Source organism: Mytilus trossulus, chromosome 8 (assembly GCF_036588685.1).
Source record: "Mytilus trossulus isolate FHL-02 chromosome 8, PNRI_Mtr1.1.1.hap1, whole genome shotgun sequence".
Classification (NCBI taxonomy): domain Eukaryota; kingdom Metazoa; phylum Mollusca; class Bivalvia; order Mytilida; family Mytilidae; genus Mytilus; species Mytilus trossulus.
The window spans coordinates 68,024,253-68,085,200 of NC_086380.1; the positions used below are offsets into that span (position 1 = coordinate 68,024,253).

The 60,948-nt window shown below is 33.3% G+C and overlaps 3 protein-coding genes across 5 annotated transcripts; 2 read left to right on the plus strand and 1 right to left on the minus strand.

Moving 5' to 3' along the window:
• The first annotated feature begins 6,351 nt into the window (after positions 1-6,351).
• On the plus strand, positions 6,352-15,489 carry LOC134681311 (heat shock 70 kDa protein 12A-like). The gene is made up of 8 exons (XM_063540880.1): positions 6,352-6,448; positions 7,984-8,088; positions 9,073-9,156; positions 10,083-10,124; positions 12,259-12,527; positions 12,848-13,066; positions 13,575-13,704; positions 14,183-15,489. The coding sequence occupies exons 2-8, from the start codon at positions 7,995-7,997 to the stop codon at positions 15,238-15,240; spliced, it is 1,896 nt and encodes a 631-aa protein (XP_063396950.1). The 5' UTR covers positions 6,352-6,448; positions 7,984-7,994; the 3' UTR covers positions 15,241-15,489.
• A 4,643-nt stretch (positions 15,490-20,132) lies between these two features.
• Positions 20,133-23,884, plus strand: LOC134682076 (uncharacterized). The gene is made up of 2 exons (XM_063541679.1): positions 20,133-20,248; positions 21,690-23,884. Exon 2 carries the CDS (start codon positions 21,699-21,701, stop codon positions 23,385-23,387), a length of 1,689 nt encoding a protein of 562 aa, XP_063397749.1. The 5' UTR covers positions 20,133-20,248; positions 21,690-21,698; the 3' UTR covers positions 23,388-23,884.
• Positions 23,885-34,838: 10,954 nt separating this feature from the next.
• Positions 34,839-59,923, minus strand: LOC134681312 (uncharacterized). Of its 3 annotated transcripts, none has more exons than XM_063540881.1 (2): positions 59,681-59,923; positions 34,839-39,778 (listed from the first exon to the last, which is right to left on the minus strand). In XM_063540881.1, exon 2 carries the CDS (start codon positions 39,584-39,586, stop codon positions 37,190-37,192), a length of 2,397 nt encoding a protein of 798 aa, XP_063396951.1. In that variant the 5' UTR covers positions 39,587-39,778; positions 59,681-59,923; the 3' UTR covers positions 34,839-37,189. The 3 variants fall into 3 exon arrangements, with proteins under 3 accessions (XP_063396951.1, XP_063396952.1, XP_063396953.1); XM_063540882.1 differs by lacking the exon at positions 59,681-59,923 and adding an exon at positions 53,877-53,934; XM_063540883.1 differs by lacking the exon at positions 59,681-59,923 and adding an exon at positions 49,379-49,439.
• Positions 59,924-60,948: the final 1,025 nt, after the last annotated feature.

Here is a 60,948-nt window from a genome sequence, read left to right on the forward strand (position 1 = left end):
TGAGAGCCCAGGTGGTCGTGTGGTCTAGCGGGACGGCTGCAGTGCAGGCGATTTGGTGTCACGATATCACAGTAGCATGGGTTCGAATCCCGGCGAGGGAAGAACCAAAAATTTGCGAAAGCAAATTTACAGGTCTAACATTGTTGGGTTGATGTTTAGACGAGTTGTATATACATTATGTACACAGCCATGTATCACCATCATTGATGGCGATCCGATGGATACATCTGTTGTAGGGTTGTCACTGACTCAGACGTACTTATGAATATAATTATTTTCTGTGACTGTATCTTACATTAATTTGTAGGATCCTTTACTATAGATAATTTAGCTGATCTGTAACAATAACATCTTCATGCCTAATATATCATGTACTGTAGTACGCCGCTAGATTAAAACTGACGTGGAAAGGTAACATATGGCCACCGAAAGCTCTTTTTTTGAGAGCCCAGGTGGTCGTGTGGTCTAGCGGGACGGCTGCAGTGCAGGCGATTTGGTGTCACGATATCACAGTAGCATGGGTTCGAATCCCGGCGAGGGAAGAACCAAAAATTTGCGAAAGCAAATTTACAGGTCTAACATTGTTGGGTTGATGTTTAGACGAGTTGTATATACATTATGTACACAGCCATGTATCACCATCATTGATGGCGATCCGATGGATACATCTGTTGTAGGGTTGTCACTGACTCAGACGTACTTATGAATATAATTATTTTCTGTGACTGTATCTTACATTAATTTGTAGGATCCTTTACTATAGATAATTTAGCTGATCTGTAACAATAACATCTTCATGCCTAATATATCATGTACTGTAGTACGCCGCTAGATTAAAACTGACGTGGAAAGGTAACATATGGCCACCGAAAGCTCTTTTTTTGAGAGCCCAGGTGGTCGTGTGGTCTAGCGGGACGGCTGCAGTGCAGGCGATTTGGTGTCACGATATCACAGTAGCATGGGTTCGAATCCCGGCGAGGGAAGAACCAAAAATTTGCGAAAGCAAATTTACAGGTCTAACATTGTTGGGTTGATGTTTAGACGAGTTGTATATACATTATGTACACAGCCATGTATCACCATCATTGATGGCGATCCGATGGATACATCTGTTGTAGGGTTGTCACTGACTCAGACGTACTTATGAATATAATTATTTTCTGTGACTGTATCTTACATTAATTTGTAGGATCCTTTACTATAGATAATTTAGCTGATCTGTAACAATAACATCTTCATGCCTAATATATCATGTACTGTAGTACGCCGCTAGATTAAAACTGACGTGGAAAGGTAACATATGGCCACCGAAAGCTCTTTTTTTGAGAGCTCAGGTGGTCGTGTGGTCTAGCGGGACGGCTGCAGTGCAGGCGATTTGGTGTCACGATATCACAGTAGCATGGGTTCGAATCCCGGCGAGGGAAGAACCAAAAATTTGCGAAAGCAAATTTACAGGTCTAACATTGTTGGGTTGATGTTTAGACGAGTTGTATATACATTATGTACACAGCCATGTATCACCATCATTGATGGCGATCCGATGGATACATCTGTTGTAGGGTTGTCACTGACTCAGACGTACTTATGAATATAATTATTTTCTGTGACTGTATCTTACATTAATTTGTAGGATCCTTTACTATAGATAATTTAGCTGATCTGTAACAATAACATCTTCATGCCTTATATATCATGTACTGTAGTACGCCGCTAGATTAAAACTGACGTGGAAAGGTAACATGTATATTAGGCATGAAGATGTTATTGTTACAGATCAGCTAAATTATCTATAGTAAAGGATCCTACAAATTAATGTAAGATACAGTCACAGAAAATAATTATATTCATAAGTACGTCTGAGTCAGTGACAACCCTACAACAGATGTATCCATCGGATCGCCATCAATGATGGTGATACATGGCTGTGTACATAATGTATATACAACTCGTCTAAACATCAACCCAACAATGTTAGACCTGTAAATTTGCTTTCGCAAATTTTTGGTTCTTCCCTCGCCGGGATTCGAACCCATGCTACTGTGATATCGTGACACCAAATCGCCTGCACTGCAGCCGTCCCGCTAGACCACACGACCACCTGGGCTCTCAAAAAAAGAGCTTTCGGTGGCCATATGTTACCTTTCCACGTCAGTTTTAATCTAGCGGCGTACTACAGTACATGATATATTAGGCATGAAGATGTTATTGTTACAGATCAGCTAAATTATCTATAGTAAAGGATCCTACAAATTAATGTAAGATACAGTCACAGAAAATAATTATATTCATAAGTACGTCTGAGTCAGTGACAACCCTACAACAGATGTATCCATCGGATCGCCATCAATGATGGTGATACATGGCTGTGTACATAATGTATATACAACTCGTCTAAACATCAACCCAACAATGTTAGACCTGTAAATTTGCTTTCGCAAATTTTTGGTTCTTCCCTCGCCGGGATTCGAACCCATGCTACTGTGATATCGTGACACCAAATCGCCTGCACTGCAGCCGTCCCGCTAGACCACACGACCACCTGGGCTCTCAAAAAAAGAGCTTTCGGTGGCCATATGTTACCTTTCCACGTCAGTTTTAATCTAGCGGCGTACTACAGTACATGATATATTAGGCATGAAGAAGTTATTGTTACAGATCAGCTAAATTATCTATAGTAAAGGATCCTACAAATTAATGTAAGATACAGTCACAGAAAATAATTATATTCATAAGTACGTCTGAGTCAGTGACAACCCTACAACAGATGTATCCATCGGATCGCCATCAATGATGGTGATACATGGCTGTGTACATAATGTATATACAACTCGTCTAAACATCAACCCAACAATGTTAGACCTGTAAATTTGCTTTCGCAAATTTTTGGTTCTTCCCTCGCCGGGATTCGAACCCATGCTACTGTGATATCGTGACATCAAATCGCCTGCACTGCAGCCGTCCCGCTAGACCACACGACCACCTGGGCTCTCAAAAAAAGAGCTTTCGGTGGCCATATGTTACCTTTCCACGTCAGTTTTAATCCCCCCCCCCCCCCCCGAAAATCATATGTTTGCTGCCTTAGGCATGTGTGGATAACTTTTATTCTTTAATAGTTAGTTTAAATAATTGTATATACATTTATTTACATAAATCTCTATGAAACCAGTTTTTGACAACTGTTATTATAAAAGTTTAAATCGCCATACAAAAAGTGTTTTCTTTTTAATTATTTAAAGTCATTTACGTTTCACTACATAAATATATGTTCACGTTGCAATGATCACAAATAAACCAAATATTATTTTTTTTCGTGAATTATTTGTCGTAAATTATTGTAAAAAATTGTATGTGTTCCTGTTTTCTCCTATTTTTCGCACATATACTATCAGTCGAAATAGAAAGTACAATGATGTATTTTTAGTTTATTCTATTTTTAGATCATGTTATTACTACGCATATGGGCACTATTGCCACGATTACCTGAAGGCACCGATTACCTCAGGGCATACAGCAGCGGACCTAACTGCCATCTGCTTTATGTTAAGGATGTTTGCTCCTCTATTTTTGGATTTTTGGCCAGATTTTTGGAATCCTCTGGTTTTATTCATGTATTGTCATTATAAAAATTTGCCCACTAACCCCTACTTTTCTTTTTACAATTTTATAAAATAAAGTCTAAAAAGCCATATTTCAAAATTTATAAAATTCTTGGTTTTTTTCATAATGTTTGAAACAAAAAAGGTGTCAATGTTAAATATATGAAAAATCTAGACAGAATGATTTTCCGCCAAATTTTCAATGGCTAATATTTCGAAAACGAGCACACGTAACCCTCCCCCCCATTTGTTTATAATTTTTTTGTTTCTTTATTTATATACTATCAATTCATAATAGTCTTTTAAAAAGCTTGTTATTTTTTAACAGAGTAGTGAACATCCTTAATGTTGTCATTACGTTTTACAATAACACCTGACCAATGAGGTCTTGGGAAATAAAAGTTCCGACTTTTTTTAAGCTTAAGTTTGCAGTGAATTCAGAGACGTCTATCTTAATTTAGGAAAAGACACCTGAAAATGTCTGTTGTAAATAATAGGATACAATTTATTTATCTTACTCGCTACAAAACAGAAAAAAAAGCTCAGCGGACGCTTTTCGTACTGTTTATAGACACAATCTCGTACATTTGATTTTATTGTTCGACAATGTACATGTATTTTTATTCTATCTGACGGCTGTTGATGTGCTTTCGACTTGTTTGAAGGTCTAACTATTAAATAACACCCAGTTCTATTGTTATACTTCATAGTTTCTATTTCTGAAACAAGTGTAAATTGAATAGACAATGGAATTTAACCAGGAAATCACTGCGCTTCTACATCCCGCAAACAAAGTGCATTATTTCTCGTAACAATAGAAATTTATTATTTTCTAAAGTCATATGAAACTGCAAATTCGAAAATATTATGCATATGTTCTTTATAACTATGACGCTAGTTTTTATTATAAAACTCATGTACATATACTTTTTTCTCCAGGAAATTTAATAATTTGTCCAAATATGGAAGAAGTTTACTTTTTTTAATTGCTTACTTCCAGCAATTAATTCGCCGTTTTCCGTATGAATCAGGACATTTCCCGTAAAAATCCAGTGCTTGCAGTACGCAAGTGCGAATGGAAACCAAACCTAAACATCGCTCCATCATCAAGATAAGTACCGATATTATTATTAAACTGATAAGGGTAAGTACTTTGGGTTATAACATTGCCTTTATCTTTAGTATCAACGCTTGCCACCATTCGTCTCAACTCGGCCGATTCCGTACCCTCATCTAATAGAAAGAGAGTAGCGGATTCTACCGAGGATTGCCGAATGCGCGTTCCACAAAACGTCGTCCGTCTCATATCCTTCCATATTGACAACTGTATACAACAACGAGCATGATTTATTTTCTGTAATCAGAATACGCGAAACACTCAACCTTGACCTGCTGATCCATATTACCACATGTATTTAACGAGAATATGCAAAAACAACTTTGACATTTGTAAATTACTCATTTGTCGAAGTTTGGGCGAAAATAACCAAAGAAAGGTTACTAGTGAGCTCGGGGGCGCAATGCACTTCAATCTTTAATTCATAGGGGTGCCGCTGGATTTCTGTTACCCTACCCTTTTCATATAATTCAGATTACAAAAATGTATATCTTTTAATATATTGCGTACGGATTTTTTACCTTTTCCCATATTGTGTGGGTCTCATTTGATGTGTAATAGTGGAATGCCAAACGGTCAAAAGAGAGAAAATTAGTTGATTAAACACAGACGGGAAGACTAGGAAAGTTGTCAGACTCAGTTGTGGGGACTTTATTGACCTTATCATATATTTCTGAAACTTTTCCTGTCCTATTATATTCACATATTTTCAAGCTTGAAAAGGTGACCTATTCCAGCGGCACGTCCTATCTCCTTGTATATAGGAAGCGGACCCCCCCTGAGCAAGTGGGGTTTCATGTAATAAAATAATAAAAAAATAGTTGTATAAATCATGGTTTTATATTGTCAATAAATACACTTTCTTTTCTTTTTCCATTTAATAATCAATGTTCTCTAATTCTATGGAAATTTATCCCTTTCCGAACCCATTGTATAAAAAAATTTAATCAACGTGTGGTTGCTGGTGATCTCAAAAGATCATTGGATGATTTTAAGGGTCATGACCTTTTTAGCTAACTGGATGAATCAACATTTGATACCAGGTGTTAATGAAATTGACAACTTCGTGCAATGTGAAAGGCACTTGAAGGGGATTTTCGGTTAACAAAAAAAAGAAAATGTCTTTTTAATCATTAGAGAAACAGATTCTTACATAGTTACTCGTGGATTATCGGATTTATCCAATCTCGATAGTTAAATTATAAATTTTAAAGTCCTCGCCGAGGCGGCTCGGACTTTAAAATTGATAATTTAACTATCTCGATTGGATAAATACGATAATCCACTGGTACCAATGTAAGAATCTATATTTAACAAATAAATGGTTTATAATAGGAGGTTAGTTATACACCCCGTCTCGTGATACGGCGTGTCTGGATAAGAAACCCCTCCGGTCTCCGGTCGAGTTTTTTTTTATCCAGACACACCTATCTCCCTGTGTATAACTATTACTGAAATCTTCTACTCTATTAAGGTCGTCAAAATTAAATAGAACCATTATTGCTTTGACAATGATTGATAGTTTATCTCGTCTGATCCCTTGACTAAGTAAACCATGTCATATGATATTTATAACTACCTATGTCATATATTAAATATGTGTGTATGTTTATAAATAAATACATGTATGTGTCGTATATTTATTTCCGCTTTTAAGTGTTAATTTAGTTTCTTGTATATAACATAATTATCTTATAGAAATTGTGTAGAAAATTAATGACATCCTTATTGTAATGTAAGTATTATTGTGTTTTAAAAACTATGATATACAGTTAAAAACAATCATTTTAATATCATTATCATTATTATTATCTGTAGAAAATGTAAACATGTAGTTTTGGTCGTTACCAACCGTGTACTATGATTATGAGTTTGCTTTTGTATTTTATTTCCAACCTTTAAGTTAGTCTCTCGTATAATCTAATATGTCAAATTCGATCAATAGCAATATATATTTGAAGTTCATATCGTTTAATTTTTTTTTATAAATATGAAAAAAGAAGAAGAGGTATGATTGCCAATGAGACAACTCTCCACAAAACACCAAAATGACACAGAAATTAACAACTATAGGTCATCGTACGGCCTTCAACCATGAGCAAAGTCCATACCGCATAGTCAGCTATAAAAGGCCACGAAACGACAATGTAAAACAATTGAAACGAGAAAACTAACGGCCTCATCTATGTACAAAAAATGAACATAACACATATGTTCTAAATTTAGTATGCAACTTAACATGTTAAATGCCTCACTGCACAGAAATGTTATCAATGAACCTACGTGTGAATCCATTAATCACATCATTTGCAAATCTATGCAGCGGCGGATTGAGGGGGCAGGGGGCCTGATCTCCCTTTTGTGGAAAAAAATAGGTTGATTATATATAAGTAATCACTGAGGCATAACTGGAGCAGGACCCCTCTTGGGCAGTCAGTGCCCCATCCCCACCCCCGTTTTATGAAAAGTTCTTGATCCATCATTGCTTTGCGTATTATGTTATGGATCGGTTATAATAGGACTATCAGTCCCCGAGGGTATCATCAGCTCAGTAGTCAGTGCTTCGTTACTGACATGATTTAACAAACTTTACTAAAATTGTCCGTTAAAATATTTTGAAATTATTATGAAACTAAGGTTTCAACTCCATCACCCAAAGTTTGCTTTAGATGAATTTGGGTATTTGTTCTATATGTATTTTTGACAAATAGCTCTTTGATAGATTTTCGGTACTTATCTATCTTCGGATTTCAAATGTTTGGCTTTGAATGTTTCTGGTGAAGATGAATCCAGAAAAGCGCATCGGACGAAAAAATTTATTAAACATGTTATTTTCAATATTTTATAATAAAACTTAATTGATGTTTCAGAGAATCCAACTATGTTTTTTTTTAGAGATTACAATCCGTCCACATTGTAATTGAAAAGATCAATAACAGGCTTCCTGAAAAAAAGTAGACGAAGACAGACAAGTTTCTTTATAAACAATTTGTCTAATTTTACAACAAATTTAATCATTTAAAGAAGAAATTAACAAGGATATACATAAACAACCAAATATCTAGTTCGAAGATATTTGAGATATGCATAACAGTTATATCCTGCACTGACGGGTTGATGCCGTTCAAAAATTAATTAACAAACAAAAAAGCAATAATTCACAATAAAAAATGTACACGGCAGTGTATATTAAATGAAATTCACTTTTAACAGGAAAAAAATGTACGTGTTATTTTATGATGTTTCGACGATTTATTTATTTATTTTTAGAAATTATCAAAATGTGGATCTGCCCTGAATGTTTTATAGAAAATAGTGCTAACAATGAATCGTGTAGTAAATGCCATACTATTAAACAAGACACTGATCCGAAAGGTAAATAGAAATACAAATATTTGGTATGAGTGCCAATGAGACAACTCTTCATCCAAGTCACAATTTGTAAAAAGTAAACCATTATAGGTCAAAGTCTTCAACACGAAGCCTTGGCTAACACTGAACAGCAACCTATAAAGGATCCCAAAATGACTAGTGTAGAAAAATTAAAACACAAAAAAAACGAGAAACACAGAGTGCATTTCTTTATAGCACAAACAATGCAAACGGATAAGCGCGCACATGTTTTGATCATATTTTTCAAACATACGTTTTCAAAATTTACATAAAATTTGACAAACTATGCACACGCTAAAACTGCATCTGCACAGTTTGTTGTTTTTCGTTTGTTTGTACTAACGCTACATTTGTTTCTAACTTCAACCTGATAAAACGAAGCATTTGTTTATACGTTTGTAAAAAGTCTGTTTACCAACAACATGTACATGCGTTATTGAAAGTTCAAACAGAATCAGTAAAGACTTATTAAAAGATGTATGTGTTTCTACTTTTGTAGCGTTAAGAAAAAAATAACAAAAGCGACACAAAATTTACAAAATTTTGGTTAGAAATAAATGCGGCCTTAGAAATATGTATGAACCACATCATCTAAGGCAGCAACCAAAAAATGGAAACAAACTCTTTCCAAAAAAAAAACATAGCCCCAGAAAATCAAATGGTTGCTGCCTAACGACAACCACTGAATAACAAGTGACTTTGGACATGTACAAAAAAAAGCAGGTTTGATTAAATAACTTAACTCGATCAAAATGATACTACATAGATTTGAAGTGTTACAATATTGTAGTGGACCCATATATACGCATTTGGCAACTTTTATTATGTTCATTTTGGTGATAACTTTTCGCTTTGAACGCACAAATATACACAGCGTCATCTAATTTTTCAAAAGGTGCTATATCTGATGGTCCTTAAATTACGAACGTAATGCAATGTACATTCACCAAACTATTTGCTTTTCAGTACGGCGGGAACATAGACGTGCAGATGTATTAAAAGATAAGAAGACGATGTACACACATCCTGGTCCATTTGGATGGAAATTATGTAAATACATTATTAGCATATGCAAATTCCTAGCATTAATAGTTCCAGCTATATTAACTTAGCAATAATTACCTCAATGCAAGGTCTACATTTAAAATGGGATTCAATGGCCGTTTCAGAGTCTTATGCATTTTAGGTGATATTTTCGGAAGAATCATTTTAATTGGTTAAAAACGTTACGTACTGTATTTCCTTTAGTTTCTGATACGGCTAATTTGTTTGATAATGTCGATTAGATAGCAATACAAAAACAAACAAAAAACATTACAAGAAGTCATCACAAGGCATTCTAAAATTTAAACTTTCTAAAGAGTTCGTCGATTCAATACATCGTTCTATAGCAGCTGTAAAGCAGTGTTATTGCAAGTCAGATACTTTCAAACAGGGTCGCGAAAGTCCCGGTGAAATAGGGGGAGGAGTCTTCATTTCTTTATCGTATAATTTTTTGCACATTATTCTCTATTCTGTTAACTCCTAGGCTCTGTCATTGATTCAAGTCTTGATTCAAAGTACATGTACTATACGTTGAAAATAAATTAAAACTTAAGGTGGTACCTAACACTACAGGGGAAAACTCTGTAAAGTCACCCAAACGTTTTAATTAAGTTGTGGTGTTAAGGGTGTATTAAGCTTCTCGATGATCAAAATTGGTGTTTGTCAATCTGCTATATGACCAGTGTAATTTTTCTGATAAAACGGTTGGTTCAAATTTTTTGAAATTTTTATACTTTTGTTAAAGGGTCAAAGTAAATTCTTTGTCAAAATCTTATGAAAATTAAACGAACCAAACTAATTTTAGTGAAAGTGTTGGGTACCACCTTAATACTGTCAAATACGTTTTATTTTCACCCTTTCATTCATTAAAACTTGGTAGCAAAATTTGGTTTAGCAACTTTACTCAATTTAATTTTCTAAAAACTTTGCAGCAAAACACGGCGCAGTATCAGGCACAACTGACACAGCCAAACGTAAGTAAAAAATCTTAGCGAGGAGCTTCATATGAAAATTGAAACACGTGGCGCGATATAAAACATATAAATCATTGGCTTATAAAGTATTGTTTTTTCCTTAATGGGAACTACGAGATTTATTTACGAAAAACTGAGTTAATATTTTACTCCGATATAAGAAGCGTCCAGAGAATCATAGAAGTTATACGTTAGTTGTACTAACATAAATTGGATTTTTTCCTTTGATGTTTTTATGAAATAATTTGCTTAAAAAGTGTGGTGAGGGAAAACCATGGTATATTATATGCAAATTAATATTGTACCATACTTTGCTAATTAAATATGCAACTCAACTAGAATTCAAAGGGGAAAAGGCGGAGCTTCAGCCATGGTATAACATATTCATGTTCATGTTATTCCATGGCGGAAGCTCCACCTTTTTTTTAAAATGTATCCGCCTCTTAAATATTAAGAAACTGTTAAACGTACTAAAAGGTCAAGATCTTCATTTGTTTTCATTTCATTACAAAAAGCAATAAATTATGTGTACCCAAATCTAAAGAAACCTTTTTCAGACTATATACAATATTTTAACCAGTAAGACTTTCTAAGATAACAATACGAATACTAAAAATCTGGACTTAAAATAAAGCGTATATACATAGGTACAGTTTTCACTTTCAAGAATTCAACTTTATTTACAATGCTGTTGATTAAAAAATACTCCATTACAGGACCTTTTGTTATCCAAATAATTAATAAATACCAATAATTCACAAGTTCCAGGTCGACGGGTTCAAACAGAAATATCTTGAAAGCAGAGAAAACTGTGTATCTTATAATCGGTATGACTTTATCAGATGATAATACCAATACCAAAATAAGGCTTACGCATTGTTATTTACTTTAATTCAGTCACGGACCCGCGATATCACGGGTGTGTTCTAGTTTCATTACAAAAAGCAATAAATTATGTGTACCCAAATCTAAAGAAACCTTTTTCAGACTATATAGGATTGTTACGAATTCCCCTAATTTTGCAAACAATTACTACATGTTTCTTCTTTAAGTTGGGAAAAAAATGAAATGTGAAACTATCATTTCCTTTGCGAAGATCCAATTAAATTTCGATTTAAAAAAGGGGGTACCTATAGAAAAAGGAATAAATATCGGCTACAAATATCTGTGAAAAAACATGATTTTGTTCTGCGATCAATTAGGGGAACGTACACTATCAACGCTCACTGGATCCGCTACTGTTTAAATACAGTGCTTTATCATTTAATAAATAATCGAATAATCGAATTAATAAAATAACGGAAGAAAGCAGTTTGTACGAAAACTAAAAATGTATAAATACGCATTTTTCAATGAGATGAACATTCTGTAAAATATGATTAATTTGTATGATACTGAAAACAAAAACAAAAACAAATTCTTACCGTCATTAGAATAATTATTTACTCCTTGTCCGACGCTGGAATCCGATATTTTTGTTTACCTCAGTCTGATGACATTATGAAGTTACTTGCGCAAACAACCATACACGGGGCGCAAAACTAAATAAAAATCGGGAAAATCTGACATTTTCTTTCCTTTTTGCAAATTCGGGGGTTCTATTACATGAAATACACAAAAGATCATACGAGACGCAAAGTGACTTGCGCGAGCTTCCATTTCATTGGATAAAACTGTAACGTGATCAATTTCCAATATTAGTTGAAGGTCTTGAAGCTGTCAATCATTTTATTTATATTACAAATTTTATATACCATGTGTCTTACTCATTAACATATTTAAACAAACTCATCCTTCGGATTCGTTTGTTTAAATATGTTAACTCGTAAAAACCATGGTATATATAGTACTTGTCAGACATACGCATGCAGTGTGGTGTTTAACTTCTATATCACTACCATGTCAACTGATCAACTGACACAGAGGTTATGAGTCCAAATCTTTCAAATAGCAAGTGCTTAATTTGCATGTATGTAGTATTTTCACTGCCCCCTACCTCTTCACTTAATTATGGGAATATGAATACTAGTATATGTAAAATCGTTGTTGGATAAACAAAACGTGGTAGTAGCAATTTTTGGATGCATTGAACAAAGGAAAACTGTGAGGTATTGATCTATGTTGACTTTTACAGATATAACTTCGTGTAGAGATGATTACAAAGTCGTTGCAGCATTGGATTTAGGAACTACATATTCTGGATTTGCATTCTCGACAAGACAGAATCCTTTGGACATACAGCACGTAGAGAAAGTACCAACGTGTTTATTACTTAGTCCCAATAAAGAGTTTGTAGGGTTTGGAAACGATGCAATCAGGTTATATAATGAATTGGTAAAAACTGGACAACACACTGGTCATTACTTTTTGCAGAAATTTAAAATGGATCTTTATGAGAATGAGGTAAATTCTACGATAAATTGAAGGCGTTATTGCCATAAATAAACCAATCGTTAAACTACTCCTCTGTTCTCGCTACATGCACCTAAAAGGACCATGTAGTAACGATTTCATTCACTCTATTGCTTTTGTGACTTTATTTTGATTTGGCATATTGATAAACTATTCAAACTTCAACTCTACTGAGCTTTTCATCAAATATATATGCATACACAATAACAATTAAAACAAGACATGCTCAATATACAAATGAATGATATATTTTAATATGATTTAACTTTTAAACCGTAAAAAAATCAAGAATGATAAATTTCTCTTTTTAGCATATTTCAACTGAAATGACAATACAAGATATGGCAGGAAAACCAATAGAAGCTTTGATTGTTTTTCGAGAAACTATTCTGGTTCTCAAGAAATCCCTGGTATATTTTATAAAATGTAAAGGCTTAGACGTAAAGATGGAAGATATAAGATGGGTAATGCCAGTTCCGACCTTCTGGAATGATGCTGCGAAACAGTTCTTACGAAAAAGTATCGACTTTGTAAGTAAAGAAATTATTAAACCATTGAAAGATAAAATGGCCTTTTGCAGTTTTTTGTTAGGACACATATATCATGCTAGATACAAAAAATTACCAGATCTTCATTGATTAAAAGGGAATATTTTATAGAAAGATACATGTAAAATTAATGTCGGGGGCGTTTTCATTGCAAGTGATTTTAGTCTTATGCAGAAGTAAATTTAATTGGGGCAATAACAACATGGTGTTTTAGTGTCTGTAGAGAAAAATGCAATCCTTAAAACCAAGAAAATGAAGTTTCTATGATTGAATACCATTTCGCTTTGAATAATCTCTAAATATGGACATCCGTATTTTATATAGCAATGCTATACAGCTTCTTAATCAAAATATTGAGACGTACTTCTTGAACATAAAGATAACATTGGGCTACATTTAAAATCAAAATTGGACAGTTGCATTTTAATTTATTATTTTAAGCCTGGCTTCCCCGTCTTGCATTAACATTTTCAGACTGTTCCCCTTGTAGATTGGTATACCAGAAGACCAGTTTCAGATAGCTTTGGAACCGGAAGCCGCATCCATCTTTTGTCAACAACTGTTACCCGACTTCAGCGCTTCTCTTACTGGAACAAGATACTTAATTGTTGCTCTAGGAGGTAAATTAGAATACAAATTGTTTGTTAGTCCCTTACTCACTTACTTACTTACTGTCCGTCCGTCCGTTTTAAATTTCTTGATTGTTATGTTCTCGTTTCTGATTCGTTCCATACTTGTACAGTCTGTTCAGTCGTGTAAAGGATGCTTGATTTTTCTAGTTTACGAATAATCTAAAACTTATTTTGCTGATTTTATCTGTTTATTTCATGGCTTAATGAACAAAAAGATGTGTGCTCTATGTATGTGTATGACAAGCGGATAGCAACACAGCGACATAATTTCTAAAGGTGACAGGAGTTTAAAATTATGGTTCATTATTATCAGTTGGTATATGTAGTCACAGTGTAAATGTGTTGTAGGAAGACAGATTGGTGAACAGAATTAGGCAGCGACACTTCGTCTTTTGTTTTGTCATGTTTTTTTAATGAATTGTTTTAAATGTACTGAAAACAAAAACTTCTTTTTTTAACTTTCTAGGTGGAACTACAGATATTACAGCTCATGAAAAAATATCAAGTTCAAGATTACGAGAATTGATCTTTGCGACAGGAAACAGTTATGGTGGATCCACGGTGGATGATAGGTTCTTACAAATGTTTACCGCCATAGTTGGGCAAGACATTATTTCAGATATTAAACAAAACTATCCAATGGCTTACATTGACATTTTCCAAGGGTTCGAACTTGTAAAGCGCAATATTACTACAACAAATTCACAGAAAGTGAAAGTCAGTATTCCATTATCTGTCTTGGATTTTAAATGTAAACAAGTATTAGGTAAGGACTTCCGGTCTGCTATTGGTGCATCAAAGTTTTCTAGTGCTATTGAACTTTATGATTCTACAATACATGTTGATGTAGGTTTAATGAAAGCGTTTTTTAATGTGACAATCAACAGTATATTAGATCTTATCAAAACGAGGCTTCAAGAACCTGCAGTATCTGATGTATCTCAGATACTTCTTGTAGGTGAATTTGCAGAAAGTTCCTTGATGCAAGACAAAGTGAAATCTGAATTTCCTGATAAAAGAGTTATCGTACCTGAAGCAGCAGGGTTAACTGTTTTAAAAGGGGCTGTTTTATTTGGCCACAACCCGTCCTATGTACAATCCCGTGTAATGCGATATACATACGGTGTAGGCATTAGCGATGAATTCGATCCAGCTATTCACGATGAAGCACATCTTGTTGTCCAGAAAAATGGTCCGAAGTTAGCAAAGCACATTTTTGATGTCATTATCAGAAAGAACCAACTTGTTGATGCCGGTACATCTATTGATAGCGAATATCTAACTATAGACCCCAATCAGAAAACAATGGAATTTGAATTGTATTTTTCATCCAATGAAAAACCTGTTTACATAGATGAGACGGACTGTAAGCCCTTGGGATCCGTTATCATTCATTTTCCCGACGTCTGCCAAGAAGAGAGGGATGTGAAAGTGTCATTTGTTATAGGGAATACAGAATTAGAAGTGAAGGCAGTTGATAAAAAATCAAGACAAACGGTCACAGCAGAATTCAATTTATTCTAACATTTATATGATATTGGACGATCATTTTTTGTTCTGTGTATAGGATTTGGAAAGAACAGAAAAATGAGTGAATATAAAAAAAATATCCAATCCACTCTGAAAAACAAATGGTCGTCTTAAGTCGAAAAAGCGTTATATTTGTTTATGTTTTAATATACAAGTTTATATTCACAGGCTATATGTAGTAGAAATTTTTAACAATTTAAGAATGATTTGCGTCTGAGGAACAAGTCATGAACAGTACTGAACATCATGGACAGGTGCAACCAAATGCAGAGGGTTTAATTGTATTAATAAGTTCCAACCCTCACCTTTATCTGAAACAATAGGGTTATATCACAACATATAAATGCACACTATAAAATATCAATTTAAATGGATTTACTCAATCAAAAGACGTATTAACACAAGTGAACATACACTTTTTAACGAATAAAATCGAATTTGAATTATACATGAAGTGCTTTAATTGCTGATATTTTTCTACTAGATGTGTGACTTTTTAGCTCACCTGTTCCAAAAGGGCCAATTCAGCTTCTCGCATCACTTGGCGTCCGTCGTCGTTCGTTAACTTTTACTCAACTCTTCCCCTCTAGAACTACTAGACCAAATTAAACCAAGTTGAAACTTGGCCGAAATCATCCTTTGATATGGTATCTAGTTTAAAGAATGTTTCCGATGAAACCGCCCATCAACCAATATGACCGCCATGGCTAAAAATTGAACATAATGATAACATGCAGTTTTGGCTTATATATCTCTGTCAGAAACTATATACATATACTAAAGTATATAGCATTTACAGCAATTTTGACGGATTAAAAATGTTTTTATCAGGTCAAGATCTATCTGCCCTGAAATTTTTAGATGGATCAGACAACCTGTTAATGGGTTGCTACCCCTGAATCGGTAATTTAAAGGAAATTTTCAGTTATTATTATATCTTGATATTATGATAGAAAGACATAAACTCACTCATATGATAAACTGTAAGAAGCAAACTTTTTCTCCAAAGTAAGATCTACAAAAAGGGTATATGACCAAAATGGTTGCTGTCCTAATATAATCTTTGACATTTTGTAAATGATAAGGATTTTTCTACCCAAGGATTAGATTACTTAACTTCGTTCTTTATTTGACTTTTTTTTAACTTATCTTATTCGAGCGTCACTGAAGATTTTTTGAGGACCTAACTCTTGTCTGGCATACATTATTTAAATCGTGGTATCTTTTGATCTCTAAATATCTTTTAATATATATATTGGTTCTTTTCGTGAGAGTATGTTCAGGGATATTGTATTTACAAAACTTTTGAAAATAAAGTAAACCTAATTTTGGTGTAGAATATGTAGATTGACTCAAGGTCTAAAACCACTAACTAATAGCCCCATTGCTTTCTGAGTAAAATTCTGCGATTTCAAGCATTAATTGCTACTGTTTAAAAGTGGCAGGTATTTCATGTCAAAGCTATACCTTATCCAAACTACTGCTGAAAAAAATCAACATTACTATAATTGCATATACGGGAATACTGGTTCCCGGAAGTTTGATAGTACAAAACAAGTACTTTTAATTTGAACAACATAACAGGGCAAATGTACAGTAAGTCCCGTTAGATTTTATTTGATAGCAAAACTACCCAAACATTTCACCTATTGACAAGGATACAGTTATGCATAGGTACTATTTTGTTTAGAATGTGTACTACTTTCTTGAATGTTCTTTCGGACCGGGTCTAAATTAGTGTTTTTTTACCTTGATACCGCAGTCTCACTTGGCCACGATCGCATTTCGATCTGTGAAAATCTAAACATTTTGACGATTGTTGTGCGATCTTGCAGAACGCAGTAAGGTCGAGGTATGGTCGTGGTGAGGTCTTCGTGATCGTGATGAGCTTGGCCATCTTTGAACATGTTCATGACAATCGTGGTGCGGTCGTTGTGATATCAGGTCATAGTAGAAGCGTAGTGAGAGCGCATAAAAAGGTCGTGTAAGGACTGGTCTACGTCCTCAATACGACCATCACGTTCATACCGCGACACAAACGCACTTCCGCTACGACTATCACACGTTTATACCACGCTGTTCAAGACTGTAGGACGATTTTAGCACGCCCATGCCATCCTAATCACACTCGTCTTACGACCCGACTACGTTCATATTACGATCATCATATTCATTTTCATTGTCTTATAAAATTGATAAAAGCTCTCCAGCTATAAGTATTAATTTGGACCTCTTGTCCTTTGTCTCAAACGGCTTACCCATTCTTGATACATCTGTGTCATCCTTACTATTGTCTACTAAAGCATCGACATTTGATCTTGATGGACCAGCATTAAGTTGTGATTCAGGTTGAAGTGGTCGGTTCGACATATATCTTCTAGGTCATGATTCTTTACTATCAGATCACCTTCAGTCTGCTACTACCTCTTCCCTTATATTACCCTTACGTGGATTTTGGTTTCCGAGAAACTCTACGCATCAATGAAAAGTAGAAGCAATGATACAGTATTGTTATGGAACACGATGTTGACGTTCAAAACTTGTTATTGTTGGGAGCGTAATAATAAGACCGTGTTGTATGGTCGTGGTAAGAGCGTGCACGTGCTATACTCGCAGTAGAAGCGTGGTACGCCGGATCGTGTTGCAATCGGACGGATTTTTGTATGGTCGTAGTGAGATCGTGATTTTCGTAGTAAGGTCGCAGAAAAAGCATGGTTAGAACTTGACTCGAGAACGTGGTATAATCGTAGCGGGATCGTTGTAGAAGCGTGATGAGGACGTATAGTGAGTGGCAACATGATTGAAACGAAAAAAATTCAATATTGTTTATGCTGCTCATACTGCGAGGTCACCACGATCTGAATTTATTTTTGATCGCGGTGAGAGTGGTGCGGTCGTGGTCTATTGGGACTGGGGCTTTTACTGGTATTTGAAACAAATCAATCAAACAAGGGTTTAAGAACTTTGTTAAATAAAATTAAATAGCAAACTTGAGTTTCAATATTATTGTTTACATATATAAAATCTACTTATTTTTTTTATGAACGTATCGGAACAATATATATCCACTTTCCTCTCACCCGTATGAAATAATCCAGGTGGAATGTACACGGAATATAGTAGGAATATTGGTCTGAATTCCTGCCAGAAAAGAGTGATATTCCAGTCAGACAGTAGTGGGAATCCACACGGAAAATGGCCGAAAAAATTTAGATCTACCAGGAATATGCAAATTAGCAGGAACAGTTTGGTAGGAAAATAAAATTCCTACTAGAAAACCTAGTAGGAATTTTTCAAAATTTCACCCAGAAAAAAAATGTCTGGTAGGAATCTAAAAATATACAAAATGTAAGTGTATATTCACAAATATACAACTGGGTCAATGATTTAGGTTTGAATCTCAACTTCAAAATATAAAGGAAAATGGACTTTTGAAATGTATAAGGAAACGGCAATATATGCAAGCTAGATATTTTGAAATAAACAAATATGAGAAAAGCCAAAACTATGCCTAGTTGAAATTTAAGAGTTATGAACAAATAATGAGTAAAATTTTGCACTATTGTTGGGTTAATTGATAACTTAATATGTTGGCAGGCAGATAAAAAAAAATCATCTTGAATGTATAAGAATTACCTTGAGTCTTCATAAGCTATATGTTCTTACATTTCAATATTGCAGTTGTGTGACCCTAGCTTGCAGCATTGTGTTCCAACACAACTTTTCATTCTTTTCCCCTCCAACTTTTGAATATGTGAACTGGAACTTGTTTGCATGTAATACTGCAAAATGTGTGTTTCTAGCAAACAGGAATCCAGTACAAGATAATTACAGGTAGAAAGACTTTCTGGTAGGAATCTAAAAATTGAACCTAGTAGGAATTTTGTACAAGTAGTAGGAAAATAAATAATCAAATCAGATTTTTAAAACAGAAAAAAATCCATACAGACTTTTAAGATTCCATCTAGGTAGTAGGATTTTGGTAGTAGGAATATAAAAAAATCCAGTCAGAATTTTGTTCATTTTCCATGTCCGTCTACTTTCTATATGGAATCTTTAATTCCAATCTAATTGAAATATTGATCTCTGATTACGTTATACTACTCATATGTAGTATAACGTAATCAGAGATCAATACTTTAATTAGATTGCTTTAATTTTAAGTAGATTCCTACTTCATTCTTACAAGTGTCTAGGTGAAATCCTACTACATATTTCATACGGGCTACGCAAATGGAAGCTTTCGATGATTTAATTTTATTTACAGGAAATGGAAGTTGAAGGTGTGGTCGGAAGAGAATGAAGCCGAACGCGGAAATAAAAAAACAACCAAAGAATACAAATGCAATCAGAATAAGTTAACCACAAAATGGCCCAGTATTATCCATAGCATACGAGATCTCACACTATGGACCATTTTTATGTGTTTCATGCTCTTCATAATTCGTAGCCGATTCTCTGTTACGAGCTCACCAGAAAGTAAAACACGGAGATGGTTTAATCTGCAGACATTGTTCGAAGACCGGAGTAGACCAGGTCTGGCATATATTTTTTTGGTTGTAATGCAACACTGGCATTTCTAGTAACAGGAACTGTCACCCGTTCTTCCATAGTTTGTGTAGTCTTCGAGAAAAAAAAATACGGAAAACTAGTGGTACCCTATGGAAAATGCATTACGAATAATTGCGCTCTTGTAACCTGCACGTAAGCCGTTCCTTATTAAAAATTATGGTTAATGAAGCTGCATTATCGCAAGGTTGTACGGTGTACTATTTTCTGCATTTCTAAAATAACCTATAACATGTATAAGTTATAGCCGTTATCTTTTTAAATATGCTCTACTATATAATCTGTAATCTATTTTAAACTATTGATCGTCGGTCATGTGTTTGTTTTGTAAACGACAAGACTTAGTACATTATGTGCAAGTGCAGTAGTTTTTTAAGCATTAATTCAAGATAACTTCGGTATTCTGTGGGGAAACTGAAATACATATCTTAAGGTAAAACCTTTTGTATATATATATATACGGGACGGCTGCAGTGCAGGCGATTTGGTGTCACGATATCACAGTAGCATGGGTTCGAATCCCGGCGAGGGAAGAACCAAAAATTTGCGAAAGCAAATTTACAGATCTAACATTGTTAGGTTGAGGTTTAGACGAGTTATATATATATATACATACATGTATACATGTAATATGCTAGAAACGAAAGTAGATACATGTAACCATGGTATAAAATTAAAATGGTTGCCTTTGTCTTTCTATGATCATAAACAAGTAAATTGCGAATAAATAAGGCATACTAATTCGGTGTTTAAATACAGTTTGATCATGGTTTTTCTCTCACTTTTTCTCTCTCGCAAGAACTGGTCTTCTAGCTCTACATTTTATTTTAATCATAATACAAGTACAAATACAGATTAAGGAAATTTGAAAACGGGAATCGGAGTGCCTAGAATAGACAACGTTTAATATGTAACAACTACAAGCCTTAGTAGTTAAACCTAAATGTACATGTAGCTAGCTCCATAAGCAGGGCCAACTGAGACACTCAAAACAGGAAATTGACATTTTATGACACGAAGGAAAAGTACTTATAAACAAAAATGATATTGCTAACTGTTTAAATGATCATTTTAGCACAGTAGGTGAGAAGCTTATATCAAATTCCACCACAGTTTTAAATCTAAAAGTACAGAGAAATGTCAAAACGCACTGAATTGATAATCAAAAATAATTGGCCAAACCATTAAGAGGAGAGCACGGGGGGAAATATTTAACTTTTATATAAAGTCTTAAAACTTTATACCGGTCATACATACTATAGTTATTATGAAATTTTACAAGGAAGTACTCGTGCATCCTTTCTTCGAAAATTATGAGTATTTCAAAAAATATCAAAATAAATTATAAATATAATTACATTTGACTGCTTCTTGTTAGTATAATTAAGCAATTGAAGATTACATTATAAAACGGTTCAATAAATAATTACGAACAATATTTTATGTAACACTCCACAGATAGAAAATAAAAATAAAATTCAACCTCAATAACAATATATAAAAGTAAGCCATTATAGGTCAATGTACGGCCTTCAACACGGAGCCTTGGCTCACACCGAACAACAAAAAGCAAGCTATAAAGACCCCCAAAAATTACTAGTGTAAAACCATTCAAACGGGAAAACCAACGGTCTAATAATTAATGGCTGCTTACATCGAATATTAACCTAACCTTCAGTTAAGATTTTGTCAAAACGGACAGATATTCCTACATGTCCTGCAATAAATTAGTACTAGTACATGTACGACTTATCTTTTTTTTTTATTTATAAGTGGTTTTATGCATATCAGCCCTGACTTTAACTTTTAATTTGAAATAAGAAAACAATAAGTATAAGAAAATGTGTGATTATTTGTATTTGTTTTCTTTTCAGAGCCTAAACATGACCTCATCAATTTCACAGTTATGTACCCTTTGTCAGGATGACGACATGTCTATTGCGGCATTGACATGGTGTACAGATTGTGAAACATTTCTTTGCTCGGATTGCGATAGATATCACGGGAGAATAAAATCAACCAAACACCATAAAATGTTGTCCATAGAAGATTATTGTCAGCTGCCTGAATTTATTCTTCAAACCGGAAATAGATGTCGTGAGCATGATAAAAAGTACAAACTCTATTGCTCATTCCACGCATGCGCGTGTTGTTTCCAGTGCTTTACAGAAAGTCATCCGAACTGCAAAGAAATTAAACAACTGTCGGATGTTTTGAAGAATGTGAAGTCGTCTGCTTCTGTTTCGAGATTAGAAAGCGATTTGTCAGATCTGAAAGAGAATTTTGAAAACATAACTAGAAGTTTGAAAGAACGCATAACGGTTATGCAAAGCCAGAAGGCATCGGCATTAAAAGAAATAAAGCGTTCACGGAAAAGCATTAATGAATATGTGGACAAAATAGAGCAAAAAATGGTCAACGACTTAAACATTGAACATTCAAAAGTGGAAAAAAATACCGAAAAAATGATAATCCAAGTTAGAATCAAACTGGAACAAGTTGTGCAATTGCAACTGAATTTTTCAAAATTGATCAAATTTGCAACCGAAATGCAAACGTACGAAGGGCTTAAGCAAATGGAAAACACTTCTACAAACGAAGCTAAGTATATAGAAACTTTAAACAAATCGGGTGACCTCAACGATGTCAGTCTAGTGGTAGACTTTTCACCAGATCTATATGCAGTTCTTCAAGAAGTAAAGTCAATGGGGAAAGTATCGATTACCTCTAAAAAGAGTAATTTAAAATTAAAAGTTGGTCAAAACAGTCAAGCTCAGCTTTTATTTCAAATGATAAAACCAATTGATGAAATGGAAGCAGTGCTGAAAAAGACTTTCAGTTTACCAAATGATACAAGAAGTATATGCATTACAAGTTGTAGCATCATATCAGAAGGTCAGCTGGTATTTGCGGATCAGAATAACGAAAGTTTGATTTTGTGTGACAAAAATGGCGTGTACGTTAGGAACATTTTGAAATTTTCGAATTATCCGTCTGATGTTTGCCACATCAGAAACAATGTAGTCGCTGTAACATTACCTGACGCGCATCAAATTGTGATAGTTGATGTAGAAACAAATAGAATAGGTCATACTTTTAAAGTGAAGTCTAAATGTTACGGTGTTTACTACGATGGAAACACAATTTCGGTTAGACTTCCGGAAGAAAATTCTGTCGTTATTCTAAGCATGATCGACGGCAGTGTAAAACACACGATATCCATACCGGGAATAAATGTGAATCGTTTTTCGGGTTTTAACCAGAACCGTGTCTTCATAAATTGGAAGAAGCATGAGGTTCTTTGCTACAACGGCAATAGCCTAATCTGGAAATGTAACGAAAACATCAAAGATCCCTCTGGCATTAAAATCGATAAAAATGGACTTATCTACATTGCATGCGACCAAAGCAGCAAAATCGTAATCGTTAGTAGTGATGGCAAATCGAGTAGACAATTGTTGTCCTATGATGACGGAATCCGCAATCCGTGGGCAATTGATATTGACAGAGAGACTTCAACACTTCTTGTTGCTAATCGAGATGGGGCAACAATTTTCCTTTACCAACTTTAAATTATAAAGAACAATTTCATTTTTGTGTAGGATGTCCTTAAAAAAACCTGAAGAGGTGTCCGTATCAAGAAATGGTTATCTTCATTTATGCACGAATTTATACTTAACTTTTTAAAAGTACTCGATACTAAGTCTTGATTAAAACTGTGTATGCATAAAGAGAGATGATATGGAAACGTTAGTAAGACAGCAATCCAACAACACAGCCGAAAAGTAAAAGACCTCATCATACAGTCATCAACAACGTAACAGACAAATATTTACACAAAATGCCAATGTCAATAGGTCAGAGTGTCATTTTGAATCTTGACTTTTGACATTTGTTGTGCCAATATTGGGGTACATTATTTTCGGAGCCCTTTGTTGCTTGCTCCTCGGATCGAGGCAAGGCTCCGTGTTGCAGTCCTTACTTTGACCTATAATGGTTTACTTTTACAAATTATGACTTGGAAGGAAAGTTGTCTCATTGGCTTTCAAACCCTATCTTCTTATATCTATATACTTCATAAGACATTTTTTTAATCAACATTGGTATATACTTTATAGTATTTAATAATATATTAAAGAGCAAAATTTCATCGTTGAATTACCGACCTCATGTCATTTTTATGTCCTAGGGTCATTATGTTTTTTCGGTCTGTGCGTCCGTTTGTCTATCCGTCCGTCCGCCCAAAACTTGGTTTCCGTTCACTAACTTGAGTTTGTCTCCACCAAATGTTATGAAACTGCTACTCAATGCTCAAAACTACAAAACACAGATCGAGTTTGAATAATGGTGGTTTCACTTTAACTGTTCTAAAGTGGGGTCCCTTTATAAATGGAAAAATTGCTCTGAATTTTTAGTTTCCGCTCTCTAAATTCAGTTTGTCTCGACCAACTGTTATAAAACTTTTACACAGTGCTTATTCCCACACAACATAGATCAAATTTGAATTTTGGCTGCGTGACTTTAACTGTTCTAGAACTGTCTGTTTGAACCAAATGTTATGAAACTTATACACAATGCTTATTTACCACAGCACACAGACCAAGTCTGAATGTTGGTGGCTTCACTTTTACCTTTCTAGAGTAATACCCCTTTATAAATGGAAAACAGCTGAATTATTAGTTTCTGTTCTCTTGGTTATGTTTAATTCAACCACATGATTTGAAACTTACCCACAATGCATATTGCATCAAAACACATATCAAGTATGAATTTTGTTAGTGTCAGTTAACTATACAAATCCTTGGTTTAATCGTTCACAATACTAAAATTACTACAAAATTCAGGTTTGGTAGCGTCACTTTTACTGTTCAGGCTTCGGTTTTATTCCTTGATTATTTTGTATGATATGCAAGCGGGGGCATCATTTGTGTCTCATGGACACATTCCCCATTATTTATTTTTGTCATATATATATATATAGCTCTTCAACTGTTTTGGCTAGTACACATACTCTGCTTTAAAGTATTCGACTTTGAGTGTTCCTGTTGAAGGTAAAAACACTTCGGACGCCTGAAGTTTATGAAGTGTTACTTTCGAATCATTTCTTAACTCCATCAAATTAGATATGCACTTGTCTTACGGGTTAGGTGTCTATTATTCAGGGGTTTTCATTGACTGCTAGCAGCCATATTTGTTTTCGGTTATTGTTTCAGCATGAGTATAGCCGTTGGTTTTCTTTCTTCGATTTGTTTCACATTCTGACTGGGTTCATTTCTTTTATGGTTCTTTTCATAGTATTGATTTTGCTAGACTAAAATTATCCAATAAACAAAGTGTCATGTAAAGTCAGAAAACGGCTGAATGAATTAGTAGTTTCCGCCAACATACCGTACGGTGCCCTTAGCTGCTAAATCTGATTAAAATAACTCTTCATATGAGTATAAAACTTAATCAGAGATCTATATTATGATTAAATTGATAGTTGCTTACCTTCTATATATACTATATTTGGCCTCTGATAGAGAACTTGTCTCATTGACAAACATACCACATCTTATTTTTTCATAAGTGATCAATAAACAATAGATATTCAGGAACCTTGAGTTAATTGATTGATCACTATAAAACTAAGCTAACTAGAAAATTGATATTTAAGCAAAGAACATGTTTGTTTGAGACACAGAAACCAATGCCATTGATGCAAACAATGCATTCTTTGTCCAGCCTGTAACGTCTGTCGCAGAAAGATCGACATAGATTAGGGATAGTGATCCTGTGGTAGAGGCGACGTTAACTAACTACTTACATGTAATAGTGATAATCAAAGAATAAAATATATTTGGTATACGTTGTGCGTACCTTGCAAGATCTTTATGCATGTCAGACAGTGTTCAATTGACCTCGACCTCATTTCATTGATATTTAACAAGGTTAAGTTTTCGTGGTCAAGTCAATGATGTCTCAGATACTTTAAGCAATATGTTTACTATATTTAGTGTATATAATTATTGTAAAATGTTAATGTCCAACTGGCTGGTGTCATCTGACCTTCAACTCATTTTATGGTTCAGTGGTTAAAGTTCAGATTTTATATTATGCTTTGATTTTCTTGAACTATAAACAATAGCTGAACGTTAATTGGTGTATGGAATGGTTATAATGTGTACATGTTTATCTGACATGTATCCTCAATCTGATCGTGCCCTCATTTTTGTGGTTCATTGGTCAATGCTAATTTTCCTAGTTAAGTTGGTTTCTTAGATATTGTACGCAATCAGTTAAGGTCAACTATATTTGATCCTTGGAATGATTAAAATGGGTTCTGTGGGCATATCTGTATATGGCAGGGTTCGTCTGACCTAGACCTCATTTTCATTGTTCATTGTGAAGTTTTCAAGTTTTTATCTGTTTCTTGTATGCTGTAAGCCATAGGGTCAAATATGTTCGATGTATGGAATCATTATAATGTGAACACTTATTTCTGGCTTGGTTTATCTGTCTTTACCCTCATTTATTTTACCATGTAATGTTTATGTGATAAATTCATCACACTAAGGATTTTCACCATAAAATCAATGCTAAGTAAAGCAGGTAAGACATTTCAGCGCGTGCACTCTTGTACATCTTGGGTATCAAACATGGATTGCATGTGACAAATGAAACATATAAAGCAAAACAGTAGCAACAAATCATTTGTAAGTTGTAATAATCCGCTTGGAGAAAGCAGGTCTTTAAATTTGTATATTTTTTAACACGAAACTAAATTTAAAACCAAATTAGTTCTTTAAATTTTTACAAACAAAATAATATGCACAAAATATTCAACACAGGGATTCAATTTGAAAATTTCAATTTGAAATAGCATGTTGAAAATCAATCACAAAAAAGACTGTCTAGTAATAAGTACACATCCAACATCCAATGGATTGAGTGTAAAGAAGTCATTAATAGTCAAAGAAAACACAGACCGGACGTTACAAGATATTTTAACAAGTATGTAGGTAGGGGCTTCAGTGTCCAAGTGGTCTCAGTATTTTGACCAAGCGATGCTTATGGGTTTTTTTAAGATAAGTTACGGGTTTAATTTTTAATTCGCTAATTTTATTATGAGTATAGCAAGATTTAGTATCTATTGACGAAATTTCACATGGTTAAATCCTCAAGCTTAACTCAATTTAGTAGAATAGGCAATATAGGAAAGGTGTACTGACATAAGTACATGTAGTTTCTAAACACATTAACTCCAAATGAAGCTTTCGTTAGTAGAAGCCATATTAACTATGTGTATCAGTGAGAAAAATGTAAAAGCATAAAAACATAGTATATACCTACCAATACACATAATTAACAGCGCCTATATAAATAGGGTGCAAACATTAATCCACCATTCTGCCTCTGATGAAGGTCCTTTTTGGACCGAAACTGGTCAGGCTATAAAACATCACCAGGCGCTGTTAAGTATGTGTATTGGTATATATACTATACTTTTATGTTTTCAATTTAGTATATAAAAAAGAAGATGTGGTATGATTGCCAATGAGACAACTATCCACAAAAGACTAAAATGACACAAACATTAACAACTATAGGTCACCGTACGGCCTTCAACAATGAGCAAAGCCCATACCGCATAGTCAGCTATAAAAGGCCCCGATAAGAAAATGTAAAACAATTCAAACGAAAAAACTAACGGCCTTATTTATGTAAAAAAAAAATTAACGAAAAACAAATATGTAACACATAAACAAACGACAACCACTGAATTACAGGTTCCTGACTTAGGACAGGCACATACATAAATAATGTGGCGGGGTTAGACATGTTAGCGGGATCACAACCCCCTTAACCTGGGACAGTGATTTAACAGTACAACATAAGAACGAACTATAAAAATCAGTTGAAAAAGGCTTAACTCATCGGATAGACAAAAAATACAAGTGGACGTGGCCGGGTACTTATACATCCCGACACAAAAAGACACAATGAACAGATCTGAGAGTACTCGCAGTTCTCTGACCGCTAGTGCAAAGCCACTAACAACTTATAAAAAAATCATGTCTCTAAGACTAAACAATCAATCCGTACACATCCAACATACAATGGATTTAGTGTAAAGACGTCATAAACAGCCAGAGAAAAACATGACCTTGTGCAATGCCAAGTTGCAGGTATCGACTGACTGTAGATCCATGAAAATGTATATGTATATAACATTCTAGTAATATTTAGTTAGCTTTTAATCTACTGATAACAAAATCAATATTACCAATAAAAACAATATTCAATGATCTTATTACAGTGTTGAATAGGTAACCTTTTAGAATAAGTTTATTTAAAGATGCAACAAGTTTACATGGATCATTTCTAAATTTCTGGGCACGGTTAACAACATTTCCGTAAACATGAGGATGTGCTATCCCGTTTGAAATAAGTTTTCTACAGGTACAACCAAACTTCAAAACCAAATCTTTATATCTATGGAAAAATTTAGTAAAGGTTTTAAGTAATTTATGGTAACGATCATCTTCGCTAGCCAAGGGTTACGATCCACTCTCGCTCTCTTCACCCTTGGCGGATTGAGATCAAATTTCGGAGACACAAGGTAAGGATTTTTATTGGTTGCAGTCAAAACTCGCTGCATCCAATCAAAATGCGCCTATAACATGATCACGTGTAAATGTAGAAAGTGTTTGTAAACAATTGCCACGTGTTTTTTGTGCAACAAGCCTTTACATCCCTAAACATACGACTATATTTAGTGAAAATTTGAATGTTTTTAATCAACAAATAGAAGTTCCTGTGTATGTTTCATGCACAAATGCATGAATGTTTACGTATGCTTCCATTTCCGGCTTTACCAGGTGTGTAGAATCTAGACGCTACCGTGTTTTTACCTCCAAGTTGAAGAGTTCAAGTGCTACCATTGGTCAAGACTAATGTATTCGAAATTGGCGTGATTTTAAATTTCCGATAGATGGCGCAACATTGTTATCACAAATGTTGGCTCAATCCGCCAAGGGTGAAGAGAGCGAGAGTGGATCGTAACCCTTGGCTAGCGAAGATGGGTAACGATATCCCTGGTTTAATAATTTACCAGTAATACATATGTTGCGTTCGTTAAAATCAAAAACGTCACAACAGACACGGACATAGTGAACAAGTTGTGAAATATAAACACCGTAAGATGGTGCCAAAGGAACATCACCATATAAAAAAGGAAAATTACAAATAGGGAACGAAAAATCGTCTCTTTTTTCGTAAATTTTAGTGTGTAGTTTCCCGTCGAAATATCTAAATCCAGGAAAGGACAGTTATTACTGAATGCATTTGATTTATTTAAAGTAAGTTTCTTGGGGTCAATTTCAGCAGTATATTGAGAAAATTCTTGATTATTTAACGAAAAATTATACTGATCGACTTTAGAAACGCAACACAAGATTATTTTTCTGTTATTTTTGAATGAATGTATCACCGTCAAAAGCGATGACTGTCTGTTACAAACGCCAAAATGAATTGCAGAAAGGTCAACATATTATTCTGTCTGACATGTTTTGGGTTTTGTTTTACACCTTCTGATTTTCATTTGTTCAACCCATTAATTGGTTTTGGCAATTTTGTGGTTTGAACTGGAGGGCTTTAAAGCTTTTCCTTCATTCGATTCTTTGGCAATTCAGCTGATGGGAAACATTTATGGCATGAATCTGTACGCAATGATACTCGGTAATTTGATTAGAAGTTGACCTTGTGGCTGTAAACCTGTCTGGAAAATGACGTTGCGTAATCAAATTCTGTTGACCTTTCATTGTCACTACACGTTGATCTGTTCATTGATGGCCAGCAACAAATCTTTCTACTTGTATCGATGTCGGAAGGACAGTAAGCCGAGTTTCTGTAGCCATTCAGTGTGGTTGCAGCACGTTTATGTTTTAATGTTTGCAGTATTCTTAAGGGGTTATTCAGTTTTTTTATTTCTCAGTCTTGGCAATATGGAGATGCAACATTTTTTAACTGATAAATTGGGGCAAAGGATTGAAAGAACTGTTTCACAAAGCAAAAAAAAAACTGAAACAATCTTTCATGGGTCCAAAATTTCGCTTTAAGAAATTCATGTGACTTAAAAAAAATCGGTATGTTCAATAACCACAGGTACGTCAGATTTTTATTTTTTGTAAAGAGAAAGAAGTATGATAAGCATGAACAGTAGTTGTAATAGAATGAAACAAGATTTGGTAAAAAAAAATCATTAAAATGAGTGTTGCGTTTTTAAAGTCGTTCAGTATATCATCAAGATAACGGTAAGTGTTGTTGAATTTATCAATTAAATGCAATTTCGACGGGTCTTTACTGAGTTTAGTCATAAACTGTGATTCGTAACAGTACAAAAACAAGTCTGCTATAGACTAATTTAAAAGTATTATTAGAAAAATACATATCTCACTATTTCTATCTTTTAAATCAGAGAACAGAACATTTTTTATTAGAAAACTATTTTATATTGGACCATCCCGTCATCAAAGTAACAGATAACCATGCAGAAATATTATATTAATTATAAACATACTAGCTAGAATCTGAACTAACATATTTCTAATATGCGCACGAATAAGTGTAAGCGGAAACCGTATTGGTCTGATGAATTACAGGACTCGTGGAACAAAACGTGTGACGCTGAGAGGCAATGGAAGCGATGTAAATCAATTGGAAAATCTAAACTCCGTACTCGATTTATGCAATCACGAAAAGATTTCGACAAATTAAATCGTAAAGCGAAGCGGAATTATCAGCTAGAACAACAAAATAAACTTGAAAAACTTGGTGAACAAAATTCTTCTGAATTTTGGAAGTCTATAGGCAAATTAGGACTTGCCAATGATCGCAAATCGAGACAAACTTTTCAAATTCGATCAGAAACAGGAGAAATTACAAGTGACATTGACTCTGTATTAGAAAAATGGAAAATAGACTACGAAAAGCTGTACAACAGTGCTGATATAAATGGTTCGTATGATGATGAATTCCTTAAGGACATTAAAAATAAACTTCAAAATAGGAATAATTTAGTCAATGACAATAATATTGATACAACGGAACTAAATAGAGCTATAGAAAGGGATGAGGTACGCGAGGCCGTTTTTCGAGCTAAGCAAGGTAAATCCGCGGGAATTGATGAGATACCGGGTGAGATTTTACGAAATGACACGTGAATAGACTTGCTATATAAAATTATTCAGTTTTGTTTCATAGAAGGGCACGTTCCTAGTGAATGGTTAACGAGTATGATCTCTCCGATTCCGAAACCGAAAATGGACCCCCTTAATCCACTTGAATATCGTCCAATTTCATTAATATCAGTGCCGTGCAAAATATATGCGGATATTTTGAATAAAAGATTGACAAATTGGTTAGAACAAAATGACATGTTAGCAGAAGAGCAAAATGGATTTAGACGTAACCGAAGCTGTTTGGATCATTTATATATACTTACAACAATTATTAAAAATAGAAAGTTACAAAGGAAAGATTATTTCGTGTGCTTTGTGGATGCGAAAAAGGCTTTTGATAATGTAAATCGGGACATGTTGTGGTATAAGCTGATGAAAATGGGTATTAACGGAACGTTTCTAAAAGCAATTCAGTCTCTTTACGATGCGACACAAAGTGCTTTTAAATTAGGAAACAACTTAACAGATATTTTCCCGGTTCAATACGGTGTGAAACAAGGCTGTAAAATGTCTCCTACTTTGTATTCTATATATGTTAACGATCTTACGGAGGATATTCGCTCGCTTAATGCTGGTGTAGATATTGGTGACTTAAATGTATCTATTCTTCTTTACGCTGACGATGTTGCGTTGATAGCTCCAAAGAGCAGAATTTACAAAAGATGTTGGACTGTTTAAACACCTGGTGTAGGAAATGGAGAATGACTCTAAATACAGAAAAAACGAAAGTTATTCATTACCGTAATAAAAACATTGCTAGATCTGCCGTTGAATTTAAATGCGGAGATATTTTAGTTAATTATATTTCATCCTACAGATATTTGGGACTACATTTGAATGAATTTCTGGATTATAAACATACAGTACGAGAAATTACTAAATCAGCAAGCAGAGCACTTTCAGCCTTATATGCTAAATTTATTTCGTGTGGTGGAATGACTTATGATGTGTTTACGAAATTATATAGGTCGGTAGTTGAGCCTGTTCTATACTATGGTTCTTGAATATGGGGACATACAAATTGGAGAGAGGTACAAGTTATACAGAACAAAGCATGTCGGTTATTCTTAGGAAGTGCTTCAAATGCGTCAAATATAGCCATTCAAGGTGATATGGGACTTACAAGTACGAAATCAGCAGAAATTTTGGAAACTTTTCGTCTATTTCTTAGAGTGAGCAAAGCTTATGATACAAGACTTACGTATAAGGTTCATATGTGGGGTAAGGATTGTTCTAGGTCTTGGGATACAAATTGTATAAAGAAAGCACAAATTTTAGGTATTGAAAATGTTATTAATGATACTTTTTCCATTAAACATAAACTGCAAGATATCAAATCTAAACTATGTGAAAAAGATAAAAATGAGTGGGTTGAAAAATTGTTTAATGACAGAAATCAATGTAATGGTAATAAATTACGTATTTATAGAGAGTATAAACATGTTTTAGAATTTAGTTCTTATGTAAAATTAGTTCGTAACAGGCAGCATAGACGTGTTTTGTCAAATTTTAGAAGTGGCTGTTTACCACTGGCAGTTGAAACGGGTAGATACACCAAGCCAAAAATTCCTTTAAATGAGCGCACTTGTATATATTGTACAGATAATTGTGTAGAAGATGAAAAACATTTTTTATTAGGCTGCGATTTTTATGCAGATTTAAGATATGATTTAATGAAAAAATCTGGTGATATTTGTGATTCTTTTAACGATCTTGATTTACAGGAAAAAATTATTTTTTTAATGTCAAATGATGCTATTCAACCATTTTTAGCTAAAACTTTATATCAAATGTTTAATCGAAGAAGGTATTGTGTATAGTTATATTTTAGTACATTAGTTTTAATTGTTTTATAATATATGTGATATTTTTAAAGTGTCTCATAAGTCAGTAATTTGGCTGGATACCAATATTTTAATTGTAATATTTAATAATTTTTAATTGCATATTATGTAATTATATGTATTCATTGTGTTTTATATTGGTATGTGACACTATAATAAATTATTCTGATTCTGATTCTGATTGAATTTAAATTTGTTTGTATCCGACTATATGTAACTGGTGTCTTCCTCGAATGCCAACATTTTATATGTAACCTATTCCTTGAATGCCAACAAAAATATTTCAATGGATGTTTATATAATAACAATAGGTGTTTTTATAAGTATTTAACTGTAAAAAATAATAAGTGAACCTGATGAAATTGCTACATTTTATCAGTTTTTAATAAGAAAAAAATAGCAAAATTCAAGGGTTTAAATTACTATGAATTTAAAGAAAGAAAGAAAATGATTTTTTTTTACTAAAATGTATTTATTGAAAAAAAATTGGAGGGATAAAAATGTTTATTAACATGATAAGACGTATTTAGATGGAATATATGAATTTTAATTGAACAATTAGCTAATTTAAACTTCAAAAATCATCAAAAATAATTGAGTAAATTTGATAACTTTCAAGATGGTACTCTACAAAGTTTACAAAGTTTGAAGAAAATCCACAAAATAGGGTTACAAGAATTCAGTCTAAAGAGACCTGATTTTTTTTTATTAGTGTACGTGACTTTGAACTAGCTCAGAGGCTGTTCTTAAGTGTCTTTTTGTTGTTGGGATATACAAGTACCTGGCCACGTCCATTCTGTGTAATATTTCTATTTGCATCCATCTGATGAGATAAGATGTTTTCAACTGATTTTTATAGTTAGTTCGACTATGTGGTATGGGCTTTGCTCATTGTTGAAAACTATAGTTGTTAATTTCTGCGTTATTTGGTCTCTTTTGGAGAGTTGTCTCAATGTCAATCATACAACATCTTCGTCTTTGTTAGGACACTGATGAGTTGCAAATGCCTGTTGATAAACCCCTTATCAATATCATTTCATGAACACTTGCAAAAAGGGTGTAGTATTACTACCAAGAATAATACCATGAACAAACTGAACATAATAAAACATAGTTAAAAAGTTCAAAGTCCAAAGAGGCTGCTGTATAATTTGTGTAAAATGATTATGCACATGTTGACTTTGTGATGCAACACTTTTCAAAATTTCATTTGAAGAGAATCCATATTGAATTTCGTTCAAGCACAGTATCAGCAAAAAATTTTTGTTAACAACGTGACCAATTCAAGATGAATTAGATTTTACCTATCTGTTTAATTAGTATGATTGTTTTTATAAGCATGCACTTTTGTTGTGATAACTTCTTGCACCTATTCCTCGAATGCCAACATTATTTTACAGGTAAATTGTCGGTAGATCAAAGGATGTTGGCATTCAAGGAATAAACCTCCATAACTGATTGTTTGTGACACCGGGTACTGTCTGGTGAATGTTTCATTGTACATATTTAAATAAAATTTTATCAAGAGAAAAAAAAAGTATTTCTGCTACTGTTATCACTATATACTTAACTCTGAGGTTGTGAGTTTGAACCCCACTTGTGCTTGTGCACTCGACCTCAATCTTAATTGACCAGGGTTGTCAGTTTTCCAATCGAAAGTCTGTTGTTTTCTCTGGGAACTCTGGCTTCCTCCACCAATAAAAACTGGTCGCCCGAAATATCCCACAAGTGGCGCTTAAAAGTTGCGTTAAAAACCCCACAAATCAATCAATCAAGTATGTAGTTGACAAGATTATAATTTGTGTAAAATTTTATTATTCTTAATATCACATAATTAGTACAAATAACAACATTAAATGTTTAAAATACTTTAAAAAAAAATATATAAAAAATTAAATATTTATATCACATATTTAGTAACAAATTAAAATATCTAAAATTAAAACATCTGCTAAAAACATCATATATAAATAATATTGAAACAAATAAAAGAAAACCATTCAGCAACAAATATACTTATTCATGAAGGAACAACTTAGGCCATAATAAATAATAGGTTTGTTTGCCCAAACGCTACCTACCCAGAAAAAAGCTGCCTACTCAAATTCTTTTATTGTCCTGATTTGAAGAAGTTTTTTTTAATCAAAAAGGCATGAAGACTAATAAACATCTGATACTTCAATTTCTTTTTTTGAAAAAAGAAAAGAAAATGCCTACCTACCTACCCACTGTCTCAACCTTTGGATAGGGTTTGGGCAAACCAAAATATTTTTAAGTGTGGCCTTAACTGCTACGTTTAAGAACTTTATTCATATGTAACAACCGACCGTGTAAGACCCCCGTGTGAAGTCAAGGTCATTAAATACCCTTACCCTCACCCCACCCCCTTAGTACATGTAGCAGTATATTCAGCCAAAGTCAATTTAAATGAAATATTTTTTTCTGATTCAGTTCGGCCGTTGAAACCAGATTTGTTTTTATATCTATATTAAAATTCAAAAATGTGGTATTATTGCCCATGAGACAACTCTCAGAAAGAGACCGATTGATACAGATTGTATGTCACCGTACGGCCTTCGCCAATGAATCCATGCAACTTTACACTTAAGGATGTTCGCTGCTCAATTTCAAAATAAATAACTTTTCATAAAACTAGTATTTACCTATAGGGAATACATTGAGGAATCAAAAAAGGCAAAAAAAATAAAGGGGTCAATGTGCTTGTTTTTGAGATATTAGCCATTGGAATTTTGGCGGGAAAATGTTCTCTCTTGAGTTTTCATAGCTTTATCAGTTTATTGACCAGTTAAAGTTCTCAAATACTATTATAACATTAATAAAATTTTATAAGACTTTTACAAATTACTCAAAATTATACCATGTAAAAGATTTATAAATAGAAAAAATGGGGGTTCATGAGGGAAATTTTTTAATGCATTCAATTGGATAAAACCAGAGGATTCCGAAAATCTGACAAAAATTTCAAAGCATGCAAGCAAACATCCTTAATGTAATTCCTTCAAAAAAATATTCCGAAAAAAAGAAGGAATTTTGGTATAAAGCTGGTTTTATATAAAGTCGATATTATGTATCTACAGAGGAAGACTTAGGTCAGGAGCTTTTACATTTTTAAATACAAATATGAATATTAATGCCAACGTAAATTAAATTTTAAACATACTTTGTGCAGAATGAATGTTTTATTTGAAACCTAATTCATGCATTAGTTAATTTATTTTTAAAGTTACAGTGCGAAATACCTATAACTGTATAAAAGATCGTGTCTTGGCATTCTTAGGTTTAATGTCTGATCAAGATTGGTTTAAAATTGGGAAAATCTTCAGTAAACTACAAATAAAGGGAAATAACTTTCTAAATGTAACATTCTCAACTACCATTGCTGACACAGATTAAAAATCATTGATGAAAATAAATTACAAAAACAGTAATAAAAAAGAGGATACAAATCCATCAATCAAATGTCATAAATCGATTTAAAACAATGATTTGCATTAAAGTTTTAAAGACAAAAAGTAGAAAATATTAACAAAAACATTACTCTCTACATTGTGATTACGAATAGATTCACACTCACTCTAAACTACAATTAAACTTTAAAAAAGGGGTATATTTTCTCCTACAAAATAGAGATATTTTTTTTTACCTATACAAAAATATTCTGATTTCAAAAATGATGAAACACAATATTCTGTTCGAGCAGAGGACAAAAAAAATAATTCTGAATGATGAAACACAATATTCTGTTCGAGCAGAGGACAAAAAAAATTAATTCTGAATCCAGACTTCCCAATACCTTATTGTTTTAAATTAAAAAAAAAAGATGTATAGCATTGAAAAACAAAACAAATTCTGACTTTTTAAACAAAATACAATAATCCAACCTTGAAGTTAAAGGTTGCTCCCTTACAGTCAGGTTCCCCGACAGATTGACTTGTTCCTAGTTTCAGCAGTGGTTCGTGTCGTATCTATCGCTAGGTTTCTGTCTCAATGATGTATAGCCCAAATCTCATTTTATTCAATGGGAAGGAAAATATTTTTGCTAATAGATTTTGGAAGGTAAATGTTCAAATTTAATGACCCTTTTCTAGCCTCTACATATTTATAAATATATTCGATGTATCCCTACACATTTAGTACTTTATGATGGCCTCACATTAAATTTTGATTTAAAACAAAATGTCATAAAATTGAACTTTCATTGTCACAATATTAATAAGGATTCATGCAAACACTATATGATATACATGTACGATGAATTATTCGACATAAATGCATTTGAATCTATTTTCAAATTGTTTGATTGTCATCGTCAATATCACTAAGCATTGATCGTCTTAACGAATGACACGTTAAAGATGTTGCCATGCGCACTTGAGCAAGCCATGGTTTCTCTTTGAACGAATTTGCAATTGTCAAAGATTTGATAGCCCTGTCTCTAGAAGTTGCACCTTTGTGTTTCGAAACTTGATCTAGTAAAGGAAGAACATAATCCTCCTCTCGTAATCCATTCCAGTAAAAGAATGGACGACTCATGTTTTCTGTACTGATGAGGGGAAGCGGAACTGCACCATCAGAGGCTTTTGCTTGAGAAATTAATAAAGCAGACGTCAGTCGCTTTCTCTTACGTGACTTTCGCTCTTGCGTGGTAGCACTTGATTTTTCGGTATGAGTAGGGGATCTTGGTACTTCAGAGATAGTCGTCGAAGTTTTGGTTTTATCGAGTTTTAAATTAGACAATGTTTTACTAATTCCTTTATTAGGAGTTTGAAAGAAGTTCTTTGGGTTTTTCATACCGAGGCTAGGCGGGTTGTTTTCTTTGACATCTGTTGTATTATCTGTAAACACATTGTCATCAGATGTTGTCTGTTGATCCTTGCGTTTTATAATTGCGGGAAGCTTCAATAGAGTTCCCTTGATTTCGGTTTCCTTATCTTCAAGTTTCGACTTTTCAGGTTGATCCGGTTTCTTTGGCGTATCTTCAGTAGGCTCTATAGTCTGGTCTTTGGATAAGAGTTGTTTACTTCTGAATGCTGGCTTGGCTGGAGTTCTAATGGATCTTTCGTTTGATTCGTCGATAATTGGAGCTTCAAGAACGCCTTTGAGTTTGCCTAATATTCCTGTTTTCAATGGCTTTGTAGGTTCTAAGTCGTCTTCCGAAATGCTTGTAACTGTTCCCCGTCTTGCACGACTTATAACAGAACCAGGGGGACCAGTAGGTTCATTGACGGAACTTATTGACTCTAGTGTCCTTTGTTTGGCACCAATAATTTTGCCTAATGTAGAACCAGGCTTTTTCGGTAGAGCAGATCCCTCGTCTTCTGATTCTTCAATAGTAGCCTTAATACCGGTGATAAATCGAGTTCCCATATCAGTTCTATCCAGAATATTTCCCCACTTGGTGTTTTTCTGTAGTTTCATATTTTTATAGTTTGTAACTGCTGACATCTGTTTAAAGTATTGTTCCGGATCTTCCTTGTTGATTCCATAGACATCTTGAAATACAGAAAACGATTTCTTCCGAATACTTCCGAGTTCAGATCGAGGTTTTCCGGTCATTGGGCTATCAGTCACGCCATTGACGACGGGTAGACCAAAACTGACCAGTGGTCCACTAGTAAATGATTTTTTCTTCAAAGATGATCTTGTTGTTCCATACTTTGCGAAACATCTTTCTTTTGCAATGGTAGCCCATTCTTTAACTTTACTCAAAGTTTGAACAGATAATGCACCAAATTTACCAACAGAGACCTTTGACCATTGTCTGGTTAACAGAAACGAGGCGCACGGTTTAACTTTTTGACGCAAGGCGATATTGAGTGGCGCAAGGTCGTTTCCATTTTTAGCCATGACGCAAGTAATATCGTGATTAACCATTAATCGCAAAACACCAAGCTGATTATTTTCAGTTGCTTCATGCACCGGTGCTTTCTTTGTTTCGATATGTGGTTCCATTCTCATCCATTGTCGAAGGGGATGTTCTCCGATTTGTTCATCTGAACGGATACCTTGCTTTATAAGCGATCTAGCTAAATCTACGTTTCCATAATGTGCCGCAATAAATAATGCAACTTTCATTTGAAATCGAGCTATGACTTCTTCCGATGATATTTGAGCCATCACTTGAGGAGTAAATCCCATAATACAAAGATTTATAAATTCATTCCATCCATCCCAGTTTTCTAATCGAATCGTATGGCCTGCCTCTACACCATAGTCGAAGAGCTGGTGGTCGTCATACAGTTCTTTCTTGTTATACACAAGACGGAACACCGATACCGGAAGTCCAGATTTCTTAGCACAGAGCGTGCGCAGATCCTCAATTTTCAATAACGGGACAGACAAATCTTTATCAATAATTTCGATATTTTCATCGTTGTAAGTACAATAGATGAATAACACGGGTTTCACTTCTTCCTTAATGATAACCCTGATAGTAGATCCCGCGGGAATACCGAGGTCAGTAAAACACCAAGATTCCTCCAAATCTGCTCCGCCATAATGGAGCACCAGGATATTACGATCCTTTTTATTCAACTCATCAATGTAAATATTAAATTTAGCCTGAAACAATTTTTTCACATTACCAACTAACGTCCCTATAGGTACATCTAGAGAGCATCGCTCTCCTTCGTATAATCCGAAAACTAACATGGTTGTCTTTCGAATTTTTGCTTTCCTTTTCATAATCTTGATTCTTGAAGCACAAATTTTATACAGTTTCAATAACTCCTAAGTTGAAAAGATGGCTGCTCCCGGAAAGGCGAACTACCAATATTCAAAATGGAGTTTTGACGATAAGTTTGATATAAACAATGAAATCCGTGCGCAACACTTAAAATGCTGACACTGCCGTTCTTCACTGGAAATCTGCTATTCCTAAAATATAAATAAAAGAAAATGTAAGAAATGCGAAATTAATAAATGCATTTTTTTCTAGTTATATAATAAGTATATGCAGTAATTTTTATTTTCTGTGTATTTTTTTTTCTTTTGGAAGGAACAAAGACGGAGACCATTCTATAAAATCACAATGTATAATTGTTCAATGCAACCATAGTGCATGGTATCATATCATATCGTGTGATAATGAGGAACTGCTGAATTATCATCTCGTTCGAAAGGAAAATATGTAACGTATATTGTTTTCACATAAAATGAATATCCAGTTTGAGGAAGAATTTCAAGTGTGCGTGCAACTTTAAACTTTGTCAACCATGAACTATTGTCCGCCGGACAAAATTTCATAGAGTATTTTCCGCAGATACGATGTCATTATGAAGTATTATTCTTCTATATCAAAGTTCGTTATTTTCATTTCACTGTGAGTTTCTGTACATGACAATATTTCCGTAAAAAACTGTCCTTATTTCTCTTAAAGAAATTTGTCTTCCCTGAGGTTAACTTTTCTACTTCATGTCATTGAAAAAATGTTCCTGGAATTTTTAAGTTTATTCTTTAAAATTATAGATACAGCCGCAATATGTTGCAACAAATAACGTAAGAATGAAAAATTTGTATAATTAAGAAATAATTCATGGGGGCTTGAATATATCGTTATTTTACCACGGGCTGGCCCTTTATGACAAATATTTTACCCTGAGCGATAGCGAGGGGTAAAATATCGGCATAAAGGGACAACCCGTGGTAAAATCTAGATATATTCAAGCCCCCATGAATTATTTCGATTCTAACAGGACAAATACGGCAATTGTTTTGGATCGAAGCGCTCTAGCTGGAGGCCATTATTTGCCGTTCTCATGAATTAACGCACTTTTAGATTGGCGTTAAAGAATGGAGCAAACAGACAAAGTGACATGCTCAAACTATTCACAAAACTTATTTAGATAGATTTGGATGAATTTTAATGATAATTAACTTATATATGTTTTTTATGTATAAAAAAAATAAGGCTTATAACACATTTTATCATCGTTTGTTGACGTTTCCTTGTTGTGATGATTTTCGGTATCAGAAGCGTGTATTTTCCCGTAAAATGCTTAAATTATAACGTCATCATTCTATGACGTCGTGTACTTCATTCATAAAAAAACATATGACGTGGGAGTACGATCGGAACAGCCAATGCAATATATTCATATTTTACCACGGGTGTGTACTCAAAGCGTTTGAAGGACGTCATGTTAGAATATATAATTTATCACTGAACATATTTTTTGTGAGGCAAGTATTTTGTATATCAAACAAATATACATTTAACCAGAAGCTATAATTCTTATATTGTATTGAGAAATCACTCTTCAAGTCAAATTTCTAAAAAGTTCAATATTACAATATTAACACTGTTTAAATACATTGCATAAGTAGAGTACCGACACTCACTTGTAAATTTGTAATATATGTTTGTAAATATCAATCAAAATAAGACAGTGAACTGATATTATTGTCCAAAATATAAATTTCAATACCCCCCTCCCCCTTTTCTTGAGATGAAATTGCATGATACTCCCAGGAATCATGATCTCAACATACAAAATATAAAACTGGATAACCTCCCTTTATTGGGACAAAATTTCAATACGATCAATCTATGAATTATTTTCCAATAAAGAGATATAAGAAGATATGGTATGAGTGCAAATTAGACAACTCTCTCATCCAAGTCGAAATTTGTCAAAGTAAATCATTATAGGTCAAAGTATGATCTTCAACACGGAGCCTTGGCTCAATAAAAACCCATTCCAATGCATTTTGTTTAAAACGAAACTTTTATATTTTTTCCCCTTCTCTAGACATTGTTTTATACATATAACAAAATATGATGATTTTAAAACATTTGTCTTGGTGGACAATTTTTCATCTGGTTTGATAATATTGGATATGATACTGAATAGTAATCTATACATGTACAAACGCAGTCTTGAAATACAATGCAAGTTATTCAAAAATACGCTACTGGCATTTAGAGGATTTCAAAGGTTTTGTTTGTATATCAGCCATAAAATAAAACGAATAAAATACCCATATAAAATAAATTCAAGTTCATCGAATTTATCGTTTTCAAGAGATGAAAATTTTAGCACAATTTTAATCGCTTACCTTAGCGGCGAGAAAGTTCCAAACTGTTTTCCTCTTTTACAAAAGAGGGACGAAAGATACCAAAAATAACTGTGTTTACACTTATAAAATATTATTTTGAATGACGTGAAATGAACACACGAGATGTAATATGCTTGAACTCGTTTGTTTGTTTACGAGCTCCTTGAGGTTACGTTGTTATATTTACATTCAGTAGTACCTGATTAACGGATTATAGAATTAGTAGGAAGTGGATTAATCATAGTATGAAGTGGATTAATAATTAATAATCTAAAAAAAGAAAGAGTAACGGGTCAATTATAGTTACGAATCACTTATTATATATCATATATAGTCTGATAACATATAACAATCATATGCTAATTACTTAACGTCCAACGACAAATATTTCATACAAGTTTAAGACAAGTTACAAGCATCAGAGGCGGATTTAGGGGGAGGCCAGGGGTCCCGCGCGCTCCTTTTTGGGAAATGAAATGTGTTGCTTATATATAGGGAATCCTCGAAACGTGACTGGAGCGGGTCCCCTCTAAGGTCAGTCAGTGGCCCCCACTTATGCAAATTTCTTGATCCGCCACTGAGCATGGTGTATGATACATGTCCCGGATAAATGATAAATACATATATGATTTCTGCAACGGTTGACATAATCTTATGCTAAGTCATGAGAAGATTAATCCTTTAAAGTAAACTAAATTAAATCATAGACACAAAGCTAACAATTCGGCTGTAAGGCAAACGCGAATTTCGTCTACAAAAGTCTCATAAGTGACACTCGAATAAAAAAAGTAAAAAGTATATAGAATTTGGACACACAATTGTGTAATGGGAAATAACAAGATAAGACATTTAAATGTTGTTGTTCAAATCTAACAAGTTTTTAACGAATAGAATATAGGATTTGACACAATTTATAATAACATAAGAGGCGTCCTCTTTCAAACGTGTTTGATAGTTGCTTCGTATCCATGAATATACAGAATAAACAAGCAAGACATCCCAGCCAAGAGCTAGGAAATAGCTTAGCTCAAGACCACGACCTCAGCCAAATGAGCACCAACACTTAGTCTTGCTAAATGCAATGCCATGACATCCTCAGCAAAACCAGGACCAAGACTAGCTCAATTCAGTGACATTTTTGGGGATATTTGATAGATTTTTCATACTTGAGCTTGAATCGGAGCATTTTTAATGCCCTAATTTGGATGAAATCTTTCACATAAACTAATAGAATCAAATGAAACAGACACTAAGTGTGCAAAAAGTGTGCAAAAATCTTTCGTCAGATGAACCTGAAATTTGAGGCCAAAATCGGCCCTTACCGAACTTACTCCTTTGTTCTCGAATAGGACAGCTATAAGGGTAATATGTAAATAACTATGCGTTTTTATTTTCATTTTTAAACATCATCATTATTACATAATTTTGTAGAAATAATCAAAATAATTTTCCATAGTACATGTATTTAAAATCGTGTTTTAACAGAAACGGGAAAATGAGTACATGATACAAGGTCTCTATAGAAATACTACAATGCATAAAGTCCTACTAAAACTATCCATAGAGATAATGAGATAAAGCACAATACACAGAAATGTTTGCTGTAAGCATATAACCTCCTTACATCAACAAGTCGACAAAGTATTCTAAATACTTTCTTTCAATTTTATATTTATCTGAATATCAATTATACAATATCTATATCGAAAAATGATAGTAAGCCCAAAACATAATTTGAGATGATTTTAAAACTAATATTTAAACAAGCTCACATTTTCCCCATTAGCTTTTATAATCACCGCCCCATTAGACGTTAACTTTGATTTACATTTCAAATTGTATTATTCCCTTTTAAAAGTAATTTCAACGCGGCTTTCTTAACAGTAATATAATTCAAAATATTTGTTTTTGTTATGTAATTTTATAAAATCGACGGAAATTAAGCATGATCATATACTGTAATTCAGATTAAATCGTCTTGAAAATTGTTACAATATGGTAAATTTTAACAGGGTATTCAGTTTATATCATAGAAGAAACACGACGGATGTCACATGTGCACGAGCAGGATCTGCTTACCGTTCCGGATCACCTGATAGTTCGGTGTAGTTCGTGTTGCTCAGTCAATAATGTTGTTTGTGTACTTTTGTTTTTTTTTCCCTAAAGTTAGGTCTTTTTTTTCAGCCATGGCGTTGTCAGTTATAATTTTCGAATTATGAGTTTAAATGTTCCTTTGGTATATTTCGCCTATCAATTACCAAAAACATAAAATGTGCTCATGCACAAGAGTACAGAAATAAACCTCTAGAACGTATCGCCATTTGCTACACTCTTTCGGAAACTTTGAGGGAAGGGGTCACAATCACACATGCTCTTATTCGTACAACATACAAAATTGAGAATCAGTTAAAATAATTGGCAGATATAAACAGAAACTAAAATTTCCGTCACAAATAACAATGATTTGAGCTTTCAAAGTATGACCCCCGTTTATCTCAACTAAACTATAGTATAAACTTTCTTTGAGTAGCATTTATCAATCTGAGATTAGCTTGTGTTACATGTAGTACACGTCATTGTGTAATGGGAGGCACAAATCAAGTAAATGGCAAAATTTACACAAATAAAATTTATAAAAATAATAGCGATATATTCAGAGTATTGCTTAAAATTAATGGAGTTGAACATTCTACATGTTCACTTTTACTACGAACATTTTTAAAGAATTTAATAATAACTGTTTTAAAATAGATTAATTAAACAATTAAAAGCCGTTTATAGGTCTATATCGTATACTGATCCATACCGCATTCTGTTCTAATTTTTACCCATTCGTATTGGATTAATACAATCTTGGCTTAGCCGAATGACAATAGGTGATGATTGAAAATAAAAACAAATTCGAATAACTGACGACAAAGAACAATTTGTAATTATTGACGAATCAGACAATGCGGCTACCATACATCGACAATATTCAGATTAGAACTGTTGACCATGACCGACCGGTCAGATTAGGCCATCGATCCCATGCATGTGGTTTTCACAAAACAAAATAGATTTTTTTTCCTTGTCTAATATTTTGTTTCGGTCATTTTCTGTACATTCCCGGATTTATTTTATTTTTTATATTATTGAAAACAGCCAGGATTTTTTACTCCAGACATGATCCTAGCCATGTCTGGCGCAATTTGCTGATTTTTTAATTTCATTTTTAATTCCAAAACTAATTTTTGATTTGTTCTTCCAACTGTTTTGAATTCAAACACAACCATCAGTCATATGTAGACGGAAACAGCGTCTGCATGTGTAATACATGATACCCTTTTATGACTTTTCATCGGAGAGCAAGAAAAGGGAGGCTACTGATGAAAGATTCCAAAGACTCAATTTTAGATTTTCTTATTTCATGAACTCTTCGCCAAAAGCTAAATGGTCTCGACGTGGTTGCGTGATTGCTTCTAATGCGGCAAGTCATTTGTTCAATTTTTGGCTAAGTCAAAGAGTTTCACATTGGTGTTCGCCGCTGATTTCCACAAAAACTGCGGTTTAATTAGTTAAAGCAAAGGCGTTTGAACTCAGAGTCGGGTAGAGTGAAATATCCCTGGGGACTATTAACATGTCACCTAGCACGTAAATATTCGACTTAGCATGTTGGTTCAGTACAAGCAAGACTATAATGGTTTCATCCCGAATATGTATGTAATATTTGCCACTGAATGTTGAGAAGTCGTAATTACGAATCAATTAAATTTAATCTAGTTGAAAAACAAAACATAGTGCTTGACAGAACTGATAAAATGACAAACGTGTGCATATTCTTTGTAACTGGTTTTAACACCAAATCTTGGTCAAAAAGAGTATTACTATAAAATTGAGGAGATGTGGTATGATTACCAATAAGCAACTATATACCAAATGAAATGAAGTGGAAGTAATCAAGTATAGGCTATCGTATGAACTTCAAAAATGAGAAAACTCATATCTTACATAGGTAACTTTAAAAGGCCCACACATAAAAATATAAAATGACTGATTCAAACCAGAAAACTAACGGCCTAATTTTTAACAAAGAAATTTACGAAAAACAAATATGACAGACATAAATTTGTCACCAAAAAGTGTATTTATGGAATAAATTTTAAACAAACTAAAAATAGTGTACTTTAAATTAAAATTAGTCCCTTTGATACAATATTTAGAAGGAACAAACCAAAACTAATCAAACAGTAGAATGAATTCGCCTTTATCTGAATCCAACACCAGGAAAATGACTGTTTTCGAATAAAGAATTTAGAGTATAAATAAATGTTAACAAGGTCGATCATTCCAGTGTAAATTTTGATAATAAAATAAAACAAGTGATTATAGTGAGAAATTACTTGTCCAAGGCTTCATTTTTAAGGAAATGCATTCTGTTTATAAATTAAATTCCGTTAGAAAAAAAAAATTGCAAAATGTTAAAAATGGTAGAAATCACGATTGATAAATACCAGATACAAGATATATGGCGAATTTCCTAAAACTTACACAGCTGAACATCTTTGCTAGTCAAGGTTTATACGATGTAGTCCCCTCCTCTCCAGGGAAAGTAACTCTTGGTTAGCGAAGATGGCACATGTACGGAAATTTCTATATTTGCAAATTCGCGGCTAAATGCGCTGTCGTTACGAGGAAAAAATGACGATCTATATCATGACACATAGATCATACACATACTTAATATTTTAAAATAGAACAAATGGCTAACCAAATCTATAATCTTAGAATTAATAACATGTACAAAAATATTTGACGACTTTATTCATCAAAACACCTGCTTTTTAACTTCTCACGTCAAAAAATGCAATTAGTCTTAAATGCATTTAACTATTGTTAATTAAAGGCTTTAACTTAAGTATGTCATATCATGCATTTTATATTTAAATGCTATCAGATTTAAAGGACAAATACATGGACTAAGATTGCATGCGGTATTTAAATTTCATAAGAATATCAAAATTCGATCAGTTTTACGATATGTATTTAAACATACTTATAATTGTATAGTCGTTGATTATTTGTAAGGATAAGGTCATTGATATATTCAAAACTGATTTTTGAACAAGTTAAATGTTTAAGGACAGTTATTTCTAAAAACCAGACAAGGTCCATTAAAATGGTAAAATTAAATAACGCACGGATTTTATGGTTTCATTTCTTTGAGTAACTGGACAGGTTTAACTAAAAAATATGAAACATTTTGACGTGATAAATGTCTTCGCCCGTCCTGTGGTATGCTTGTTCTAACCCAATTAATTCAGTCGTTATATACTACTGCTCTACGATAGCTCGCTAGTGGGAAAGACGATGGCGGGGATGGACCGAAGTATTTGCATTATTTTTATGATATCCTTAAAATAGCACCAAATTCTAAATTGTAATTTCTATATTCAATTGTAATTTCTATATTCAATTGTAATTTCAATAGTTCTCCCCCTTTCGTATGCGTTCTATACATGTACAATTTATACCCCCATTAACACAGGCATTTTTTCTATCCATGGGTAGGTCGACTAGTCTATCCCTTCCAATTGATAGAGACAAATGTCGGTGCTCGTTAACCTGTATAATTCTGTGTTGAAGGCGGTCACTATATGGTAGAATAGAATAGAATAGAATAGAATAGAATCCAACATTAATTTCCACTCACTTCTATCAATTCATTTGACGCTGATCGCAAGAGGGAACTAATTATTCCGAGTTTATCTCACATGAGATATCAATAAATCTCAACAACAATACTAGATTTACTATTTGTAGATATAGGAAGATGTGGTGTGAGTGCCAATGAGACAACTCTCCATCCAAATAACAATTTAAAAAGTAAACCATTATAGGTTAAAGTACGGCCTTCAACACGGAGCCTTGGCTCACACCGAACAACAAGCGTTTATATTATATTCCAAAACTGTGATGATATCAGTGGTTTCCCTCCCCGGACTATGGGTAACCCCTTGTATGTCAAAGATAACTGTACCTTTTACACGTAATACATGAAATATTGATATTGAAAAGGACAGACACGCCTGACATGACTAAAGATCTAATTAAATAAAAAGAATCTTTTATTTTACTATCGTCAACATTTACTTATGATTCTAAAGACGTTTGTTTTTTACATGACAGTTTTTAGCGATATGTTTTTAGAAAGAAGGCAAGATGATTTTTTTTAAGGAAAACGATATATATGGCCAAAAGAAAACAATAACAGAGAACATATATCAGTTCATTTATATGAAAAGAAAACTAGCGATTGACCACGACAAATCTCCATTTTTGAATGTACAAAACATTTTGGTATATCCACCAAAACAAATTATGTACGGACAAACAAAATTGAGAATAAAAATGAGGTATGTGTCAAAGAGACAACACACCGACCAGAGAGCAGAAAATAGCTGAAGGTCATCGAAATTCTATATTATTTTAATTTGAGGGTATGTATATTTTGAAATTTTCTTTAAAGACGATATCTTACACTAACATTTTGTCTAATAAAATTACAATACAAAGTCCTCCGTAATTTGCCATAGCTTCTTATCTCTGTAAAATATATCAGTTATGAAGATAGAAAGGTCACACGTACAGATCTTATTTGTTAAAAATGTAATTCACCAGTTTATGATTCTCAAAAGTTGTTTGCGCTTATATTAAGAATGTTTACTTTGATTTTTCGAAATGCGGAATGTCAGAACCTCAAAGAGTACTATGACGTCAGTAAACTTTAAAACACCTCTGTCATTTAATGTCAAAATGTAATGCAAATTTATAAAGAACACTGTCACACTATATAGGTTTCCCTATTTAGAAATTAAGGACAACTATAATAAACAGTTCTCAGACCAACACTCGTCAAGTGTCCGTTTTGTTAAAAGCTTATAACCGCATATCAAGCACTTCAAATATGTCTACAGATGAACCAATAGAAAAGACGTACATTAAAGTTTTCATTGTATTAATTACGAACTGTACTATCACATTTATACTTTAATATCATACTAGTATAAAAACTGCATGAAAACATTTCATATTATCTTTTTATAATATAAGATCTTATAAGAATAGACAGCTAAAGAAATGCTTTATTGCCAATATAACCGTTAGACTGTTGTGAAGAGTTGTCTCATTGGCAATCATACCACATCTTCTTTTTTTATATTTAGAAAATCAAAACTTGTTGAAAAAAGCTTTGCATAAAAGATTGTCAACTTTAGTTTATTTATTTTTTTATTCCGCTTTAGTTTATATTTTTTTTTATTCCGCTTTAGTTTATTTATTTTTTTATTCCGTAACTGCGAATTCGCAAAAAAATGTAGAACATTTAAAGTATCCTTAAACCATTTATTAAAAAAATATACGATGTATATATATACTCACAAAATAAGTCTTATTCAGTAGTGACCAACAACTTGAAGTGAATGTTTGGTTTAGAGATTATAAATAAAACCCCAAAAGTGACTTGACATAAAGGAGCATTAACACGGACATTAAAACTACATAATAACGCTTTAAACTTCGCAACCACCATACATGTCACGCTTAAATCGATTAAGATTGATTATAGCATTAAAAGGATAGAAATGCAAAGTTATAAGTTAACGTATCACAAGGTTAAAACGTCTAACATTTTGTCTTTTAGAATAATGCTTACAAGTAGAGGTCGAATCTCACTTAGATCACACTGAGTTCAATTGAAAAATAAGATTTAGTAGTTTTAGATAGGATTTGATTTTCGATCATAAACGGAAGATAACAAACAGCATGGTTATTTATTATGACTAAAGGGAGATAATTAGGATAAATGTTAATAAGAGAGCAACCCAAAGACATCAAAGAATTTTCAAAAATATTTTTTTTTTTACTAGATCAATATAATATCAATATATCGAGCTCAGAGGCGGATTTAGGGGGGGCTGGAGGCCCGAGCCCCCCTTTTGGGGAAAAAAATGGTTGCTTACATAGGGAATCATGACTGCATGGAGTGGGCACACTCTTAGGTCAGTCAGTGGGCCCCCACTTATGAAAATTTCTGGATCCACCACTGGAACACTCGATTCTAGGGTGGACGGGGAATATATAAATGGTCATCCCTCGACTTTTTCAGATCCCCACTTTCAAACAAGTTTTTTTGGTAGTTTATCCAGTAGTCACAAACACTTGTCAAAGTGGACCGTCTATTTTGCAGTGTGGGATTTTCAACTACACAGTCACGTCCGGGTGGAATGTAGAACCTTGAAAAATGTGTTCCACTTTCTAAAGAACCCTTAATATCTTCCTTTGGCAATCTACATATGCAGCCTTACATATCTAGTTTATCTATACCTTGCATAATGTGTTGTCTTATCAACTCAACATTTTTTCCTCGTCCAGAATATGTATGAAATATCTGCCACAGAACGTTAAGCGGAGCGGAGTTATAGTAGAGTTTGTTTGTAGATTTCAATTATCAACTGAGTTTTTAAGTATATTATATATTGACAAAAAATGTTACTTTGGGATATACAAAATGTTGAAATTGCATGTGCTACCGAAAAATTAATAAAATAAATAGATATAGGAAGATGTGGTGTGAGTGCCAATGAGACAACTCTCCATCCAAATAACAATTTAAAAATTAAACCATTATAGGTTAAAGTACGGCCTTCAACACGGAGCCTTGGCTCACACCGAACAACAAGCTATAAAGGGCCCCAAAATTACTAGTGTAAAACCATTCAAACGGGAAAACCAACGGTCTAATCTATATAAACAAAAGCTTATATAAGCTATATTAACCTTGAGGGCTGTCTGGCCAATTTTTCTGGCCTTCTATACAATTCACTTGTATTTGTATTATATCAGGTCCGAACGATCTGATTAAAAATCATTAAAATATCTTGGTCATTAACATTAACGATTTATACCAGCAGTTTATCATGTCATAAAGTTCGATTTTCAGATACACCACATCTCCTTTTATTCATACGAACTCTGGATCAGCTAAGAAAATGAACGTTTTGATGATATCCATATGAGGGTCTACGTGGGGTTAACAGGACAACAATTTTGGGAAAAAAAAAGAATAAAAATATCAAAAATAGACAAAAAATAAAGAACTGCAACTAATGGGGTACTTAAGAGTGCATATCTATATAACGAATAGAGCATGGACACAATAACTAAAGAATAGAGAAAAAGATAAAAAGAATAATGAAATGAATTATCCCAATCCAGACCCTCCTATGTTGATTTCCGTTATTCGTTTTCTCAATTTCTTTCAAACCTTATCCAATGTTTTTGTTTGGTTGCAAAAATGTAAAAACTTATCCTACAGTGGAAGAATCGCTCTGTGATTCTTATTTATTGGGATGATATTATACATGTACGATGTTATTTATACGTTAAAGGTCAATACACAAACATAATGAGATAAAGTTGTTTGTCTTTCTTTTCCTTTTTTTATTGAAGAGTGTTTTAAGTGCAATCAGTTTTAAGATTCTGTTAACCATTTTATTATCAACTATTCACGCTTAATAGACTGGCGACATAATTCAATCTTTTCTTTTACCGTCAGTAACTTTCATGAACACATGCAAAACCATTGCACTGCGGTATTTTCAGGAAGTTATTGGAACAATTGTATGTGTAAGTACTGTTTAATTGCCTGGGATTAATTCATATTCCAATGTTATAAAGTACGATAATTCTACACAGATTATTAGATTTTTTTATATCGGTGAAGTTTTGAGTGCTCCTTGTTATTAATTCTGATGAGAACTTTGTTTCCTAAGAACAGTAGCAGTTATGCATGGCTCCTGCATGCATGGTGAAATTCGTATTGCTAAAAAATGTCCTCGTGTCCTGATGCGTTTTAACGTGCCATTATCGGGTGCATTATGACCTAAATATGAGGGGGATGTACCCTTCTGGAGCCAGGGGGTGTTATCTACTGCAGTGTTGGGTCGAGCAGGTGTACTAAACTGTCAATGCATCGAGATGATGTTCTTACAATGTAAGAGTTTTAAATCCAAACTTTTATTTTCAAATTTACTTTTTGAGTTAATAAAATTAAAGATATATACAATATGAGCGTGCATGGTAACTTTAGATAAGTACACTTTACACTGAACATTGACTTCCTTAACAGCTACGTCAGGACTGTTAGTATCATCATTTAGTCGTAAACAAAACCTATTAAATACTAATATTTTATCTAAGAACAAATATCCTTGTCCATTAAACGGTATTTACGAAACCAATCAATTGATTTCTGGTAAGTTAATCACATCCATGTCATTCGATAACAACCGGAAGAATTTCTCTTAAAACTCTGTGATAAAATTTATCATGAAAGATAATTTTCTAAAATAGATTTTGTGCAGTTAATTATAAATAAAGTGATATTGTGCATGACAACTGGTCATTCAACAAATTTCATGAAAGAAGCCTTTAAAGGGTACCAAAGCAGATTTAAGGGAGAACCGGGTAGGGGCCATGCCCCCACAGGTCACATAAATAAGTAGCTGCATAAATGTTTAAAGCATGATGTATACTTTTTACAAGTCCGATTTCTAGCGTTGTCTTACAGGCGCCCCCTTTTTATAATTCTTGATCGTCATCATCCGCACCTACATGCATGTTGTAAGAATTTTGTGGGGCACTTATCTTACTATTGTCTTGTCACTCTTGTGCATATTCGACTTAATACATGTGATAGAATTCAACTGATTTTGTTTTAAGTAGGAAATTTTGCTTTAATTTATATTCCGTATTAATTTTTACGAGTTCTATGTGGTAAATTATAATAATCATTTTATCCTTGATACACATATTGTCGTCAGTTTGCTTCAATAGAAATAAATTGTTTTTATGTCCATTGGATAATATCTCATACATACATGTTTGACGTTGAGCATTAAAAATTCGAATAGTATGTCGATTAGGATGAAGTGACGGGAAAATATGCCGCAACTGTAAAATGAGGATAAATGGATCGGCTTATCCTGTTTCCCCTGAAAACCTTTATTTTTTGCTTCCAAAACTTTCTATATGCAGTACGGCGGAACAGGTGGTACAATTGATGAATTGTCGTGTAATTAAAAATTATAGTTATTTTACATACAATAAAATTTACTTCTTGTGAAATGAACTGCTCGAAATTATTTACAATGCAAGTTTTGTTTGTCAAATTAACTATCATCAGTATTCATTTTACGATTATTCAATGTACAAAAGATATATATAAAATCTGATGTGAAATCATGATAAAAAAAAAACTATAAAAAAAAAACTATAAAAAAAAATACGGTTTCGGGCAGAAACAGTCCGGTCTTGTTCAAAGTAAAGTTAAAACGCTAATAACTCTATTTCAAGTATCAATTTCTATTTCAAGTATCAATTTAACAAATATTCAAAGTACAAACAAGAAGACATAAAATCTATGGTGTAATCATAATAAAAAAATGACTTTTTACTTACGGTTTCGGACAGAAACAGTCCGGTCTTGCACCGATTAAAGTTAAAACGCTAATGACTCTATTTCCAGTATCAATTTAACAAATATTCAAAGTACAGGAAGTAGATATAAAATCTGAGGTGAAATCATGATAAAAAATTGACGTTTTTACTTACGGTTTCGGACAGAAACAGTTCGGTCTTGTGCCGAGTACAGTTAAAACGCTAATGACTATATTTCAAGTATCAATTTAACAAATATTCAAAGTACAAACAAGTAGATATAAAATCTGATGTGAAATCATGAAAGAAAAAAAACCCAAACTGAAGCAGTTCCAAGTAGAGTTTATACGCTATTAAATGACAAATTTTACAAATATTCAAAGAACAGAAGAGAGATACATGTATATACAATCAAAAGATTTGATGTTTTTTAACTTACGTTTTTGGACAGATACAGTCCGGTCTTGTCCTCAGTAAAGTTAAAACGCTAATGACTCTATTTCAAGATTAAATAAATGTTAATATTCATGACAACTAATTGGTAAATATTGTTATATACCGTATTTAAATAGGTTTAAATCCCAGTTTCAATGTTTAATTTTCATTCATTACAAAAATATTGTAAAATATAGTTAGAAAATGTCACCTTAAAATAAGGCATTAAATTGTCACTGATTCCGACAATCAATACGACGCAATTTTAAGTAATGGATATATTTACTGTACAGCCGGGTTACAGAACAATCAGATCTACTTACCGATCTCGGACAGACGAGATTTTAAAATTTTAATCCACTAATTGTCATCGGTTTAAATTGAAATTAATTGGAAGTTGACATAAATTGTTAAGTATAACTTGTCACATAAATTTTACATTAGCATGGTTTCAGTTTTAGCAAAAATGTTTGTATATATATGCTTTTCTCCACATGTACTTGTCTCTTAAAAAAAGTATAGCCTATTTATAAACGTTTCATATTAAAGTGTATAGATATTATATTCTGAGAGATGTGCCTGTGTTTTCTTTCATGCACACTTTACATACTGGTAATGGAAAATCACTCTCGTTTTTGGAAACGTATTAAAATATTTTAGAAACAAAATGACAAAAAAAAACATACATTATGTTGATATGTATTCATTTAGAGATGATTTGTTTCCTTCTAATTACAATTACTTTTAAGGTTTTAGACAGTTTTAGATAGGAACTCGTCTGTGTACTATTAAAGAAGCAACACATTTTTTGAGTGATAGGAAAGGATCTTGAATGGGTTCACAGAATAGAGAATAATAATAGAAAAAAAAACAATGTTAATAAAAGAATACAACATCAAGCCCTCCTCATCCAGTCCCTTACGTGAGACATTTTCACGCTGTTTTCAGTCTAAAAAAAACTTTCATCTTAGACACTATAATAGCGGTCTAATCATTACATGATGTATGTTCTATATTTCCTGTATTGCCATAATTTTCTAAACTCAGAAACAATGGTTTCGCCTTGTTTGCTACGCTACGTTTGCTATTTTAAGGGCGCTGTTTTCTTGTCGGAATTCGCATTGGGGATTATGCAATCAAGACAGGGTATGCCAATCTTGTCAATCCGCTTTCATCCACATAATTTACGCGATTCACTCGAGATTTAATTTGGTTTGTATTACGATCATCCAAAAAGAAAGGCAAAGAGTATCTAACAAAGGGTCGTTCACACTTCAAAGACGAAAACGAACTGACAATGCCATGACAAATGACGAAAAAAAACACAAAAAACGAAGAACATATACAAAACACAACTGAAAAAGTTAGTCAAGCAACTCGAACCACCCATGAATTGAAGGCGAGATCGTATTGTCGGAAAGCATATTAAGCATATTTCGGTAGGTCAAATTCGAGGTAAAAAGAAGACGGGAATGCGGTAACAATAGTTGGATTATGTCCATCGTCATCTATGTGAGACAGATATTACATAACGGTCAGATTGGCGATAACGTATACAAAATGTCCAAACTGACGATTTCAACTTCACCACTTGAAGGTCTTGGTTCAAATTTGATTTACATGTTAACTACAACAATTTAATTATGATGTCTGTTATTTGAATAGAAAGAAAGATATGAATAAGTTGATTCAACCTTACAGTCATATAAAATAACAATTTGATTTTGACTTTGAATTTATAATAAGTGATTATTAGGTTACAGCGTGCTTAATATCTAAAATATTCTTCAAATCACATGAAGCTATACAAACCATAGAAAAAAATATCAAAGGATTACACCAACTTGTAATTAAATTTCAACCTTTAAAAACTTCAAATAATTACACTTGAAAAAAATATATACAACTTTTAACGTTTCAAACCTAGAGATAAAGAATTTTAAACATGTCATCTAAACTTAAATTTGAAGACTGTAAATAATAATCTAAGGTATTCGATTTTTCATCTCAAGTATTATCAAATATTGATTGATTGATTATTAAAGCAAGGTCGTGGATATATCGGAATATAAAAGGTATTCTATTGAGAATTGTTTTCAACAACCGATACACCTTAATGGGACGTTTCAAGTGTTTAAAACTCGTATTTCTTATCAAATACAATTTATATATTTAAATGCTTTAGAGATTTATAGATCTTGAATAGATCTACACGAATGAAGTTCTTCATGTCAGATTATTCATGATAAATTGAAGTTCGTTTTGTACAAAAATATATTTCAATCATCTGATATTTCTATGCGGGTAGAGTATATACATTTAGCTTCTGTGTATTTGCGTTATCCTATTTATCATCTAATATCAGTGGCGGATCCAGAAATTTACATAAATGGGGGCCCATTGACTGACATAAGAGGGGGCCCGATCCAGTCACGCTTCAATGATTCCCTATGTAAGCCACCAAATTTTTCCCGAAAAAGGGGGGGGGGGCGGGCCCCATGCCCCCCACTAAATCCGCCTCTGAATATAATAGTTCATGCATGTAATATTTGCTTAACGAGTATTAACCCTTGTCTCATCCAATTCCAGTAAAAATATGCTAATCATCTTGCTCAATAAACTATCTAGATGAGGGTTCAGGATTTTAAAAAGGGGGAGGTAACTAGGCAAAATTAGGAGTTATACATTAACCACATATGTCCAGAGCTCCATACGGGTGGAACCCCTTGGCCACCCTAAATCCCCCCTGCTATCAATCTCCATATGTTTGTCAAAAAGGTGAACAAAAATTATATTTTAGTATTTAAATGTAAACCTAGAAATTTCACTAATTGTCGTTTGATTTATCATGTTGTTGTCCATTAACACATGTGTTTTTATTATCATGTAAGTTATAGTCTGCTGACTCCAAAACTTATCTATGTCCAGGGTTATTTAGAGGTTAATGTATATATCTATGAAGTCTGCACACATCTCTTAGTCAGGAAAGTCTGCTGATCTCGGAAAACCGGTTCAATTGGTGTTGTCGTTGCAACTTCTGAAGCAGGGTTGTCGGCGACTGTCTGAACTTTTCCGACGTACTGTGTTAAACCCCCAGTTCATGAACGTCGGTCATGCTTTGAAGTTTGTTGTCGTTTTTGTTATTTTAAGTGGGTGTTAATTCACTGAAGTAAACCAAAATATTTCTTTCAATGAGAAAATTTTGAAAATATTTCAATCAGCAGATAGATAATTGATACAGAATCCACAAACGTTAAGGTAAAACTGCAAAACCCCTCTGTAATCTGCTATCATCCAAGTTTGCTGTGACATGTAACGGTCAAGCAAATTCTAAATAAGACCAACAGACGTCCTTGCAATCTTGCGTACCTTCAGTCCTCTACGCTTACTACGCTACGTTTTTCAATTTTCAGAAATGTATGCATTTTTAACAACATTTTTTTATTTTCCTCGAATCTATTTTTCAAAACTTACATACTAAACATTTCTGCGTACTAGTAATGATGATCATAGTGTAGCCAAAGGTCCATTTGGATATTTTTCTGATTTCAAGCCTGTTTCGACCTATATATGTATTACTGAATGAATGTCTTTAGACACTTACAATTTTTGTGTACTTTACCACATTTCTATTCTTCATGAGAGATAGGTTTAATAAACGTCCTGTAAAATCTCTTCAAAACTAACAAATTGTCAATAAGAGCTTTGAGTTTCCGGATCAAACAAAGCATCAAATTTCCGGTTTTAATCAATTTTGAACATTCTGGATCCGACCCAACTTAGTATTTTCAAACGCAATCAAGAAGCAAAGTACTACAGGTCCTGCAAGCATTATGCAATACATCAAATTAATCTATTTCCTACCATCTATTTTAAAGTGAGGTATTTAAATCAATACAATGCGCTTATCATTTTTCATGTAACTTCATCTGTTTCCTTGAGGTGTTATTGGAAATTGTTGAATTTAAGTAGTTCAAGCAAAAAAGGTTTTAATATACCAAATGGTAATGACATCCATACACATGAGTCGAAGACAAGCATAAGAAGAACAAGATGACAAAACCAAAAGTCGAAAACAATCCTTAGTCGAGCAGTTCTAGACAAAAACCTAAAGTCGAAGTCAGATAAAGCTTTAAGTCAAATACAAACAAGAAAAAAAAAGAAAAAACATAAATGAAAGACAAATAAAAGAACAAAAAAAAACCGTAAGTCAAAGAAAGCAAGACGACAAAAACCATGTCAAACAGACAAGAAGACAAAAACCATAAGCCTTAAATTAGCAAGAAGGCAACAACCATATTATAAGCTAAACCAAACAAGAAGACACAAATCATAAGCCAAAGACAAACAAGAAGACACAAATCAGAAGCCAAAGACAAACAAGAAGACAACAACCATAAGCCAAAGACAAACAAGAAGACAACAACCATAAGCCAAAGACAAACAGGAAGACAACAACCATAAGCTAAACCAAACAGGAAGACAACAACCATAAGCTAAACCAAACAGGAAGACAACAACCATAAGCTAAACCAAACAGGAAGACAACAACCATAAGCTAAACCAAACAGGAAGACAACAACCATAAGCTAAACCAAATAGGAAGACAACAACCATAAGCTAAACCAAATAGGAAGACAACAACCATAAGCCAAAGACAAACAAGAAGACAACAACCATAAGCTAAACCAAACAAGAAGACAACAACCATAAGCTAAACCAAACAGGAAGACAACAACCATAAGCTAAACCAAACAGGAAGACAACAACCATAAGCTTAACCAAACAGGAAGACAACAACCATAAGCTAAACCAAACAGGAAGACAACAACCATAAGCTAAACCAAACAGGAAGACACAAATCATAAGCCAAAGATTAGACAGAAGATAAAAGACAAAACCCATAAGTCAAAGACAGACAAAAAGACAAAAACCAGCAGGCAAAAACTGACAAAAAGACAAACTATATGTCAAAGACTAAAAAGAAGAAAAAACCTATAACACAAAGACAAACAGACGACAAACATACAAAACCACTACTTAACGAAAAACTACAAAAGAATCAGCATTACCATACACAGAAATCGAAAATTGAAATTTATAAAATTGTGACCACATGGTTAAACTTATGTGCCCAGGGTGGGCAGAAGTTCTTGTTATTGTATAATTAAAAGAGAATTGGAACGGGGAATGTTTCAAAGAGATAACAACCAGACAAAATAGCAAAAAACGACCCAAACACACCAATGGGTCTTCATCACATCGAGAAAGTCCCGCAACTGAAGCGGGTTTCAGCTGTTCCCTAAACAAAAATGTGTCTTAGTTCGGCGAAAATGAGCGTCAGACTAAACTTCTTAACATTTAAATGAACTGACATAAATTTTAAAAAAACATACAAGACTACAGGCCCGGGACTCCCTACTTTATGACAGGTGCAAAGTGCGATGGGGTAAAACGACGTTTCGTGTTTTGTAATGTATCAACACTCCATTATACATGTAGCCAATATAGAATAGACAAACACATAGTAATATGCACGATGCAACTTAGTTTAAAAGAATTAGACTTGGTAACAAAGAAACTTAGCCAAATGACAACGATATTTACTACAAAAATGTAGTATAAAACTGAAACTTTTAACAAATAAAACTCTTGAATCTAGCAATTCAGATCGGAAAGGATTACATGTAACTAAAAGCCACCGAATTTGAAATTCTTTACTTTTTTTCTTTCTTTCAAGTTTGTGTCGTATCTTCCAAAACAGTAACAAACATTTATACTGAACCATATTTACTGTGTATAACTTACTTTAAGTTTTTGACCGTCTGCGTTGCCGTAGCAACCACTTTTTTCTTTTAAAAAAATCCATTTTGAATTAAATGTCTGAATTATGAATATAAACTTCTATAAATCTTAATTCATCCCATTGCGTTTCGGCTCAGAATAACTAATTAAACCAGTTGATCAAATCGAACTCGTGTTAACAAAAAAGCCAGTTGCTATACGAACGCTTTGACATTCGACCTTTTGTACATCTCGGCATTGTTCTGTTCATTGTTTTATCGTGAAGCAGGTCATCCATTCCATTGAAGAAGAGGTTAAGAATTATCTTTTAAATAAACAGTCTACATTTAAATGGCAATTCAACTGAATTAAAATTTCTTTAGATAAAGATCTATTATTATATTGTATATTACTATAAACAAAGTCCTTTGTAAATTAGACCTTATTATTTTAGCCTATGTACAATAGACATACTGTAATTTGTATATGATACAAAAAGTTATGTTAAGGGGGACATATAGGAGAGTATAAAGCCTCCTCATGGGGTGTTTGATTATGTGACTACCAGACAAAATATTTCATGATCATTTATTTGATTACCTTGTTCAAAAAAGTATTTAATTATTCATGTGATTATATTGGCATAACAATTGTGACTATGTGATTACTTTGACACCCAAATGAGGGGCCTCAATATAAATTAAAAAAATATATATAATTTTTAAATAATATGTTTCACTATATATCAAAACTTCAACATTCAGTAAAATGCTATTTAAACGAGTAAAAAGTGTTCCAGGGTACTTCAACATCAACCGATTCCATGAATATTTTAATACACCAATTCAATAGAGAACAAAAATTTGAAAATCTAAAAACATATTTCATGTAGTCATGGTAGTACTCACTTTAAAATTCATAGAAATCGTTGATTGTCAAAGATATTTTACCGATCAATAAACAATTTCAGAAACCAATTTGAAATATGATAATTCTAATTTTAATTTTTACTAATTATTCATTGCGAAAACTTAGTATTTAAAGCCCAAATCGTTATTTTAAAAAGTTAATGATTAATTTTGTATTTGCATGTAGGATTTCATTAAAATAACTTAGAAAATATAATGCCTGTTTATATTTACGATAAATGATTAAATAACCTCAATTGTTTTTGGAAACGGAAATGTTTAATATGAAAATTGTCCAGTAACATTTGTTTATTTTTACAAACAGTGCGGTGACATATTTTGTTGTACATGAATCTTTAGAGGGGATACATTTTTCTGGGATTT

Bases quoted from the DNA above. Each gene is read 5' to 3' on its own strand.
- LOC134681311 (XM_063540880.1), top strand. From the start codon at position 7,995: ATGTGGATCTGCCCTGAATGTTTTATAGAAAATAGTGCTAACAATGAA. The intron at 9,157-10,082 runs GTAAATACATTA...AAAACTTTGCAG, and splicing joins TCCATTTGGATGGAAATTAT to CAAAACACGGCGCAGTATCA. The intron at 10,125-12,258 runs GTAAGTAAAAAA...TGACTTTTACAG, and splicing joins CACAACTGACACAGCCAAAC to ATATAACTTCGTGTAGAGAT.
- LOC134682076 (XM_063541679.1), top strand. From the start codon at position 21,699: ATGACCTCATCAATTTCACAGTTATGTACCCTTTGTCAGGATGACGAC.
- LOC134681312 (XM_063540881.1), bottom strand. From the start codon at position 39,586: ATGAAAAGGAAAGCAAAAATTCGAAAGACAACCATGTTAGTTTTCGGA.